A 72,089-nucleotide genomic window follows, 5' to 3' on the forward strand; every position below is an offset into this window, starting at 1 on the left:
TGCGTCCTCCTCAGCTCTGGCGCAACAGTGGAACAGTGTAACACATCGTACACTATCAGGCATGGGTTACGTGCACGTCGTCCACTTTTGAGCTTACCTTTGACAAATGTGCACAAACATGCTAGACGACAATGGCGTATGGAACGACGTCACTCGGGACAGGAATGGCATTGGATAGTGTTTTCGGACTAATCCAAGTTCTGTTTGTTTGAAAATGATGGCCGCACTTTTGTTCACCACAGTCATGGGGAGCGGCATCACAGTGACTTCATTCGCACAAGACATACAGGGCCAACTCAAGGACTTATGGTGTGGGTTGCTATTGGGTACAACCACAAATCACAGTTAGTGCATGTCCAGGGCACTATTACCAGTGTGACCTCAGTCAATGACATCATACGACCCTTAGCCATACTCTATCTGCACGACACCCCAGACGCCATTTTTCAGCAAGACAATGAACGACCACGTGTTGCTGCGTGAACACGAGCCTTCTTGGTGTCACCGGATCTCAGACTTTTGCCCTGGCCCGCCATCTCACCAGACTTGTCGTCAATCGAAAATGCGTGGGATATGGTGAAACCACGGGTACAGCGCTGCGACCCAATGCCAACCACCATAGATGACTTTGGAACCAGGTGAATGCAACATGGGTGGCTATACCACAAGACCCCATTCGCACCTTATACCCGTCGATGTCATCACGCATGGAACAAGTTATCGGGACCTATGGCGGACCACGAGCCTGCTAGGCAATAGGAGACGTGCTGAACGGAGGTAGCTGAAATGCTAATCATTTCTGCAGAACATACTAATGTACATGTCCTGTGAATACGTACGTCCTATTTCTAGTTGTTCAAGGTGTTCTGTTTTTTCTGAACGTGAGTGTATTAGAAGTTCAAAACAGGGAGGGGGGTCTTCAGTTATTTAAGAGCTGTGTGAAAAGACTACAAAAATCACGATCTGTTTATCAGGAGCCTCATATTTGTTGCAACTTATAGAGAACCATTTTCTAATGAGAGCTGATTCAAAGTAGAGACTAAACACTGATCAGCCTTACGCATCTCAGCAGCTGTCAGAAATTACAATTTTTTATATATTATAATCTCTGTATCGTCAAACATTAGCTTTCTTGCAGTTTTTGGAACATGTAGTTAAAATATTAACTCATAGTTATCGTGACCAAAAAGTAAAATAAGAAAACCTCTCTTCTGACGTAATCTTGTGTAGCTACACATTAGAAACTGCCACGCTATTACACTATTCAAGTATGTAAACACTAAGTGTTATCTCCACTTCGACAACGAGCAACAGACTCAAGTGAAGCTGACTCATTTCCAGAAGCCTCGTGAACACTGGCGCGCTCGAAGTCACGAATAATGGTTTGCAAAGCAGGCTGCATGTTATGCTGTTTAAATCTTTTTCCCGCTATAATACGTTTTAGTGATGCTGTCGGCCGTTGCGTCTGTTGGTGCCACAGACACATCGCAATAGTTCGGCGCCTGTACGTTTGTTACGACTCCTGACATTTCACGACGTTCGATACTTGTATCTCACTCTAGTGTTAAAATCCTGCCGCGATGTACGTTACTGCTGTTTATGATGGCAAACGGTAAAACATTCAATACAAGTTCCGAGGTATTACGGCTCGACTTTCGTTGTACATATCCATTTACTATTTCCGTCCTTCCAGTAAATTTCCTTGGATAAATTCACAAATTCCCTAACAGCTCCCTGTGTAAAGTCTAAATAAATGTTTGAATAACAGTTTCCAACTTAAGTACTAAGCATTCTAACATTTCTTACATTCATGACGATGAGACGTTCGTTTCTCATCGTATTGTGCACCAGTGCAGCCGGCTGCTGTGGCCGTGCGGTTCTAGGCGCTTCAGTCTGGATCTGCGTGACCGCTACGGTCGCAGGTTCGAATCCTGCCTCGGGCACGAATGTGTCTGATGTCCTTATGTTAGTTAGGTTTAAGTAGTTCTAAATTCTAGGGGACTGATGACCTCAGATGTTAAGTCCCATAGTGCTTAGAGCCATTTGAACCGGCCATTTTGCGCCAGCGTAGCCATCCTCGGCTCAGTTTCATAGAGACCGTAGATATTTGAAGAATAATGTGGATACTTTATCGGCTGTTTTTAAATCACCGTGTACACCAACTGAAAATGAGAAACGAACATCTCTTCAGATGTTACATTGAAACGCCATATCGTTTTGGGACACTGTTATATGGTAGTAAGGAAATCATTCCAAGAACTGTGCATGAAAACTCTGAGCCCATATTACATGATGTTATGTTCTGAGCGTTGTATTGGTCTAGGAAACGCGCTAAATACAACTGGAGGATATCGGGAGGAACAACGCTCGTCGTCTCTGTTCTGGAAGCTAGTGTTACACCGAATTACTCCTGGATCGCTGCATCAGAAGAGTAGCCATCCTTGATTATTCGATGACAGAAGAACAATTTAGGAAGAATGTTTTACCCATAGTGTCAACTGGGACAACCAGTATTTGTTTGATGGATGCTGAGCCATGTAAAATAATGGCGCTCTTCCACAACTCATCCCGATGGAAGCTGCGCTACTGATGCAACAGGAGATGAAACGAATTGTGGCATGACGTCAGTGATGGTCATCTGAAAATTAAGAGTGAACCAGAAGAGCAACAAGTGTCTGAGTATCAGGCGGCTACTTACTCGAAAATCTCATTGAATACTGGTGTCAGGAACCAGAACCTAAGGTGGAAGGAAGAAAGGAAGATGATGGTTTATCTTTCGATCGACAACGAAGTCTACAGACGGGGGACGGCTTTGGATTGGAGGAGGAAATCCGCGGAGCCGTCCTGGAACCCACGGAAAAATAAATGCACAATCGCTGGGCGTGGATTTGAACCGCCCTCCTGCTGACTGCGACTTTAGAATCTTAACCACTACTCCAACTCGCCCAGATAGCTTATTTTGAGAGTATACTTCAGGTATTTGTAGATGGAATACACTCAGTACAGCAGACTGTGAATTCTGTTGCCGTTTCCAGTACCTTAGGTGTTACTCAGCGCGCTCTCCTGGATATTAGTCAACACCAATGGATAGTGCAATTACTAGTCTCGTATCTCTTTGAGCACGCATGGGACATGATGAAACTGTGCTCCCAACAACCCTTCACCACTTGCGACTAGTGGTGGAAGAGATAAGGAATGTACTCCTCCACACGTCTTCCGACACCTCTACGGTCGTGCAGGACTGCCACATTCAAATCAATGTGCCAGTGTGTGGACGACCGTTTTGTTACAAACTATACAGTATACAACATGATTAATATGAGAAAAAAGGTATTTAGAGACCATTGCCTTAGTGCTTCACTGGCTTATTACGCCAAAGAATGGGTCACTCAGTTGTTTCCAAAACAAGTTGTCTTAGCTAAAATCCTTCTTAGAAACTCACTTAAAGAATTATCTGGACTTCAGTTTTTGTGGGGGTGCGTGAAAGCCCCATGTTTGGTACAGCTCCCTCTGAAAGGATCAAATTACTGGGTATTTTCTGCGAACTGACCCTGTATATCACACCAATAATTCACGTATGGAATACTATGTTACCATTCGCCAAACCTTTACTGATGTGGTGTGTATGAAAATTAAACGGCGAAAATTAGTTTGTCCTAAAACTGAGGCAGGGTTACCATTTTTCCAGTTAAATGTGTACATTTCGCACGTCCTAGCGACATCTCTACGCAGTCAGGAGTGTCTGACGTTCATGTATTTTTCCGTTACTTTATCACTTATTTCTTTCATGGTCACCTCAAAACAGAGCTAGACAGACAGCTTGTCAGAAAATTAGACAGCACAGAACTTCTTTGATAGCTGATATCATTAGTCGCCGACACTGCAGTTGCTTGTTGTTGAGAACTTTCAAGACGTCACTAACCTATGGCGACCGCATGACTACTGTAATTATTTTGATACCTTGAAAAGCTTTTTTCTTCTCTGGGTAACTCAACAATAGCAGTAACATGCCGGTAGCATTTATGATGTTATCAAACAGCGCATGACATGTCTTCTTTCCTCCGAATTTCCCTCTGTCATTTCCAGCATGACGTTTTCCACAGTTAGCTGAAAAATGGTTCACATGGCTCTAAGCACTATGGGACTTAACATCGGAGGTCATTAGTCCCCTAGACTTAGAACTACGTAAACCTAACTAACCTAAGGACAGCACACACATCCATGCCCGAGGCAGGATTCGAACCTGCGACCATAGCAGCAGCGCGGTTCCAGACTGAAGCGCCTAGAAAAGCTCGGTCACAGTTACCGTTGGCCCCTGATGTGCTCAAGTCTCTCCACGTTTGATGTTGTGAAACTTATATCTCCTAATACTGACAATTAATTGATCTACAAATCTCGGGAATTCGCAGCATTCTCATTTAACGACATGTATAAGAACCGAATGTCATATATTTGTTCTGTTCTGCTTCTTCACGGTACATTCCACGGAATTAACCACTTTATATTACTGATTTTGTAATTAATTTTCTCTGTCATCATGCGGGTATATAAGCACCGACACGTACGCAAGGTATTAGTGGCACATTCGCGTCTTTCCGACGTGCGTCCGGGAAATGCGGAAACGTGAACTATGGCGACGTTATTACCAAATGCATCCAAACAGGACAAACGTGCTGTTATTCTTTTCTTGGCTGCCGAAAGACAAACACCGGTAGCCATCTGTCGGATGTGTATGGGGCAACAAGTCTGTCGAAAACACCGTTGTGGAAAGGTGCTCCAAATCCCACGCTAATCGCGATAACGCATGTCCTCATATCGCAAATGCCATAACGAGGCAGTTGCGCCAACTCAAGTTGGAGACACTCGTGAGCCCACCCTATAGTCCTGAACTCTCCTTATGCGATTATCATACCTCCGGTCCCTTAAGAAAAGTCTTGACGGAAGAGGATGTAGAGCAGCCAGTTGTGGACTTCCCCACATAGCAGGACACGGTGTTCTACCAAACGGGTATCTTCAACCTGTTGCTACGATTGGATGATTGCCTCAGTGTTCACAGCGATTTTGCCTGTTTGGCATACCGATTCTGGACTATACGGCCTTCGAAAGGAAACCCCTAACACTTCTCTCATTTGTTCTAAATTATGCCCCACTTCTGTATAAAATCCACGATATTATCGTTAAACACTTGATGCCGAGTGTTTGTCGTTGATATTTGTTTCGCATTCTTTGTTCGTCACATCTAGATACCAACAGCTACATCAGTACTCCGCAATACACCTTAGGATGCATGGTGGAGGGTATCGCAGGTGCTATTATCATTTTCCCTATTCTCTGTCCCATTTGTGAATGGCGCGTGGGAAGCACGGCTGTCGATGTACACTGATGAGCCAATCACTACCTGCTTAATAGCGTTTGGTTGATCTTTGAAATGCAATACTGCAGCGATTGTGGGTGATACGGACTTGAATAGTCCTTGGTAGACTTCCGGGTTTATGTGACACAAAAAAAAGTTCAAATGTGTGTGAAATCTTATGGGACTTAACTGCTAAGGTCACCAGTCCCTAAGCTTACACACTACTTAACCTAAATTATCCTAAGGACAGACACACACACACCCATACCCGAGGGAGGACTCGAACCTCCGCCGGTACCAGCCGCACAGTCCATGACTGCAGCGCCTAAGACCGCTCGGCTAATCCCGCGCGGCTATGTGACACCAGATGACTACCCACATGTCATGCTAATCCTGTATATTACGGACCTGTGGTTTGTGAGCGCGCAGCTGGCGCCCGTCAGCGACCCAGACCTGCTCCATCGAGTTAAACCAGGGCGAATTTGCTGGCCAAGACATCGACATATCCTTCTGAAAGCTCTCATCGTCGTCGTGGAACACCTCATGCATACAGAGATGCAACAACTGAGTTGTTAGATGTCCCCCTGAGTGATTCCGTGCCAAATTCTATCCAAACTGCACATTATATCATCAAAATCGCGAGTTGTTTGGAAACTCCTGCCCATAATGCTCCAGACGTTCTCAATTGGGGAGAGATACAGTGAGGTTGCTGGCGATGCTGGCGAAGGTAGGGTTTGTTAAGCACGAAAATAAGCAAAAGAAACTTTTGCATTGTGCGGAAGGGCATTATATTGTTGCGATGTAGGCCCAGGATGGTTTTCCATGAAGGGCAACAAAACGGGGCATAGAATATCGTCGACATACCTCTGTGTTGTAAGGGTGGCCCGGATGACAACCAAAGGGCTCCTACTATGAAAAGAAATAGCACTCCAAACCTGGATGTTGGGCCATACGACGGGCGACAGTCAGGTTGGTATTCCACTGCTGTCTGGAGAGTCTCCAGACATGTCTTCGCTGGTCGCCGGGCCTCCATTCGAAGCAGGACTCATCATTGAAGAATCCTGCTTCGAACTGAGCCCCGATGATTGTGCGAAGACTTGTCTGGATACGTCCCAGACAGCGGTGGAATACAAACCAGACCGTCGCCTTCCATACAGCCCAACATCCAGGACCGATGGTCTCGGGTGCCATTTCATTTCATATCAATACCCGTTTGGTTGTTATCGACGACATCTTTACAGCACAGCGGTACGTCGACGATATTCTAAGCTCCGTTTTGTTGTCCTTCGTGGCGAGTCATCCTGGGTCCAGCAAGATAACGCACGGCATGAGTTTCTACTGCTTGTATCTGTGCTTGTCAAACCCAACTTGGCCAGCATGGTCACCGGGTCTCTACCAAATTGAGAACGTTTGGAGCGTTATGGACAGGGGCCTCCAACCAGCTCGGGATTTTGACGATCTAACACGCTAATTGGACAGAATATGGTACAATATGCCTCAGGAGGACATCTAACAACTCTGTCAGTCAATGTATAAGAGCCATAGGTAGACCAACGCGTTAGTGACTTGCTCAGTTTGTAAAGCTCTCTCTCGTGAATAAATCATCCAATTTTTCGGAAATTGTAATCATTGGTTTGTACATTTACATCACACCTAGCGATTTAGGTCCCATTCAGATAATTCTGTAGCGTCTTTTCTTTTTTTAATTTGTGTTAGAGTATATTTTCCCTTTATCAAAGTCGTACGCTCTCGGAATTTCGACAGTAAACTTTCCCATGATGCACAATGCCTCTCTTGTAGCATCTGCCATTGGAGTTTGCCAAGCGTCACCATAACGCTCTCGCAGAAAAAAACAACAACATATCCAGTGACAAAAGCGCCGCTTTTAGGTGGATTTTCTCAGTCTCTTCCAGTAATCCAGCCTGTAAGTGTCGCAGACTGATGACCATGGTTCAAGAATCAGTCTTACAAGCATTTTGTAACCATGTGTTTCGTGGAAGAATTGCATTTCCTTATGATTCTTCCTGTCAATAACAGCCTGGCATCTACTTTTCACAAAACTTGTTTTATGTGTTCATTCCACTTAACGTCGCTCCAGACGGTTATTCCTATTTTACGGTTATTGCTGTTTCCACAGATTTAATCACCATTTACGTAATCGAACAATAACGGGTCTCCTCATCTATTTATACGTAATGTATATTTATGCTCAGGGTCAGCTGCTAATCCCAGCGCCAATCGTCGATCCTTTACAGTTCTCCCTGCATTCTGATACAGCCTTCTGGATCGATGATGAAGCATTTACGAAGTGTTAATTCTCATTTTATCATTCCTGCAGCGGATTTAAGATCCACCAAAAACAGCCCTGTTATATTCAAGGACTATTTCGACGTTTTCACTATCTTACTACCTGTTTTAACGTTCCACTTTCAAATTTATTGATTTTGTGTTTAATATGAACTTTCCGGAAAAGTAAACGTATTTACCTAAAAAAGACAAACTTGTCGCTTGTGTAAATGGTTTTTTGTTAAAAATTAAATATCAGTGAATATCCGATGAGCCACAAAAAGCGTTAAACAGTGTTTTACTTTCCGAAACTTGTAAACTATACTCTGCCATTAGGTTCTGAAATCATCATTCATCTTGTGATCATTGACGCAGAATTAATTCTGCTTAAATCAACAGAAAAGTGTTAATGTCGTTTGAGGTAGTAAACTACAATAAATGTAAGAAAACTATGGGTGGTGAGACTTTAAGAACTGAGAAAGTAGTAACAATTACAGCAATCACTAGACAAGTCATTAAAATATATCATAAAACAGTTGATAGATTGAATTTGTTTCGATGTGAATGAGGAGCAACATCTGGTATCTTCCATTTTCAGTTTATCGAGTCATGCCAGAAACAATCTTGTTTTCATATTTTGTTAATGTTAGGTTTCATTCTCATGTTACTGAGAAAAGAAATCTTTAGAAGTTTCTCAGACTGTCTGCCTCATCTACCCTTCTTTTAGTAATCAAGCATCCAGAAAAAAAATGGCTCTGAGCACTATGGGACTTAACATCTGAGGTCATCAGTCCCCTAGAACTTAGAACTACGTAAACCTAACTAACCTAAGGACATCACACACATCCATACCCGAGGCAGGATTCGAACCTGCGACCGTAGTGGCCGCGCGGTTCCAGACTGTAGAGCCTAGAACCGCTCGACCACACCGGCCGGCTTTTAGGCTTTCACACACATTTTATGTATAAGTTTAGAATGATTTTACATTATGACTGACACTGTATTTTAGTTATATGTATGAGTGTGCACACGTATAGGCAGGGCTGCATCGTGCATGCATGATTATCCTGCTCTGTAAGTGATCCTTCTTTCGCAATACTAACAACATTTACTTATCTTTGTAACGAAATTCCACCTCGTATGAAAGATAATTAAATTATATTTCCTTCGCTCATTCATCTATGAACAAACGTTAGTGGATTAGTAATTTATTTTATCTCTCGAAAATTTTCGAAATACTTAATACTTTCATAAAAAATTTCCTAAAGTTATGCGTAAAAAGACATCTATGGATAATATTTATTGTTTACGTATAAATTTCTTTCTTGTTGTAGGTTTCTGTCCCCCAGTCGTCTACAGCTGCTCCGGTGCGGGCGTCCATCTGTATGCTGACAGCAGTAAAACAAAAACTTGCCAACCAATTATTTCAAATTATATTGACTATTATAAGGTTCTACTTAAAATGCCTTATTCATGTAACAAGTAAGTAGTTACTCTATTTTAATTTCATGAAGATCTAATAGTTTGCAAAACATTTTTCTTTGTTTAGTTCTAAATATTTTTAATGTCTATTTTGTTATTAGCTTTCGTATCTACTCCCTCTACATTTCTTCATAGCGAGAGACTCCTAAATGATAATACCATCAGTTTTACACAATCGGTTCAAGATGTTACATGAGGTCTGAAAGAGCTGAATGTAGGCCTAAATATGCCGATACGCCGCCACAGCTCACTTTCATTTCTATTTCCTTCTGAACATAGCCTAACAGATTACAAAGCTGAGTTCTGCTTGTTTCTGATGAAGCACGAATTATTGTGACTTTCTTTGGCCAAACATGTTTTAGTAAATCCGTGAAACCATCGGTGTTTCAATTTTAGAGTACGTCTAAAAAAACAAATTTTTGACAATAACAAGGATGACTGGGGAATCGTTATTATTCCTTTCTGTTTTTCACATTAACTATTAAGTTGCTTAGTTTATAGGAAATTCACCTGTTTTGTACGCATAGTCTGTTATTAACAATAGATGGCGGAATACCCTACCCGAACAGCTTAATGTTCTATAAACCGAACTACCAGTTAAGGTAATAAGCAAAAAAGCAATACTAATAACAAAATGTTTGGGCCTAATGTCCTAAATATCACTGGTACTTTTAAACATTTATTGTTTTTAGGTATACAACAAAAATAAATATCCATAGATGAGGACAAAAATGTTCTGACAAGGGAAGTATTTGTGTTTTAGCGTAAACAGGTGGAACCCAGTCCCACAGTCTTGCTATACATGCGTTTGCTCCTACCTAATGTATGAGTTCAATATTTTAACTACAGCGCCACCTAGGTCGATCTGTCTGAAACATCACAAACCAGATGATTATTGTAGCCTATCAGGACTGAAACTGTTTTGTGTTAATAGATTCTTATTTAGAACGTTTTACGCTTTCTTTACATAAAGTTCTACAGAAAACTTTAACATTTACCTTATCGCTTTATTCTTTTGCTTATGTAATGAATGACGCTAAAAAATCTACCGTTCCTTTTCAAGAAAAAAGAGGTTCTCTGCCATACTGGCTTATCTGCAGATACAAATGTTTCGAGTGTGACTCGACACTTTTTAAACTTTGTGCACTGATATAGTATAAAACTACTTTTGATGTATTATATTATTCATAGCTGTTATTTTGTCAGCAACTATAGTACGTATTTTAGAATAAAAGTCAGTCGTCAGTTGAACGGATATTTTTATTTCGCTTTATTAGTTTCAAAAGATTAATTGGTCATCTTCAGAAGCTTAGTATTGGTTTTGCAGATGCCAGTATCTTACTCACAGACGCACTAGGCTATGGCATGCCAAAAATTTACGTATTATATGTGATTACTACAAACCAAGTTTGACGGATTAATAATATATAATACAGAATCACATTTATTTACACAATCAAGTAGCTGTGCTAGCAGCAAGAAATTTACAAATTGTATGCGACTATTATAAACCCAGACTGATAGACTGATAATTTAAAGTACAGAATCACATTTATGCATACAGTCAAGTAGCTGTGCTACCAATTCCTTGCTGCTGGCACAACAACTTGGCTAAGTCCTTAAATGTGATTCATTTACTGTAAGTTATCAATCTGTCAATCTGTGTTCACAACAACCAAGTACAATATGCACAGTTTTAGTCATGTCTACATCTACATTTATACTCCACAAGCCACCCAACGGTGTGTGGCGGAGGGCACATGCTATTATGCTTCCTTGAAGAAGATACTGACATCTGCTAAGCAAGTACTGAGTAAATTTTTATAATACACTTCTCACACTGTACTTTAATATATAGCCAAGGTCTAATGATTCATAACAGCCCTAATTTTGTAGGCTTCTGAAGATGACAGATTAATCTCTTGAAACTGGGAAAGTAAAAATATGTTTGCAACTGACGGCAGAATTTTGTTGTGGAATGTGTTTGATGTTATAAGTTATCTTGTAAGACTGTATTATGATCAAAAGAGCATTGTATAGAGGGCACTTACTTGGAACAAGTGCTGTTTTTAAGACACAGGATGGAGTTTGCTGTGTTGTCCAGTCTGATTTAGGTTTTGCTTCTTTTTTTCTAAACCATTTCAGGCAAATACCGATCCTTCAGCAAGGTCTCGGTCGATCACTTGTCTCAGCCTCGTTAACGTGCTTATATATTCTGTGTGCATGTACACGAGCAATCACATTATGGGAAGTAAAACTCTCCAACCCTTCAGCAGTAGAAGTAGTACTATCGGTTATGACAATAGCTACAATCAACCAATCGGTACCTTCAATAAAAGTAACATTGTTACTAATACTACAAGTAAATGCGCATCCTACAAATACGAGTAAACAAGGACGATCAAAGATGGAGGTAGAGGCAACTCCTTATGAGCTATTTATTTTCATTATATTATCATGACAAATGCTATATCCTTGTGAAAAGATCTCCGGATAATGAAATAAATATAAGGGGATTACTCTCATACATATTACCCAATATCGACACCGCGATGAAATGGGTACGTGTTACTTTTCCTCCGATATAAAATTAATTGTTGGTAAGGCGAGTACCAGGTTGAGATTCATTGGGAGAGTCCTTAGAAAATGTAGTCCATCAACAAAGGAGGTGGCTTACAAAACACTCGTTCGACCTATACTTGAGTATTGCTCATCAGTGTGGGATCCGTACCAGATCGGGTTGACGGAGGAGATAGAGAAGATCCAAAGAAGAGCGGTGCGTTTCGTCACAGGGTTATTTGGCAAGCGTGATAGTGTTAGGGAGATGTTTAGCAAACTCAAGTGGCAAGTGCAAGAGAGGCGCTCAGCATCGCGGTGTAGCTTGCTGTCCATGTTTCGAGAGGGTGCGTTTCTGGATGAGGTATCGAATATATTGCGTCCCCCTACTTATACCTCCCGAGGAGATCACGAATGTAAAATTAGAGAGATTCGAGCGCGCACGGAGGCTTTCCGGCAGCCGTTCTTCCCGCGAACCATACGCGACTGGAACAGAAAAGGGAGTGGCACGTAAAGTGCCCTCCGCCACACACCGTTGGGTGGCTTGCGGAGTATAAATGTAGATGTAGATGTAGATTACTTTGCAGATCCTCGGTGGATCGCAATATTCTGGCTGGGCTCACAGAGAAAACAAACAGTGATACAAGATTTCATGAAACGTCTGTCGGAGGAGACGGATTCGCTCGCAATGTCGGAAGGTTAATAATTTTCGAGAGATAAGAAACCGTCGTGGATGTCACGATCGGAATGAAGCGAGCCCGCATTATTACTTCCCAGAACGCTGGCGGGTTTTCACGGGCCGGATGCGGCGGGAAAGTCAATTTGCGAGGGTCTGATTGCCGGCAGCCGGAAGGAGAAGAACCCCGGGTGCGTACAAGTCAGTCACACCCCGAGCCGGGTGTCATCAGGCGACGTGCGGCGTCGGCGCCGGGGCCGCGTCCAGCCTGGGGTGGGGGGTGCGGGGTGTGGAGGGGGCCGCCGCCTGCTATAAAGCTATAGGCGCGCCGGGAGGGTTCACAGATTTCACGTGACTCAGCCATGGCTACCAGCGCAGCTCTGCTCCTCGCGTCCGCAGCCGTCCTCTTGGGTGAGTTCCCAGTTCATTGACTCTGCGACCTACACTCCGGAACGGCTGAACCTTTCCCGCCTTGACCCACAACGGCCGCCATCCGTCCAACAGCTACTCGCACTCTTCTTACAGACCAGTGCTTTTGTGTTCTGACGCGTATTCGAAAATAATAAATTAGTGTAGATACAATGCAGAACTTCCACTTCTCGAGAGGACTAGTCAAACTCAGTTTGACACTCTTAATACCCGACTTCAAACGTTCACATTTCAGTAAATGCTCATTTTTTTTCTAGCCGTCACTTTATTTTTTGGTTGATATCGTCAGAGCACCGAACATACGTCTCGCACAGTTCGAGCTCGATATTACATTCGAGATTGCTGTTATTTAATTATTTTACGATTATTATTATTCTTCGTAAATGAATTTATCACTTAGCATCACGCTAAAATTAATTTCTCCTACGGATCCTCCTCTTCTATGGGACTTGTTCATGTCTCCGATGGCCTGGTTTCTTTTTCATTCTTTCAACGTAAATCTATTTATTTTAAAAAAAAATCTTCTTTCAGTTTGAAACTCATGCAACTTTTGCAAACTGCACCTAAATGTGTGAACTTATAAATAACATGAATTGCTAGACTATGCTAGACATTCTCCAACGTCCTTTAAAAAACGATGTAATGGCCTCAAATTTCAGGGATAGTTCAATTAATCATTTAGGATCACTCTAAAATTCATTTCCCTTTCCTTTCATGGATCTTCTTCTTCTCTAGGACATCATGTGTTGGGCTGCTGTCTTTGTTATTCTGTCGATGATAATAATTTAAAAAAATTCTTCTCTCAGATTGAAACTCTTCCAGATTTCGCTCTGTGATCCTAAAGTATTTACTTATAAGTAATTTTAATTGTCAGACTTTCCTAGATTTTCCTCGACTTCCTTAAAACAGAGGGTAGCTGAATTTCTGCTTGGTTGATCTATTTTCATTCGTCCTGCACAGGTGTCCCAGAAATGTCAGCCTCTTCATTAAATAGCCTATGTATATATAAGAATATACAGCCTACACTTGCAGGTATATTCTTATATAAACAATACCAGTTGCTGTCGCTGCATAAAAATGTTAAAAATTAAGAAAATAGCCTATGCTTATTTAGCGATGTACTGAAACATCTTCTAAATTAGTTTATATTTTGCTATAATTTCCAGTCGTACAGATTTATGGCATTAAATAGACCGGGATGCAAGTATTATTATTTCTGCCATGAGATTTTACAAAAGCCTGTTACATATTCCTCGTTTATTTGTAACAAATACCAGTTTCGTGGACCAATATATGAGCCCCGATGAATGAAACACAGCGGCCAGCATTTACGGTGCTTATATTGTCAGGTACAAGAAACGCAGGTACAAAAGGCGGGCTTGAAATCGCATAAATACAACTATTTCTAAGACGCAAAATTTTCGTATAGACTTTACGACATAAAAATCCGTCAGACACTGAGAACTTTGAGCAAGATTTCGAAGATCTTCTTTCTTAAAAGTGCGATTTATAATTCGAGATGTTTTATATGAATTTTGCTGTCTACTCTTTTCTTTTAAAAAAGACCTTTTATGAATTAAGTCATGGCTTGCTTTGAGAATAGTCATGATCCACCTACTTTAGACCCCACTGAAGGCAGGAAAGCATACCAATACTGTATTACTTGTTACACACTGGAGGTATACACTGATGAAGTCACTGCTTTCAGTTTTCGGCTCTCGTATGACTCTGATCAAAAATAAAATAGTCTGCAATACACGTGCAGAGACTTTGCTTTCGTGAAGTATTATTGTTGTAGGAAGCCACAACGAAATATAGGAGTAGACACATTCGTTGACGATCTGGATTTTTGCCATACTGTACAACTGCCATTATACTAAAGAATACCTACCGCTTTAAATATTTTATCGTCATTTGTGGATCAGTTCCAGAACATGACATTTTAGCTTTATATATTCTTAGCTTGCCACCTGATTGTTAACTGTTATGAGATGGAAAAGAGTTCCGAACCGTGGATAAAATGTGTTATATAAGTGATTCAACCCTGCCTTTTCAGAGAACTTGACGAAACGTGTTTAGAATAATAATGATAATAATAATAAAAGAGGACAGTGAAAGTTTCGATGTCACTACAGAGAATACATTTTATCAAAATTAAACTAAAATCAGGCTTCGACATCATACTGCCAGCCAGGAATATTTTCGAATTACAAATTTATTAGTTACATAATTCACACGGGAACACAAATAAGCGATAATTGTAGGCCTACAGGACAGCGTGTATTGCGGGCCGTCAGCGGTCTAAATCTGCAACGTATTGGTCCAGATGGTAGATATGATTTGGCAGCATTACAATACGCGTTCCCCTGTGGCGCTGACACCACATCTAGATAGGCCAGCTGCGGCCGCCACTTTCGCTGAACTGGGCGGCGCTCCACATACGCAGCTGGTTTGTCCAGTCACGTCCCACTTCAATAAATGTCAACATATTCGGCACGGCAGACCACTTCTCGTACTTCCTATTCCGGGTATTTATTAATAATTACTTGGCATATGCTCAATGCTATCTTGGTGCCTCAGTAGGTTAGATCTTTCCTTGACACTTTATCATTACGGGTGTAACTAGAAATGATAATTTCGCTTCTGATCTGTGCAATAAGAAACTCTTAATCTAACTCATCAGTTCTATGACAGTGAAACAATTGTGTCGCTGGAGAAAGAAGTAATGACCGATGATTTCATCCTTCTGCTTTTAATACCTGTGAAAACATTCCTTATCTAGTTGCCTTTAGGTAGTTCTTTTAGAAAAATTACGATTTTCAATGTTCTAGGGTATTTAGATGTTGCAGCCTACTTTTATAATAGTTAAGAAACTCACCTCTTCCCATGATACATTCATAAAAAGTCGAATTTTACTTGGTGACAGAAAGTACATATAACTTGCAGCGTTGTTCTACATTAATGGTTAACGCAATGATGTAGACATGGTGTTCGAACAGTCGCTGTTTCGTATTTGCTACAGATTATGTCTTGCCAGCAAGTTACTTAACTGAATTCGACATCGAATGAATGGTTGACATTATAGTGCGTTATAGAGGCTAAAACACATTCTCCAGTTGCTTTAAAATTTGAGTTGTTTTGAAAATTAATATTATGCAAACACTATTTATTTCTTTATATTGATCCGGGCATGTTTGGACACCTATGTGTCACCTTCTTTAGGTCAAATTTTATTTATGAAAATTACATTGCTAGTGAAACTGCATTATTATGGATGGGTCTTCGTGCTGTTTTTCGTCGTTTTCGAGAGCATGTCATATTTTCTGTCCTGCTTTTGGGTACACTGTTTCCACACTGGCATCCATAAAATTTTGCTCACCACTTTACTTCACACGTATTTTCCACAACACGTGACGGAACATAATTTGAGCAGACTCTTCTGTTTCCATTGCATTCTTCATATTTGGAGACAGAAGTGACTGTTCAAATCCATAGTATGAAGACAGAAGTGTCCTCTCAAATCAGGTTCTGTCAGCTTTTGTAGAAAATACGTGTGAAGTAAAGTGGTGGGCGAAATTCTATTAATAAGTGTGAAACCAGTGTACTCAATAGCAGCAGGGAGATATCCACCAGACACACACAACAGGACGGAAAATATGACATGTTGTCAAAAACGACCAAAATGAGCAAAAAGGCCCAGCTACAATAACGCAGTTTCCATTGTAATGTAATTTTCAGAAATGAAATTTGACCCACAGAAGATGGCACGTAGTTGTCGAAACATGACTGGGTGAATAAAGAGAAATAAATAACGTTTGCGTAAGTCGGAATTTGAAAACAACCCAAATTTTAAATTGCAAACACGGAAAAACATCAAGAGGAACTTCACATCTTAGCAAGTTATTTTAAACTCTGAAACACAAACAAAATATTTCACTGAATTGGATACCGTGTAAGACTAACTTTAACGCTCCCGTGAGAACACAAGATTTTTTTACATGTTAGAAAATAAATAAACTCATGTCAAGTCAACATTTTCTAGATGCAATGCTTTACATCTACTACTACCTGCAGAAGAACTGCAGCTACTGTGACATTAAAGTAAATAAATGTTCAAACGTCCACCGAAATCATTTCAGCAAAAGACATTCAAGATGATCACTAGTAGACAATCTCAAATATTTAATTCGTACACGGGAGATGCATGATCGATCCAACCCCCCTCCCCTCCACTATCCCCTCCTCCCCTCCCCCTTCCCCCGGCCGTAAGGGCTTAGATTTACCGTTGTTTCCACAAATAAATTTAAATGAAAACTGTGGTGCCTCATTTGAAAATGTAACGGAGGATTTTCTGAGCTATCCTTGTCTAGTACTACCTCGCCCTCATCTTTAATTAGCTCGTCGTCCACGGGAAGTTTAACCCTCAAATTGTTTCCGCAGTATTCTAAAAATGTTACCGTCGTCAGGAAAACAAATTTTGCAACAGTCACGTTGTTAACTGACCGTACAACGTCAAAGTCGGTGCTTCAGTGTTCCGGTAGAGAGACCTATCATGGGAGGAGGTGAGTCAGTGCACACACCTTACGGAGTCAAGAGTCAGGGCCGCTAGCTAGGCCTCTCACGACTGTATCGCGTGAGACAATCATAAGCTGCTTGCTAGCTTAACAAGAAGAAAGAGCACCTAAGTTCCGTATGGCATGTCCTTGTCCCGGAAGCCTGAAAACAATTCTAGACGTTTCTTCAAGGAATATTGTGTTGAATGCGTAAAGTGTTCGGAAATCTGCCGCCGAGCTTTAGTCGTGTGGCATAATACTCAACGTTAAACCAAAAATACTTTGTTAAAATACCGTACCATCTATACTGTGCGAGAACCCTCTGGTGCTGTGAGTTACGAACACTGCATGTTGGGAACCCACAGCGAAGACAGATTATACTGAAAATAATACAGTATATCTCGTTTTAAAAAGTACGTAGGGACTTCAGGAAGTAAGTTATACAAGTCGTCCCACGCCAAGGTCGTAGTGCAACAATGGTGGATATTGTCAGAAGAGAGTATATATTCCGGGTTTCCTGCAGACATAGTTATGCTGCTGCAGGGATGGCATCTGCCTCACAATGTGCAAGTAAAGTGGCGCAGCAATTGTAAACGTACTTCAAAGTTGAAATACACAGGACAATATGATTCTTGTAGACAAAACGTCTAGACCGCACACAGGTTCATAGCGAAATTTTAGCGGTGTATGGACCAAATATCATGTCGCGTCCAGCCGTAGCGCAACAGTGCTAACAATTTGACTAAAGGCTGGCGATGCTGACCGGGAAATCCAGATTTTGCACGGTACGATTTCCATCTTTTCAGCAAGCTTAAAAAACATCTGGAGGAAAAAGATTTTCAGACGATGAGGACGCTCACACAGTGGCTTTCAAATGGCTCTGTAATCAAGGAACTGATTTCTGCTGTCGAGGAACTGTAAGGATGGTACAACGTTGCTACCGCTGTTTACAGACTTGATGACTGAGGCTGGGGCACGAATTTCAGAACACCGTGTATATGCACTCCACTACGAATATGACGTCCCAATGTTAAACACCGGATAATTACAAAAAATTCGATAAGTATAGACGTAAGTATCGGCGCAAATGGATAGAAATAAGAGGGAGAGAGTGCACACGACCGAAGACTCAGACCCGGAACTTTGTTCAAAAGCATCAGCGGTTCTATCACAAACGATTTACGCACAGAGCTTCTTGAAATCATGTGAAAGAAGTGATCTTTTCAAATGCCACCGGAAGTGTCATGGTAGGATAAAATAAAATTTTTGAATTCAGCTGAATGGCGTCATTTTCTTCAGTTTGGATCATAATCTGCAACTGGTTATACTGTGCCTTTGGCGGTCACTGGGGAGTCTGTTCCATGAATTGGCTGAGTCTCTGCGGCATCCACTTCTACACACATACCATTGAATCCCGCAATTATATGCAGTATTGTCGTTATTTACCATAAGAATGGTTCAAATTGCTCTGAGCACTATGGGACTTAACTTCTGAGGTTATCAGTCCCCCAGAACTTAGAACTACTTAAACCTAACTAACCTAAGGACACCACGCACATCCATGCCCGAGACAGGATTTGAACCTGCGACCGTAGCGGTCGGGCGGTTCAGACTGTAGCGCCTAGAACCGCTCGGCCACCCTGGCCGGCCCATTTACCATATTTTCAGACTTTTACATCTACATCTATATTTCACAAAACACCTTATCGTGGGTGACGGAGAATACTTCTTACACAACTGTCACCTGTCCACCTCTGAGCGAAGTAGCGCAGTGGTTAACACACTGGACTCGCATTCGGGAGGACGACTGTTCAAACCCGCGTCCAGCCATTCTGATTTAGGTTTTCCATAATTTCAATAAATCGCTTAAGGCAAATGCCGGGATGGTTCCTTCGGAAAGGCACGGCCGATTTTCTTCCCTATCCTTCCCCAATCCGAGCTTGTGCTTCATATCTAATGACCTCGTTGTCGATACACGTTAAACACTCCTTTGTCACCTCTCCCCTTTCCTGTTACAGCCTTGAACGGTGTGCTGGAGGAACGACTCTAATTTTATTGTCTTGGTCATTTCGCGAAATACACTCCTGGAAATGGAAAAAAGAACACATTGACACCGGTGTGTCAGACCCACCATACTTGCTCCGGACACTGCGAGAGGGCTGTACAAGCAATGATCACACGCACGGCACAGCGGACACACCAGGAACCGCGGTGTTGGCCGTCGAATGGCGCTAGCTGCGCAGCATTTGTGCACCGCCGCCGTCAGTGTCAGCCAGTTTGCCGTGGCATACGGAGCTCCATCGCAGTCTTTAACACTGGTAGCATGCCGCGACAGCGTGGACGTGAACCGTATGTGCAGTTGACGGACTTTGAGCCAGGGCGTATAGTGGGCATGCGGGAGGCCGGGTGGACGTACCGCCGAATTGCTCAACACGTGGGGCGTGAGGTCTCCACAGTACATCGATGTTGTCGCCAGTGGTCGGCGGAAGGTGCACGTGCCCGTCGACCTGGGACCGGACCACAGCGACGCACGGATGCACGCCAAGACCGTAGGATCCTACGCAGTGCCGTAGGGGACCGCACCGCCACTTCCCAGCAAATTAGGGACACTGTTGCTCCTGGGGTATCGGTGAGGACCATTCGCAACCGTCTCCATGAAGCTGGGCTACGGTCCCGCACACCGTTAGGCCGTCTTCCGCTCACGCCCCAACATCGTGCAGCCCGCCTCCAGTGGTGTCGCGACAGGCGTGAATGGAGGGACGAATGGAGACGTGTCGTCTTCAGCGATGAGAGTCGCTACTGCCTTGGTGCCAATGATGGTCGTATGCGTGTTTGGCGCCGTGCAGGTGAGCGCCACAATCAGGACTGCATACGACCGAGGCACACAGGGCCAACACCCGGCATCATGGTGTGGGGAGCGATCTCCTACACTGGCCGTACACCACTGGTGATCGTCGAGGGGACACTGAATAGTGCACGGTACATCCAAACCGTCATCGAACCCATCGTTCTACCATTCCTAGACCGGCAAGGGAACTTGCTGTTCCAACAGGACAATGCACGTCCGCATGTATCCCGTGCCACCCAACGTGCTCTAGAAGGTGTAAGTCAACTACCCTGGCCAGCAAGATCTCCGGATCTGTCCCCCATTGAGCATGTTTGGGACTGGATGAAGCGTCGTCTCACGCGGTCTGCACGTCCAGCACGAACGCTGGTCCAACTGAGGCGCCAGGTGGAAATGGCATGGCAAGCCGTTCCACAGGACTACATCCAGCATCTCTACGATCGTCTCCATGCGAGAATAGCAGCCCGCATTGCTGCGAAAGGTGGCTATACACTGTACTAGTGCCGACATTGTGCATGCTCTGTTGCCTGTGTCTATGTGCCTGTGGTTCTGTCAGTGTGATCATGTGATGTATCTGACCCCAGGAATGTGTCAATAAAGTTTCCCCTTCCTGGGACAATGAATTCACGGTGTTCTTATTTCAATTTCCAGGAGTGTATATGTAGGGGGAGCAATATGTCGGTTGACTCTTGTAGGAACGCACGCTTTCGGAATTTTAACACTAAGCACACCGTAATGCTCAACGTCTCTCCTCTGACGTCTGTCACTTGACTTGATTGAGCATCTATGTCACGCTTTCACGTTTATTAAATAGATCTGCTTAGAAATATGTTACAGTTCTTTAGATCTTCTCTATTTACTCTATGTGTACTACGGGCCCCCAATTGGCGAGAAATATTCAATTGTCAGTCGAACGAGGGTTTTGTAAGGTACCTATCTAAACACATGAGAATTCTTCCTACGCATTTCAGTCTGGCATCTGCCTTTCCTATTTTTTGGGGTCAACTTAGTTCAAAACTCTCCGAACGTATACGACCAGACAAATGAGGAATGTGACTGCTTCCAGTGATTATTCGGTAATTTTGTAATCAAACAGTAATGGACCTTTCCGTGTATTAATGCGCAATACGTTATTGTTCATGCTGTGAGTTACCTGGAAATTAGTGAACCGAGGTCGATCATCCTCAGGTCTTCTCAACAATTTTCAGCGTTGCTATTTCTCTACGCAACAGCATCATCCGCGACCAGCTCAAATATTCAAATGTGTGTGAAATCTTATGGGCCTTAACTGCTAAGGTCATCAGTCCCTAAGCTTACACACTATTTAACCTAAATTATCCTAAGGAGAAACACACACCCATGCCCGAGGGAGGACTCGAACCTTCGCCGGGACCAGCCGCACAGTCCATGACTGCAGCGCCTAAGACCGCTCGGCTAATCCCGCGCGGCCCGCGAACAGCCTCATGGATATATCTACGTTATCTACTGTATCAGTTATATGTACATTGTGGACGTTATTGTCTAAATTTTCTCGTTTGATGTGCGCCTGAACCTAATTTTACACCTAAAGACACCAACCACATGTTCTTTTCTATTGGCTGGGAACTCTTCAATCCAATCGTTAAGACTGATCTGATATTCCGTATTTTGTTGTATGTTTGTTCATCAGGTGATAGTATAGAAGTATATCGAAAGGCTTCTGGATGTCAAGGAACGCAGCACCATCAACCTGGCTGCTGGCGTCTGTTGCCTTGTAGGTATCGTAGACGAACGGAGCGAGCTGGGATTTACAAGATCGTTGTTTGAGGAGTTCGTGTTGTTTCTATCGAGGAGAGTTTCGGTCTTCTGGCAAGTCATAAAGCTGGAGCATTAAACGTGGTCTATAGCGGATTGACGCCAGCAGTACATGCCTATTGTACAACAACAGGACACATCGCACTGCTCGTTAACACATTTAGACAAAGCACTGAGTGAAAAGTAGCAAGTAACAGATAATATAATGAGAGAAGCACCTTGAGTTTTCTCAGAGATTGACGCCTTTGTAAAAAACATTCCGATCCACTAACGACTCACTAAGTTGATAATGTCCAGTCCAGTTGTAGGACTTATCTGTGGTGGGGTTAGGACGGAGGTACATTTGGCATCTCAGGCGGGTTATTCAGAACTGCTTGCCAAACGCGTTCACTCTGCAGAACTATCAGTCTCTTGTCACCAGATCAAGCAGATCTCAGCTACTCACGAATGATAAACACACCTTCTCGCACGAGGAAGCCGATTCCCGAGTCGAACGTTTTCTTATATTTACATTTCGTTGTTTAGAGTTAAGAGGATATGGAAAATTAGCCCTGGAACATAAAAGATAATTTACCAAGTGAGGCGACGTAGTGCTAAAGGCACTGAACTCGCAGTAAAGAGGAACAGGGCTCAAATCCCCATTCGGCATTCCAAATGCAGATTTTTTTGTCGTTTCTGTAAATCACTTAAGAAGAATGGCTAGATAGTTCCTTTTAAAATGTCACGGCTGATTTCCTAGATTTATTGCAGATTCTTCTACAATCCAAGCTCGTGTTTCGTTTATAGTGACCTTACCATCGATTGGACCCTACCCTACAGGGTATTGAAAAACCACGTCTTCATAGACAAACAACAATATTACCCTGAATACCTCACACTTCTCATCTACGCATAATACGTTGCTACACCCAATCATAAGCTGTGATATTCTCTGGAAACCGCCATTAACTGGACAGACATAGACCGTGACGGACACTCGGAGGACCACGGTGAGATAGATTTATGATTTGGGCACCACACAAATCTGAAAAGTTTCGCTTCTGATTGTAAGACAAGGATTCATTTTCACGTATCACGCTTAGCTGTACAGCCAGTACAAAATACGAGTCACTGTTTAGTACAAACAACGGATGCGCAGCGAAACGTCACCTTGGAGGAGAGAGCGACAAGCAAGAGACGGAGAAAGAGAGAGGTCTGTTGCAGGCTAACGGATCCTTGTGCACTCCTGCGGAACGGTTCAAATTAGCGCAGTCAGTGATGCGAATTTAGAGCATCGTGTTCTGGCAGCGTAAAGAGAGGGAGAAAGAGAGAGACGATAGGAGATAAAATTGGTAATTCTAGACTACACACCACTTCTGCTGTTCCACCATGAAATAAGTCCACATTTTAATTCTCCCTAAACGTGGTTTCCTTAATCGATTAAGGTTGATTGCTTGGATGATTTCTTTGAAAAGGACGCCTCCGATTTCCTTGTCTATCCCTCCCCACCTGAACCTAGGCCCCATCTCTAAGAAACTTCACGACGACGAGAAATTACACCTCAATATTCCTTCGTATGATTAGTGTCGCTATGAGCTCACGTGAAATGAGTTAACTTCAGTGATCTTGGCTGTACATTCGTCATTGGTACACACGGATACGAAAATTGGATGCTTTGTGTAGATTTTTTTTTAGTGACATCTATCACGCATGGGGCCTATAAGGGAGCGGTATGGGATGTATTTGATGAGTCTGACACACTCCTGCCTTGTAGATGCCAATATATGTCTTCAGAGATTCTTCTTCATAGTACGTTGGGCTTTTGAAAACTAAATTTGGACAGAGGGAAAATTTCTACTTCTAACAAACAGACGGAGTTGACGTGAAATTGAAGCGTTCTCTCGAACAACGACTGAAATGAAACCCAAATCAGTCAGCAATTCTTACATATTACTCTATCATGTCATATATTTTGAAACAAAAATATTTCGTTTATATTTGACGGAAACTTAGTCCATGTACTGAAGACTAAAATGAATAAAAAAACTATTTAAACTGTTCGATGCTATGTATGTCGATCTCAGTATATTTCAGTTAAGTCGTTCTCCCAGAGAATGCCTCGACTGTATTTCCGTTATATGGGTACATATTGCTCAGTTGTGTAGTTGAAGTGTGCAGTTGGTCTTCAAACAAATTTCCTTTATACAACTTTTTAAAATAGTTGTATGAGTATGTTTCGTTGAAACGTGTAAAATAGGTCAATTTAGCGTTAGTACATTCTTTTTTATGCACGATTTATCGTTAACGAAAATTCATCTAAAGTTGGCCAAGATTTAAAGCTAACCGCCGGCCGCGGTGGTCTCGCGGTTCTAGGCGCGCAGTCCGGAACCGTGCGACTGCTACGGTCGCAGGTTCGAATCCTGCCTCGGGCATGGATGTGTGTGATGTCCTTAGGTTAGTTAGGTTTAAGTAGTTCTAAGTTCTAGGGGACTGATGACCACAGCAGTTGAGTCCCATAGTGCTCAGAGCCATTTGAACCATTTTAAAGCTAATCTGCTCCTTTGTTATAAATAGTAAAGAATTAGATGTATGCCATAGATCAATTGGTAAATACAGATGCATTAAATACATGAGACCACAATCATATCAAAAGAATGTGTACGGTTTACAAGAGAAATTAACTATGAGAAATCAAGATGGGTGCCGCGTGTACTCGCATTTCATGCTGACTGAAAGAAGATGCAGAACCAAATATCTCGTCAGTATCAGGCCTGAGTAAAAAGAATAGAAGTATTTTTGTGCGCCTTTAAGTTACGTTGAATGAAACTTGCTTCCATCAGTCTACACTAGAAACCAAGCAACATTCAAAGCAATGATTGAAACCGGTGGCATTGTATAGAAAGGCTATCATAATGTCATTATCGAAACTCTTATACCCAGTGTTTTCAGAGATACAAAAGGTACTGTACATAATTAACTTGTAATTTATACAACAGGTATCGGAGAATATTATGCACCTCCTATTGATGAAAAGATACGTAACAGGCATGGACTGCAAGAAGAAAAGTTCGTCTAATGTCAGGAAAATACAATGGAAAATCTACGGGTTTGAATTAAGAAACGTTCGGGCAGGCACCCGTTCTCAGATTTACCATCCTCTGACTTCCAGTTGTTGCACATATAAAGAAATCTGTGGATGGAAAACCTTTCGAATCCAAAGAAGAAGTTATGGCTATTTTGAAGACCTTCCTGATATACAATTTAGGGATGGATCCTGCTCACTGTAAAAACTTTAAAAGAAGTGCGTTGACCTAAAATGGTGCTACGTATAACACCGAGTGAATTGTGGAGGAGCTAGGTTCAAATCGAAAGCTTCTATCCAGTCACTCGTCGACCAGCCTGGTGTGCGATTAAAGATAGCAAAAGGAAAGCTGAAATTTTAAAATTCTCGTTCAAGAAATCATTCACGCAGTAGGGTCGCACAAAAATACAATAGTTTGGCCGCACACAACTCCTGTAAGGAGGACATAGTACTAGGCATCCCTGGCATAGAGAAGCAACTGAAAGAACTGAAAACAAATAAGTCACCAGGTTCGCATGGAATTCAAATTTGATTTTACAAATAATACTCTACAGCATTGACTACTGGAAAAAAGCACAGGTGTCTCCAGTTTATAAGAAGGGTATGAGAACTAACACGTGAAATAACAGACCAATATCTTTAACATCGATATGTTGCAGTATTCCTGAGAATAGTGTAAGTTAGAATACATAAATTTCGTTGAGACAAGAAAGGTTCTGTCCTCAAATAAGCACGGATTTAGAAAGGAACACGCGTGTGAAACTCAGCGTTCCCTTTTCTCACATGAAATCCTGCGAACCATGGATGAAGGGCAATATATAGATTCCATACTCCTAGATTTCCGGAAACCGTTTGACATGGTGCCCCACTGCCGACTGTGAACGAAGGTTCGAGCATACGGAATAGGTTCCCAGGTGTGTGAGTGGCTCGAAGACATTTCAAACCTTGCACGTTATCCTCGACGGCGAGTGTTCATCGGGGACAATGGTATCGTCCCGAGTGCTCCAGAGTGCTGCGATAGGACCACTCTTATTCACTATACACATAAATGATCCGGCATTTAGGGTGAGCAGCATGCTGCGGCTGTTTGCTGATAACGCTTTAGCACACGGTATAGCGTTGTCATTGAATGATTAGTGGGGTACAGGATGACTTGGACAGAATCTGTATTTGGTATGAGGAATGGCAGCTTGCACAAATGTAGAAAAATGCAATTTAATACAGATGAGTAGGAAAATCAGTCTTGTAATTTTCGAACATATTACTCGTGTTAGTATTATCCTGCTTGACATAGTCATGCGTATTAAATACACAGGAATAAAGTTAGTAAAAGATATGAAATGGCACGACTACGGAAGAACGGTAGTAGGGAAGGCGAATCGTCGACTTCGTTTTACTGGGAGAATTTTTAGGGAATTGTAGCTCATCTATATAGGAGACCACGTACAGAACACTAGTGTGACTCTTTCTTGAGTACTGTTCAAATTTTTGGGATCGCCACCACGTATTATTAAAGGAAAACAACAAAGTAATTTAGACGCTTACTGCTAGATTTGTTATCGGTAGGTTCGAGCAACTGTTAATATTCGAAATAAAAGTACTAACGAAAATTTTTGCACCTGTATACGACGAAAATAATATGGAATGGAGAAAAGAAGAAATGAAGAATTAAGAGGGCTGTACAAACACAGTAACATCGTCGAAGTGCTCAAGAGGAGAAGGTTGAATTGGGCAGGCCATATATCAAGAATGCAGAGAATAGACTACATAGAATGGCATTCAGCAGAACAATAGATGGGACGAGAGGAAGAGGGAGACCCAGAATCAGATAGCGGGATAACATTCGGGAGTACACAGCTAGGATGAACAGCAACAGCAACTGGACAAACAGTGCATTGGACAGGCAGAAGTGGAAGAGGCTCATAGAGCAGGCGTATGGTCGATAAGGCCCTTGCCACATGTAAAATAAAAAAAGTAAAGGTTCGAGCAACACGCGAGTGTTACGAAGGTTCTTCCCGATATAAAATTTCTGTTCCTGAAGGGAAAACGACATCGTTTTCACGACACAAAGTACAAAAATTTAGAGAATGTGAATTTTAAACTTACTGCAGAACGACTCTACTGCCGCCAACGTACTTTTCGCGTAAGGACCGGAAACACAAGAGAAATCAGGGCTTGTACTGACGCGTATAGACAATCTTCTTTCCTCGTCCCAATTGAGAGGAAATGATTAGTAGTGCTGAAAAGTACCTTCTGCCATGCACCATGCAGTGGCTTTCCGAGTATGTAGGTAGATGCAGAAATCCCAGTCCGGGTACCCCCATTTTGGTTTCGTTTGGTTTCCGAAAACCGTTTAAAGCAAAAGCTGGGGTAGTTTTTTCGAAAAGCAAAAGCCTCATGTTCTTCTATAACCATGTCCGCTCCTAACTTGTACTCCGTCTATAGGTGTCTCTATTGACAGGGCGTTAAACCCTTACACCCCTTCCTTCATTGTAAAATACCTTAGTCTGTTTCCTCGGCACAGGCCCGTCTCTTGTGAGAGACTCTACGAGTAACCAAGTTCCCCCTTAATATTTGCATTACATATGCCTGCGACTGATTTCTGTCGTTCGCACAATCTCATAGATGGCCCCACTTGGAGAGACCAGTCTATTAATCTGTACCATACGCATTTATGTTCATCGGGCGTGATCTACTTGACCGAGCACGGTTGCGTTTCGATCGCACAGTGGATTCGCATTCGGGACAATGGTGGTTTATATTCTCGTTCAAGCATCGAGATGTTGGCTTCCGTGGCTTCTCTAAGTCGTTAAGGCAATTGTCGGTATGGTTCCGTTGGAAAGGACGTGTGGGCTGTTCTTTTCCCGTTATTATTCAAAACGAACTTCTGCTCTGTTTCTAATAAACTCGTCGTCGACAGGACGTTAAAATCTATTCTTCCTTCTTCCTTTTTCTGATACAATAGTAAGACATTCGAATCATATTCAAGAGAGCGTGGTTCAGATCACGGTTGACCACCATTTGTGTTTCCAACGGTCCTCGCGAATGATTTCCGGCGAATGCCTGGATGATTCCTTCAAAAAGATAATGCTTCTTAACTTGTATCATTCTCATCGTACAGCGATTATGTTTTTTGTGTAATGATGCGTGCAACCGACATCAATACAACATCAATCTCTAACATTTCTCCTCATTCTCTTCTTCCTTCTTATTCTTATTGTACCATTTATCCTAGGTTTTATAATGTCTCATTAAAGTTGTGCTATAGAGAAATACTTTCGTCTGTGACACCAAATTCACATTTTCCATATCTTAGCCACACTTTCCGTGACCCATGCTCTGCTGTTTGTGGCGTGTGACCGTAACTGGCAATGATCCTTTATGGAGCAATTGAAATCGATGTGTTACGTACGAAAAGTTTTCTGCCATATATCTATAACGAGTACGGTCATCATTTGTAAATGCCGGTCGCGCTAACAAATTATGAATATTCATTTGGGCAGCTTAAGTTGCACCAATTGTCTTAAGAAAAGACGAAGTTCTTGTAGAACACCAAATGAATGCGCCCTACGAAGGCTTCGTGCTATACTCCTCTTTCATAGCTGTTTAATTCAGGACTGTTTTTCAACTTTATGATGCATCTGATCAAATACACACACATCACACATCACACTCACCACCAACAAATTTCTTTTTTTCCTTCCTTCGTTTTCACATTCATTCACAATAAAGTAAACATGCTATTATACTTCAAATATGCTCACTGCGTATTTACTAACAGTGCAGTTATGTGTCTGACACTAAATAAAATAAAGTCAGGTTAACACAATGGCTAGCAATGGCTAGCAGAGACAGAAAATAACGTATCATATTTTAAAAAACCGCGTCTTTTCTTTATTTGACACTGGTGACAGGTACATTACCACCACCAGCAACATTAAGCGAAAGACTCATCTCCGAGGTAAACGAGTTGAGTCTCAGAAACCGTACCAAATCAGTAGCTTTCCGTAGTTAGGCAACCGATGTAACCGATGTGGCCGGCCTCTGCATCTAACACGGCAGTCTGCGTGTTTTGGATTATTAGCTACACGCAGAGCTGATCATTTTCAACTCTTACGTTTCACTCAATAGCCGAAAATTGCAGAGACCATTTGCAAGCGAGTTCAAACTGCTACTTCCATTTGAGGTTACAGGCCATGATTCACCACCCATTCCGAACCTAATATTTGACTTTTAACTGAAATGTTGGAGAGTGGTAAGATAATTGCAGTTGTCTTTTTGAATCTCTTTCTAGTAGTTAATTGGTCAAGAGGAAGAGTTTAGTTTTTGTTTTGCAGATTTTTAACTGAGAATTAAATGTTGTCGTTGGTAACTGAACCGAATGGAATAGGATAATTAATCCTACTTTCCATTTTTATGATGTCATAGTTTTTGTTTATGTTGATGATCTTTCTGTTATCAATGATTTTTCACTGGAAAACTGATTTCGAAAAACGTCATAGATGGGATATTGTGTATTCATTGAATTGTCATTGCTCGTGTCCTTCTCTCTCACTTGATTTGTCTTCAACATAGATTTATGTTTATCAGGAAAGAAGCTAAATATTCCAACAGATCAACATTCTGAACAAATGGTTGCTCTTAAGAGGATACCTGCGTTTCTAATGTCGGCGACATTCTTGTTAAGGTATCGGAAAACACTTTACAGTTTTGAACAGCCGCAGGGAGCGTTTCCTTACTCGTCCGCTGTGACTAGTATTTACGAGAGCAGCGCACTGATTTCCATTTCTGGCACAACAGGAAAATTTCACCTTGACGAACCCTTTTCCCGTGATTTCACTCCAGTACAAACAACTGCGCATCGTTATTGACTGGCGGTGCGAGGTTACTCTCAATGTCTCTTCCTCCGACATTTCGGAAGACAGTGAATAAGACGACGGTACTGCATAACCGCGTGTGATGATGGACGTCATTCACAATCATTTCACACGAGTCTAGCACATGGCATTAGTATACCGCTTGCATTTTGAGTTCGTGGGCAGTTTATGAAACTGAAGATTTGTATGTTTTATAATTTATTTCAATAAACGAGCAAGTATTTATTATGAGTTTGGTTGCTCTTTCGTAGAGCAGTATTAAGATCATTTTCCTTCATGTGGATCTGTTATTTTTAAATTGTTTTTAATTTTATTTATATATTTATTTTTTCCGGAGAGGATTGGTATCGAAGCTGTCTATGTTAACTGAGAGTGTACATTTACTCATGTAACTCGGGCAGTTTTGTAGCCTTTGGGTCATCATTTAAATCGGAAAGTATATCTCACTTTTTCAAGACAGGCATATACACGTGCACTGCAGCTACACATAGAAATAAATGCAGACTGTACTAAAAAAAAAAAAATGTCGGTTAAAGGGAAGAAAATGAAATGCTATTAACCATTGGAATCATGTTAAACATGACAGTGCATGCCGATACTAATCGAGGTTATTATGTAAAATATTTCAGTTGCTTCTTTTCACTTACTAAAAACAAGCGCACACACCATTTCTAATCAGGGATTGTCAGTTTTCGAAATAAAACACTACGTGATAACGAAAAACAGCTCTTGGAAAAAAGTTTAAAGTTCAATGTTGTCTCACAAATAAGTGAACGACAAACATTAAGCATTCTGTAATAGTTGAAAAGACGAAAGTGAAGTAACTTGCATAATTATACAGCAACTACCGACTGAATGGCCAAACAAGTGAAGAAATTAAGTGAACATCATTATTTACATATACCTTGATAATAATGCATTTCCAACTGACGTTTGATGAAAATTATCATCCTCGAGTTATGGAGTTCATTGAATGAACGAAGGCTTAGTACCAAGGAAAAGCAAGAAACCTATTTAGCAGAGTAGTTATGTATTGGGCGTTCACTGATTTTTAAAGCAATTTAATAGCAGAAGGAACAGAAGGTATTCATCTTAAATGGGTTCGTTGACTTGTATTTGAAGATCTCAAGCAGTACCACATCGCAGAGAATGTCAGAAATCATATTAACAAATTTTACGAGGAAATTTATTTCTTGAAATGCCTGAAATGCATTATCAGCCTTCAATACATAGCTAAATGACACATAAAACAATTGTCCCTTTAGGACAGAGGACAATACAGATGGACCAGTGGCTCCCTTGGTCACAGTTTTGTCGAAGATACCTTCATTGCATTCGCCTAAGCGAATTCAAGGAAAACGACGGAAAATTTTGTTCGTGATATCTGTATGTGGAACTGACTGCACTCCACCTGACAGAGCAATGAGTCACATTTCTCCGTTGTCTCGAGCATGTATTTTTCCTCACGGACTGATATTTCCATCACAATGCTGTCTACTGGTTAAACAGAGAAAATCAACTCTCCGACAATATTTATTACTGAAATGACCTAGTCTCATGTTAGAATGAATTCGGGCTTTAAGTGAAATATTTTAGTTTTAAACTTAGTTTTTCGTTTCAAAAGAGGAAGCTCTTACTCTCCGAAAACAGGAAGACTACTGCATACAGTATATGTGATGCATAGTTCCCTGTGTTTAAAGCAGGAATTAATTATAATATGCTGGTAGAAGATTTCACTAATGTGGAAATGTATATTGGTTTTTATTTACATACGATATCACCAGTCACCACTTCTTTTCATAAACATCTTTTCCCGATCCGAGATTTCTGTCAAGTATAGGACAGAATAAACCTTGAGATGTCTTACAAGGCCAAACAGACAATTATCCTGTTGCTCTGGTACGATTTCTCTGTTCACTGTACTCTCTGAAGCGTTGCATGACTTGTTTTGTCGGGAAGAAGAAGGTTACTCCTGTTGCGTCTCAAAGGCCTTCAGAGTCCAGCAGGGACTCCACGTAGGTCTTAGCAATGCCTTTGTGACTTCGGATAAATTATGTTATGCAGCTTGATTTCACTGCATGTCTTTTTCTACATTTTTGTTACAATTTTTATAAGCAGTTTGTTTCAGAAAAAAATATGACGGAAACTTATAATACATTCCTACTTGGAGAACAGAACCAAATGCGAAGTAGGAAGATTAGGATTCAACATCCCATCGGAGATGAAAAGTTATTTGAAACAGAACACAAGCTCGAGTTGGACAAAGGTACAATAAGATATCGGCTGTTACACCGTGAAGAGATTTTTTGAGTCCGTATAAAAGGGGTAGTTGGACGAGAATTCGAATGCAGATCCTCCCCAAAGCGAATACATTGCCTTAATCACTGCGCACCTTCACTTGATGTAGCCTACTAGGTTTTTATTAGACGAATGAAACAGACTCGTGGACACTAGACGAATAGAGAATCAATTTAACACAGCATAAATCTAAATCTTCACACCAAAGAGCAGTAAAGCCTTCCGCATATTATCGAGCTTTCACTGTATGTTTCATCAGAGGCTTCTGCCACGGAGAGTCTTCTAGATATTCCGAACGGGCTATGAGATTCTCTGTAAAAGTATATAACCGGATATAAGAGGTCCCTCTTTCCCAAATATGTTGTTCTTTCGTATACAAAGTTCCACATGTTATCTGTCGACAGCAGTTACCATCAAATCTAACTTTGAAGAAGGAAACTATTTCTCAATGGATGGACAGAAGAAGTATGTTCATGTCGGTGACTTAACGAAAGAAGATTGTTACGAAATATTTCTTAGTCTTCAACTGTAGTGTTGGCAGAAGAGCCAACACTGTGTTTCTAGAGGAGGCCGAAATGCACACGTTTAATTACACGCTGACTGGCGTGAGGTCTGGAACAGGACAATGTCTTGAGAATTGCAAATAAAGTACGTAGATGATGTAATACTTAACTTTAATCCACAATTGTAGAACATCTCTCTTGATGATACATGCTTCACATAATAAATATCAATTGAATACGGCGCCTTGCTAGGTCGTAGCAAATGTAGCTGAAGGCTATGCTAACTATCGTCTCGGCAAATGAGAGCGTATCGGTCAGTGTAGCTTCGCTAGCAAAGTCGGCTGTACAACTGGGGCGAGTGCCAGTACGTCTCTCTAGACCTGCCGTGTGGTGGCGCTCGGTCTGTTATCACTGACAGTGGTGACACGTGGGTCCGACGTATACTAATGGACCGCGGCCGATTTAAAGGCTACCACCTAGCAACTGTGGTGTCTGGCGGTGACACCACATCAACTATTTAAGGAAAGACAAACAAGATGAGTAACAAGCAGCAAATACTGTCGAAAATTTCAAGCTAATATGCCAGTGCCCAAGCATTCACGAAAAAACAGGAGGCGAAAGCTACCCCTTGAAAACCTAGTGACTCCTGAAAATGTTTGCAGTATGCTAAAGCATTCTGAACCTGAAATGGATAAACATTTGGTAGACAAACTTATTCACCAAGTTGAACTCCAGTTATTCTTCTCCACCCAAAAGAAAATCTCTGAGTTTGTAGGAAAACATATCCCAGAAACAAATGTAGCCGAAATATTTTCAAAACGATTAAGCTGAAGTTGTCAGCTAGGTTAAACTTTCCTCATCAGTTAGTTCTTTCCATTAATAGCTGCTAACGTATTTTCAGAATTATACATATTGAAACTTGGCCGACAGAGTCTCTATCAGAGTGCAGACTTTCCCTGTCCGGAGTCCATTTCTGTAAGATGTCACTGGGTGTGTGACCGTGTCATGATGTGATAAAAACACCGACATTTTTGCTACCATTGCAGACAGCCTGTTGAACGTTGATTCCCGACGAGGCCTTATGAAGGCACCTGCAACATACCCGAAACTTCGGTAGTTTTCATACAGACGCGGGCAAGTGGTCAGAAGAAACCTATAGTAAAGAGCCTTTGTAGTCTTACATTAACCAAACCACCTCTCTGAGAGAGTGAATTTTCTTCACGTTCGCCCTGAAAAATAAGCGAGTTATGTGACGTCTACTGTTACTGTTTAGAATGCACGCGCCAAATGCCGACTTAACAACGAATATTGTGGAAGAATTATGCACTGTACTGTTACTAGAAAATGCAGTCATAGTTTCAAAAAACAGACAGAAAATAATGTAATAGTGGAAAACAGGACGTCTCCCAGGAGTAAAAGGGAAGTTGGAAGTCAATGACATCGCCGACACGAAAGGTGAAGCACGCCGTTGCAGCATCTAAACTGAGTGCCACCTACCTCCGTGAGTTTCTCCTTCTGCAGCAAAAGGTCAGATGCAGTGATGCGCCTTTCTCACACTAACTGCGGATAGAAGCTGCCTTATTCGTGCCACGCACATTTTCTCCGCGGCTGCCCTCACGCGCTGTTGTGTAATAACCCCAGCATCTAACGATCTTCACTAGCTATGTTTACCATCTCCTGCTGCTGTTGTGTAACCAACACAAAGAGAGAAAATCAGTTTATTACCTCGGTTGATGAACAGAAATTTTAAATTCGATAATCATACGTGGTGGCTCATAATACATTGCTGAAGTGTATTGAAAGTATTACTCTATTTTTACAATTATTTATTTGTTCAATGTGCTTGGATACTTTGTCGGGTGTCTTTTCTGTGTGACATTAGCATCGGTGTAACGTTAGCTGTTCAATGCTCGTCAAAAGTATATCGTTTCGTTAAGCGTAGTGAAAAAGTCTTACCGCGTTTCATTTTTCTTCTTTATCTTCAGCCATTTTCTGTCCTGGCAGAGTTCGTTAACGATCAGAATCCAGCAAAACATGATTTGACCATTGTTTTATTTTTACCCCGCTGCCTGTTGGTTTTAGTGTCCCACAATTAGTAGTTACCTTAAAGAACAAAAGCTGTGCTTTTTGTGAGTCGTGTAGTCTTTGTTGTGCGTTGTAGTTATGAACCAGAAACGTGAAACTGGAGAGACATTTACCCAGGTGAATGGAAAAAAAGGGACTGAAAACTACTCTTACCCTATCTACGTGGAAGTGATATTGGTTGGGTATACCTCCACATCACACAACCCGTCGAAATCTATGCAGGTCTCTTCCCCAAAAAGAAGTAAGAAATGCACCTACTCTTCGATTGTCGGTTACTTCTCACTAGTTGTCGAAAACCCAGTCAGTTAAGCTACGAAAGGGCTGATAGATTCAGCGAAGTGATCTTTGGCTCAAATACATGATGTAATTAAGAATAGTTATGTTCCTACATTATTTAAGAAACTACCGTGAAATTTTTGCGAACTATTTCGGAAATATGCACATAAAAAGTAGTAGTATAAATAGTTTCGCACTGGACACAAGAAAGTAGTCATGGATTGGCTGTTCCACCTTGAAGGACATTTTCAAACCATACCTCTCACTGGTCCGTACATTGTACAGATAATGCATGAATACGTGCGCGCTCGTGCGTATGAGTGTGCATGCGTACGTTCTTGTGAGAGCGTTCATGCGTGTATGTATGTGTGTATAAGTGAGAGAGAGAGAGAGAGAGAGAGAAAGGGACATTTATATTCGGTTACATGTGCACAATCATAATATGTGAAGATGTTATCAATTCACCATCCAATACTTTCCCCTCAGAATGTAGTTAGCAGAAGCTATACGCCTCTCCATAAAGATTTTTACCAGGTTTGTTGTGTATTGCTATATGATCTTCCATGATTTTCCGCAACCCGTTCCTTCACCTGCAGTGTCCGCCTGCTTAGCTGCGTGGTAACGTCCTGGCCTCCCATTTAAGCGGGCTCGGCTTCGATTTCTGGCCGGGTTGGAGATTTTCTCCGCTCGGGGCCTGGGTATTGTGTTGTCCTCATTATCATTTCATCCTCATCATCGCCCAATGTGGCGTCGACTGAAATAAGACTTGCACTTGGTGGCCGAACTCTCCCGGATGAGGCCTCCCACCCAACGATGCCATACGCTCATTTCATTTCATGTGCAGTGGCAATAACAGTTCCTCTCCACTTCCATCCCTCAGGAAGCAATGGATTATTTCATTTACTCTTGCCCCTAATGAATCTGCTTTCTGTTTCTCATACGAAGCCTAAAATCTTCCTTTTGTTCCTGGGTTTTCCTGTATCCCAGGCTATAAACACTGATATTGGATTGATACTTTCAGCGTTATTGGCGGACATATACTGATGAGTCAAAGTATTAAGACCTCCTGCTTAATAGCTTCGGTGTCCGTCTTTGGAACGAAATACATCACTGATTCTGCGTATCAGGGATCCAACAGTTTGTTGGTAGGTTTGTGGAGATATGTGACATTGGATGTCTACGCACACGTTATGCAATTCTTGTAAATAAGGGGGTGCTGATTTGCGTACGTGATGATGGCGTCCGATAGCGACCCAGATGGGTTCCACAGGATATACATCAGGCGAATTTGGTCGCCGTGATATCAGCGCGAGTTCACTGTAACGCCCCTCAAATCAATGTAGCACATTTCTGGCTCCGGGACACGGATAATTATGTTGCTGAAAGATGACATCGCCGTTGGGGAAAACATCAAGCATGAAGGGACGCAGGTGGTTCGCAGCTGTCAGCGTGTCTCAGATTACTACTACAGGTCCCATGCAAGCGCAGGGGAATGTCTCCCGTAGCATAATACTGGTCCCACCAGCCTGCGTCAGTGGCGCGTTGCAGGTTTCAAGCCGCCGTTCACCTCGATGATGGAGTTTGTAGAGACGACCAGCGATCTAGTGTAGCAAAGATGTGGTTCACCCGAAGAGCCGACACGATTCCATTAAGTGACGATCGAATTCCGATGTTCCCGTGCCCACTGCAATCGTAACTGACGATGTCGTTAGGTCGACAAGTGAACACGTAGGGGTGATGGGCTGCGTAGCTCTATGTTCAACAATGTACGATGAACGGTGTGCCCCGGAACTCTTGTGCGTTGAGCGTGCACCAGCACTGTGATTTTTTGGAAAAATTGCTGCAGATTACAATCTATCCTATTTTACACTGCAGACAAGCCACCGAACCCCATGTTCAGTGAAGAGTCGTGGACGTCCAACTATTTAGCGCCTAGAGGTAGTTTCACTGTCCTTCTACCTCTTCCCGTAGATGCTCACGACATTAAGACATGAACCTTCGGCCGCTTTGCGTAATAGTAATCCACTCTTTGTCAAAGTGGCTTATCTCAATGGATTTCCCCACCTGCAGCCCATATCTTCGCTAGGAAGATTCCCCGTCCGTGTCTGCTCGGCTGACATACTTTCGTCAGCTCGTCACGTGCCCAAAACGCCACCAGGCGGCATACAACGTCACGGTAGGCAGTGGTCATGACGTTTTGGCTGATCAGTGTAATGAAGATATTGGCAGGGCTATCCAGATCATCGCATGCAACGAGGAAATGAATCTGACCGGCAGGGTGAGTACGTGTGTTGTGTTGACAGGTTCGGCAGCAGCGCAGTTCAAGTGCCCCGAGCCGTCCGGCTACTTCCCGGACCCTGTGCAGTGCGACCTGTACTACAAGTGCGTCAGCAACAGACCCGAGGAGCTGCTCTGCCCAGACGGACTGGTCTTCGACGACAGCAACCCGAACCAGGCGCGCTGCGACAACCCCAACAACGTCGACTGCGGCGACCGGACTGAGCTGCGTAAGAGATCTCGCCTTCTGTGTCCGTCTCTCTACGTGTCACCAGTGTTGAATGAGTCAGTCAGTCAGTTCCTACCCTGCATGCCTTTCATTAGGTTTTTGTATGTCTACATTCACTACTAACACTATCGAGTGTGTGAAGGAACGTAATCGACAGAGGTGACCTCCACGTTTTCGAGTCCGTAGAAACAAAGCAGTAGACGAATTATTGTTAACAACAGCATGAAGTGTAGGCGGTGATGAAGTCGTTATAAGCAGCATGGGAAATTGCTTAAATGAAAATTCTGCAGGACGGAGGGAAATGTGATCAGAGTGCTGGGGGGAGGGACAAGAGTGTGAACTGACTCATACTAGCAGGACAGTAATTACGTTAAGGGGCATCGAAATCGCGACAGTTACTTCTGTCTCGCATTGTTAACATTTACGTTCATTGCTGGAAGGTCCTAGCTTATTTTAAACGACTGATGGTGTTCAGATTGTGGGAGCTTGTACAGATGACTCATTCAATTCAACATTAATGTAGAGAAGATAACTTGAGCTTTAATAAGTGTGAAGTTGTTGACTTACAGTTCTTAACTTACGTTCAAAGCGCAGTGTTTATGAAAAGGTTTTCTATTGTGAAAATTGCTGTGCTACGGTAATTATTTTTGCTTTCCTTTGTTCCTTTGTGCAAGAAAAGGTAGCCAGCCGTTGTAAAAGTACTCTTCTCTGCCTTCAGGATTATTTCTGAACAGTTACTAAAATATTTCGTCCTTGAATGTAGTGGATTACCTAAATGAATTGTGTGGTAGACCAGGATCTTCTTGAGGAAAGTAAATGAGAGAATGTAAAATTTGCTGCCGTGAACTGACTCGATGAATTACATGTAACTGGCTAAATACGATGTACAGTGGTCTGGATGACTTCTCCTGTCAGTTATATGATTTTCTGATTCTAAAATATTTATTGTAACTGTCTCAGTTGCAAATTGCCACAAATCATTGAGACTACTACAATAAACATTTTAATGTTTTAAAAATAGACAGTTCTGGCATCTGTCTTGACACTATTTCATCTCATGTAAATAAAAGGTGGAGGGGGGAGAAAGGAAAGGAAGGGAAGGGAAGGGATGGAGCTAATGATGTCAGCTGCATTGGGACTTAATGTGGAATCACTGGAGACGAGTGAAAATGTGTGTCATATCAGGGCTCGAACCCGGGATCTCCTGCTTACTAGGCAGTTGCGTTAATAACTGCGCCATCTTTTTTTCCTCCACCCGGACACAGCGTTTATCACAACTCCGCAGATAATCTCGGCACGCTCCCCAGCCGACTGAAACTCTCACCCAGCGCCACCTACCCACAGTCCCCATCTATGTCCTCCATGCGCGCTAATTTTATATTCCAGCTGGAGGTTGAAAGTAAATGTGTATCTGCACTGAGGTTTGTGGATTCATTGCCCATCGAGGTGACTCAGATATAAGAATGCATGGTGTCTATTCTTTCGGCTATTTCATGAATGCACTTTTACGTTTGAGTCCAGCGGGAATCTAGAATTAGCGAGCATGGAGGATATGGATGGGGACTGTCGATAGGTGGGATTGTGAGTCGAGACCTGCCCGAACGAATGGACACCACGCATTCATATAATATTTCGTCTGTCGCCAGTATTTCGTCTATCATCAATGTTATGATTGTCACGGTGGGATTTTATGTGTGTGCGTGGCACAAGAGCGCAGCGCTGTGGTGTGGGGCGATTTTATTCTATTTTACTTTTTTTGGGAGTGACTGGGGGGGGGGGGGGAGGGACAGAAGGTGATGTTTGTGTACGTAGGGAAAATGAATAGTAGAACACTAGGAACTATCTTTACAGAGCCTATTTTCCTTTTTCCTCTTCTACGAAGAAGTACACGTGACTAACACCAAAGACAGTCTAGGCTTATGTCCTCGTGTATTTTAAAAATCAATCTTATTTTTCTATAACATGCTTCACTTGGTTGTACTATAAGTCTAACTTCTGGAAGAGTAGAAACAGTTAATGAAGGGTACGAGAAACATGGAGAAGAAAACAGAAATGAAAGTAGCTGTGTAGTGGAGTAATATGTAAAGAGGTTGTAACAGAGGTGTTGGTCCTTGTGCAGAGGAGCCGAAGCCGTCAGAGGGCTGCCCGCGCGCCAACGGCTACTTCCGTCACCCCGACGCGCAGGTGTGCGACAAGTTCGTCAACTGCGTCGACGGGACGGCCAACGAGCTGCCGTGCCCGCCTGGACTCATCTACGACGACAGCCGCAGCACTTGCGCCTGGCCCGCCGAGAGCCAAAGACACGATTGCACCAACAGCAAGAAGGGTATGCTCGCGCATTCCTATTCTCACCGAAATTCCTGTTTTTATAGGTTTGGGACCCTGTTTACCTCACAGGGTACTTTCTAAGAGTACAAGCCTATACTTTACTACACCCGTATAAGTGTGTGGCCTCAGATCCATAAGGATGAGATTCTTACTCTCTAGTTTATTTTGAATTAACATGGATCAGTTCTGGCACCGCTGACGAGTGTAAGTAATATCCAACTCTTTTGCTCAGCCAGAAGTAGGTGACAGTATTGGCCGCAAAGACAAATAGCGGTATTTTGTCAGTATTAAACCCCTAGATTTATATTTTATGTGTCAGTTCTTGGTGAAGAGAGTCGGTATTAAAATAGGTACTTCATTGATTTTCTATGCACTGACGTGATCCAATAAAAGTTCCAGACATCCTGCGGCCGATACAGCGTTTCACATATCTCTAATTCCAGAATGAAATCATTTCTTCCGGATGTACTGGTCTTGCAACTTCCGTAGGAGAACTTTTGTGAAGTTTGGAAGGTAGGAGACGAGAACTGTCGGAAGTAAAGCTGCCAAGACGGCTCATGAGTCGTGCTTGGGTATCCCAGTGGTAGAGCACTTTCCCGCGAAAGGCAAAGGTCCCGAGTGCGAGCCTCGGTCCGGCACACCGCCTTAATTTGCCAGAAAGTTTCAGATCTTGAATTTTTTGTGACTTAGAGAAGATTGAAGCAATTCAAATCTTGATCTGAGTATAGTAGAAAGTAAGATTAGTGTTTAAATTCTAGTCGACATCGAAGTCATTTGAGGTGAAGGGCTAACTTAAATGTAGGAATCTGGGAAAAGAATATGGTGGTGGACTTAACAGTTTTGAGGATCCTTTGGAAAGGATGTCTGGAAGGTTATTTGTACTGTGATTCTACATAAAATGTATCCATTGTCTGAACAACTGCACCACTTCATATCGATCTGATGATAGAAATTTGTGTTTCCCATGTGTCTTTGTGAACGTTTACGGCCGGATACCAGGAAGGCGAATAACAGTCTTTCTCTAACAAATCTTTCATTGATAAACCAAAGTAGGTTTCCCTTTGAAAAATAATCAAGGCCTTCCATTAGTTACATAGACAAAAGTGCTGTATTTTCAGGCCCTCTTGAGGTACGTTCATCTCTGTTTTTGTTTCTTACTTTTTTGTGTACTAATGTCTCGACATTTTTGTTGTTGCTATACACAGCCCGGAAGATCCTTCAATGGAAACTACCGAGGAACTAGTATTTACATTGCATGTGGTCTCCAAATTTGTTTGTGGTGTTTGTTAGACTGGTTTCCTGCTCTGTTTTATCCCCATATTTTACTATCATTTCAGCGAAGTTACAATGTTCGTTATATATACGACAGTTCTCTCTTTAGTTACTGTATTCAGGATATAGATTGTATCTATAAGCGTAAATTTCGTCACATCGAGTCGGCAGTGAAGGATATAGCATCACTCACGGATGCAATCTTCAATCTCGCTAGTTCCTTATTGTATAATTCGTTGAAGCCAGTCGTAAGCCGCACTGTTTAGGTTTCAGTTTACAACTAACAAATACCAGAAACCAAAATTGTGGATTTACGATATCTCCTTTGGTTCATAAACTATCAGATATATGTTAACATCCGCGCCAGTTCCTTATTGTATAATTCGATGAAGCCAGTCGTAAGCCGCACGGCTTAGGTTTCAGTTTAAAACTAACAATTACCAGAAAACCAAAATTGTGGATTTACGATAGCTCCTTTGGTTAATTAACTATCAGATATTTGTTTACATCCGTTTTTCTTGGTTTTGCTTCCTCTTAACCATATCTATGTCAGAGAAGATTAAATGGTATAAGTCACAAGCCGGAGCAGTGCTGCTCAGTATTGGAAGAACTGTTCAGTAGGGGACTGGCTGCCCCTCACTCCTGGGAGTTGGGCCTCAAGACGTACGATTTCATATTTGTGCACGTCTGTGGGTTCAGTACAAGAGCACGCCAGTCCCACAAGATGCCTTAGAGTATACATAAGACTGTTGCAAATTTTACATAATAAATGAGCGTGGTGTATTCCTTTTGTGCTTTACATTCATACGAATGTCAATTACGACTTTATGCCGGAAATTCACTCGAAATGCCACGAACCAAGCGTTTCTCGATGATGAATCAAAATCTGTGTTTTGGCCTAAAACTATTCACCTAATTAACATGAAAGAGTATTTAAGCTTATTACTTTAAATATTTTCGAGGTCTATAAAAATTCAAGTCAAGAAAACTCTTTCCATCATTAATTTAGCATTTTATTGTTAACGGTAGCCCCAGCGGCTAGAAATAACTGGATCACTGGTTTCATTAGCTAATGTGACAGATTAAAACTAAATAGAGGCTCTTGTAGATTGATTGTAGGTAAATTCAAATAAAAGTGCCGTGGCTATAAGTGCATTCGTCTGTCTGAGTTATCCACCTTTTATCACCGTTCTCCATAAAGTTTAGTTATTTATTTTACTGTTACAGATGCGTTGTGTAAGACGTTCGCCTAAGTTGCCAAACATAAGAACTTTTTTATGTTAGCTTCAAGTGAAATATCCCGTGCAGAAATGGGACATTCGACGGCTTGGTCTTTGGAAGAAATCTCCGACGTCGTTACGGACCGCCACCGATAATCGGCAAAACTAAATATCCTGCTCTGCACTTCACCGCAATTATAATTTCAGCGATCTGAGTATCAGAACCTGTGGCAATCACGTCTGACTTATGAACTTCAGAGCTTACAGCGATGGGCTACTGCAGATTAGCATAGACGTCGCTTACAACCAAGCGTCCATTACCTAAATTATGTATTCACCGACATGCCTTTCCCATCAGGTAACACAGACTATGCGGCTACACGAATAGATGGTGTATAATAAAAAGGTATGACTAAACTTTTACAAAACATTCTTCACTCGTAGGGGAAGAAAATATGTTATATGGACATTGGTTTGAAAACGCTTTATTTCCGTTTTACAGCTCAGTTTCTACATCTCTTCTTCACACATCTACTTTGAAACGAAGCCTCATCCGGCAAGAGCACATCTGCACGAAAGTAACGGTTGACACTTTGGTGAATCAACCAGTAGCAGAAGCGTATCCGTGTCGAAAGATCAGCTTCTGACAGTGCCTGCTGCACGCTCTGTACATGGTACGTGTACAGCTGGTTCTCATGTAGCACCCCACAGATGCTCGTCTGGTTAACATTATTTGACGCAGCTAATTGCCTCACGCTGACACCAGGGCAGCCTTCACCTGCACGAAGAATTTCCTCCACCAGTTGAGGTGTCCTCGTCTTTATAGGCCTCCCCCAGTCGCGAGTAGTAGACTTAAACGTCCCAAGCTCCCTATAATGACGATCATTTCCTTCAAAGGTCCCCCCTGTCGGGGCACCTTCGTTCTGGGAATCTCTCCCGATACAAAGAGGATCCCCACGGCCATTACCATCTGCTAATCCATACAGCAAATGGGCATCTGCCAACTCTGTGCTGAGTAACTTCCATTGTACTGTACCGGAAACCAAGTCCGCGATGAACACCAAACGGCTGCTGTTACGTGCTTGATGCTGCAGCAGCAATGAAGTTAGTCGCATGTTAACACCGGCAACGAAGTGAGTCACATATCAACATTAGCTTCGTTCAATTGGAACAACAAACACTTATTAATTAGAACCCACAGTACGTTCTAACCAAACGTAACCAGGAGGGTACTATGAAGTTTGATCGTTTCATGTAAGAAAACATTTCATGGAATGCTGATACGTTCTGGTTATGAGTGTTTCCCATGCTTAATTTGATTGTGAAGAGAAGTACAAAATGAGCTCTAATGTGAAAATGAAAACGTGTCCGGACCTATGTCCATACAACACATTTTATTTCTATATATATGAGAAATGTTTCCTGGATGTTTGGCCACAAATTTTTGTTACAAGCTTTACAATCTTATAAGATTGTTTTGTAGATAGAGTAAAGAAAATTAAAAAAGGAAACCAGTCCAACTTTCGTCACTAGGAATTTGGAGCACCACCAGGCACTACATCGCAGCAATAGGTAGAGATCAAGTTAATGAGGAAACTCGACTCAGTATCATGCGCAGATCCTTCAACTATCGAATTTCCACCATAGTGACGCACCTACGAAATAACAGCGGACTCATATTCGACATGAGTAGGCCCCGAATTTCCATCCATATTACAAATTCTCGTGGTTTCTCTACATCTGCTAGGGTAAATGGTATGATGGTTTTCCGTTAAAAGGCTACGGTCGATTTCGTCCCATCCTTGTCCAATTGTGCCGTCGTCGTCGACAGGTCGTTAAACCCTAACCTTTTCTTTCCTCGCTTTCGTGGTGGCGTTAAGCTGTGAGAGAGCTCGGAGCTGTGTCTCATCTGCGTGCGCCAGTGATGCAAGCACTGCCGCCGTTGCTCAACTCCATTAATACTGTAGCCGCTGTGCCGCTGTGCCGCTGCTGCAATCGAACCCAGTACCGCCAGCTCACGGTCACGCCGCCGTGCTTTCGCCTTAGCAACGGGACCGCCACCGCTGCTTCGAGAAACGGCTGGCTCTGGAAACGGTACTTCCCTTCGCCTTGAAGCTTTATCTCTTTCCGCCTACTGAGCTTCTAGTGGAGCAGAACTCTATTTACGTCACACTTTCACCATAATGGAACACTGTAGCCAAGGTGTGACAGAAAACAACAGACTGATGTTGTTTGACAAGTAACCAAAGTTTTATTTTTTAATCCAAAAGTAAAACACCAATCGAACAGTTCTGAGAACTCCTCGATTCGCGTCTGTTTTCGTGGAATTGAATTTTTTGAGAAATGTCTTGTGTCTGTCCGATATTGATATTATAAAATAGTAGACTCTGACGGGTTATGGTACCGTGACTACCAACTTTTGTACATTGTAACGGCTGTTTGCAGTGCATATAGCGGCTAGATTAGATGGAAGTGACTAACGGTTGTGTAGGACTGTTCTGTCTACACTTCTCCTCACTAATGTTGAAGTTTGCGTGGCGGAAACATCTCACAGTGAAACGTAACGAAGAGGTTGTTGCACCATCTATCAATTAAATCAGGTTCCTGGGAATTTGGTCTCGGGAAAACACTTTTAAATCTTAATCTTGCTCCTCCTGCCATATGCCGATGCTTCTAACCCTGTGAAAACTTTCCTATAAGGTCTCATCCGTAGTAAACAGTCATCAAGTGATATCTGAGGCGCAGACCCGTAACAAAATCGTCCAAAATGTGATTCTATATGAATTAAACAATGCAACTCTCGTAAAAATTCCCCATATGAATGTGAGTTTAAGAATTAACTATAAGAAGTTAGTAAAATGGAAGGCCTGCAGGAACTAGAGGTGATTTCGTTGGCAGTACATGCTGAAGCTGCTGGAAAAATGCAGTGGACAAAGAATTCCCCTATGGAGACACCTAATAATACGAGTACAGAGAAAACAAAATACAGATACTGAGTAGATCTTTAAATCAGTAGGTTACTTAACGTGTACGTATATGAATAAGTTTTCGTCTGTAAGAATCAGACTATCAACAGGATGTTAAATATTTACCTTATTTCTCAAGTCGATGAAAATCTGCATAAATCTGGACAAAGTCTTTATTTTCCACACATGATCGTACTTATAGAACATCGTTCAATTGTTTTAGTACATTATGAACATTAGATTACTGTAATTTCCTTCCTATTACGATAATGTGTCAGGATTATTCCGCTTGTCGTTTGCGCACCAGAGACTAAAGGGAGTAGGAGGAAATTGTGCTGAGGTGGTAGCTGGCTCAAGCGGGCAGAAGTCGTGGGTGCTTTGCACACACCATTTACTTGAGCGCGGGTTCCGTGGCGCAACGGCTAAACACGCTACACGGGGCAACGTGCATGTCACGAAGTTAGATTGCTTGTAGACCGTATATTCTAGATAACAATCAAACAAAGACGTGGCAGATACATTTACACAACTCCTACACGCTTAAACCTTTGGTCCCTCCAGGGATGAAAGTCTCTGTGCGCCAAAATTAAGCTGATTTTCTCACACTAAATCTGTATTGTGCATGTATTCGACAAAGACGTATTTCATCATAGTTTAGCAGTGAATGAGAGGCGGTAACGTAGTTAATCAGTGCGTGACATAGCTCCAAAGAACTTTTCAAATCAGATTCAAGAGGTAAGCAACATAATCAGTTTATGGCAGGCTGCCATAAGCAAAACGAGCCGTCGTGGGCATTTACAATAATCCCGGTGAACTAGTTGCAGCCAGTAGGTGACTGAGCTGTTCTGTCAGTCCAGCATTTACGCCCAGCCCAAGATCACAGGGCAAGGCAACAAACGAGGTGGGTTAGTGGTTGAGGAAATGCATTCGCTTTCGTTCAGATCCCCGTCCAGACGTAGGCACTCCTTCGAAGGGGAAAAGGCTGATTTTGTTCCCCATCATTGCACAGTTTGAGCCTGTGCTCAGTTCCTACAGACGTCACCATCGACAGGACGTTAAACCCATTATCATCTTTCTTCGAGACTCTGGACAACCCCAAGCATATGACACTCGTGATAAGGATTTTAATTTTACAGTCTCATATGTGCCATTAAAGAATAGTTCAGACTTTCTTTTTCAGCTTTTGTCTCCTTTCAGTTCATATTCAACCATAGCAAGAACCACAAAGACAATAACTAGACATCCCAACCTCGGTCACACACACACACACACACACACACACACACACACACACACACACACTTGCACGCGCGCGTAACACTGCACTAGGGACTCGTCAACCGGATCCTTCTAGACACTAGACACACTTCAACAGGAAAAGAGACAGACCCTACGCCAGTACTTGGATGCATGCCATGAGCACCGATGAAAATGAATCACAACATACAAATGAACGATTAGCTCTAAGTTTGAAAATGATATGTGTTACTTGTAACGAGCTGCTAAAATTGTGAAAAACATTTGGGACATGGGGCTTCTATACGGGGTGATGTTGGCAAATGGGGACAGACTGAAGGAAACGATCACTGAGAGAATAAGGAGCGGAAAAAGGACATACGGACAGACATTCGTTCCCAACGGAGGTACACCCCTTGAAGCTGGAGATACAAGAACTTTGACAATGTAGGTTTCAATGACTGAAAATGAACACGAGGGCACACGAGGGAAGTGGGAATATTCTCTTCAAAATGGTTCAAATGGCTCTGAGCACTATGGGACTTAACTTCTGAGGTCATCAGTCCCCTAGAACTTAGAACTACTTAAACCTAACTAACCTAAGGACATCACACACATCCATGCCCCAGGCAGGATTCGAACCTGCGACCGTAGCGGTCGCGCGGCTCCAGACTGTAGCGCCTAGAACCGCGCGGCCACTATGGCCGGCAATATTCTCTTCGTACTGGGGTTTTGTTAGCACGGTGGCAGCAAACCGTCGACACTGGTTTAGCCTCAATAATTGGGCAGGGATTCTTGGCGACTACCACAACGCCTCTTGATCTTCCAGCGGGTGTCCCTGTCTCGTATACTCGAAGACGTGCCTTTGGTAGTACGAAGGCTGCTACATGATGAGGCTCCAGCTAACTTCCGCTTTTGTGTGTGGAAGCATCTCGACGTCTTCTCCGACCACATACTGAGGGTGAACCGGTGTTGCTGATTCGCATGCAAATGTAACACAACAACACTAATACAGCAGAACATGGCCACTTGCCTGGTGTGTTCTCATGCGTGCTTTCAGCCTATCGAAGATCTATCTGCACCTTCAAGTCGGTGGACCTCCCTTGGAACGCATTTGCGGCCATATGTCCCCTGAAGTTTGCTCCTTATCCTCTCACGATCGTTTCCTGCAGGTTGTCACTATTTGACAAAATCTCCCCGTAGAGGAGTAGTACGGTCCTTCGCCTCTGTTGGCTAAGGGTACGATGGTTTTCTGGGTCCAGCACATACGTTGGCAGGCTCCTCAGAGTGTGTTTTGCCTGTTGCAGACAAGCTGGACGACGGCTTCTCTTGCCCTGACGGCGAGGTGATAGGCCCGAACGGACGCGTGCTGCCGCACCCGACGTTCCCGCACCCGGATGACTGCCAGAAGTTCTACATCTGCCGCAACGGCCGCATGCCCCAGCGCGGCAACTGCCCCACCGGCACCGTCTACAACGAGGTCACCTTCAAGTGCGACGAGCCCGAGAACGTGCCCGGATGGTAAATATCTCATTCACCACAGTCCCACCCAAAAATAGTCACCTGCTTCATATTTTAATGGCCTTACCTTTATGTTATTTTGAAAGATCCACACTTTTACACACTGAAGATAAGCCGTCCTCATTTATTTTTGTGCAGAATTCTAAGTGACTAAATTTATTAGATGTTCCTCCGCATCTCATACTATTTTTCTCCTAGTGTTAATATGATTAGATAATAGGACTTCTGAGGACAATATAACCACTTACGTCTCACATGAAACCCTTAGGGGGTAATTTCTAACTGCGCCAGGAAAAAAAATTCTTTCTTAAAATATAAACCACGACCTAATGTCTAGTAAAATACACACATGTTAGTGAAATTCGCAACAAAATGTGAAAATCGCATCACAAGTGTGGTAGACGAGCCACAGTGATTACATCGAAACTATAAAGCTTCAAATCTTCACATCAGGCTACGGGCAAAAAAATGACACTGAGCTAAGTCCCCAAGACGAGCAGTGAAAATGATCATTCATTGTGGCCCAACTGATTTCTTCGATGAGATTTCAATGAAGGTTACGAATGGGTTAGTTCCTAGAAACTATCTGCCACACTCACCCGCTAATTTCATACATCTGGGAAACTAGTGGGTTCTGGCGAGAACCTCGACAGCAGTGCTGGAGAGAAAACCAGGAATTTCCTGGTAATGAGTGTCTCGGTATTGTTACACTAACAAGGTATCATTCTGTTCAACTTTATGAGGTTGTGTTCGTTCTTGAGAGACCTACTGATTTATACACGCACAGACTACCGATGACAGACATGGAACATATGCAGCACCTCTTTTTGAAACTTAGTAAATAGCTGATTATATGTTAGCAGTAAGACCGATACGAAAATTAAATCGTTAATTATTACTATAAAAAAATCAGAACTGTCCTTAACTGGGAGGCTGCTTTCCGCAGCATAGTGCTTTGTTAGGCAATGCTCCATTGTAGATGATATTTTCTTGCCATCATGTTGCAAGTTGAAGAGGCCTACATATTAAAACATGATCTGAGTGTCAGTAAAACTTAATACTTATATAAATAACTTTCAGAGGTGAAAGTCTCACTAAGAGCCATAAGTATCCTAGGACCGTTCTCTGATGGAATCACGTACCGAAAATGTCATTTCCGTCGAGTGAGTCCCTCACTGCTATATAATACTAACATGCTTCAAAAAGCAATTGCTGAAGGATTCGTAACTTAAGAGGAAAGGGAGGTGGTGGTGGTTAGTGTTTAACGTCCCGTCGACAACGAGGTCATTAGAGACGGAGCGCAGGCTCGGGTTAGGGAAGGATTGGGAAGGAAATCGGCCGTGCCATTTCAAAGGAACCATCCCGGCATTTGCCTGAAACGATTTAGGGAAATCACGGAAAACCTAAATCAGGATGGCCGGAGACGGGATTGAACCGTCGTCCTCCCGAATGCGAGTCGAGTAAGAGGAAACGTAAAATGCAGGACGAAAGTAAAGAAGAAGGAAATGAAAACTGCAGATGTAGGAGAGACGAGCAACAGAAAGCGAAGGAAGAGAGAATGCTATGGAATATTTATCTCGTTGAACAACCTCCAATGGATACATTCAATAGGTATACACGATAAATTCCTTAGTCTTTGAGATAAAACAGTTTATTGGTATCAACGTATCGATACTTATGTCCTAGGGATATAGAACTTAAAAATTTAAAAAAAGTACATTTGATACATTCGACACGTTACGGAAGATGTTATTGCAGGACAAACCATGAAAAAATAGAGTATTAGACGAGGAACTACTTATTAGATGTGGTAAAACACGATACTGCGATAAATAATTTATTTAAGGGTTAACAGATTTTTTAGGCGTTTACAGCGTCATTGAAAAATATTTAACAGCTTGATTGAGAGAATCGAAACATGCACGAAAGAGGCAAAGTTAAAAATGTTTTAATGATAGCAAGGAAGAGCGTAAATACAAAGAGGTGAAGAGATTGTCTTTGGAATGAAGGGAACTAGTGGTACACCAAACTGAAACGTATCCGAACGTAGCACCAACCATTCCAAGTCCAAACATAATGTCGGTATTTTTCAGTGGAGGTTTCCACTAGGATCATGTCAGATTCCACAGACCTAAGAAACTTCGTAGATGAAGTGTTAGCCTTAACGAACTCGATGTACAGAATATAAACTGAATTAGTGTCTGTAGGCTCCTAGCAACCCTGCGGAATCGGTGAAGTGCAAAACAAAATTCATGGTGTCCTCTTAGTTAATAGGGCATCGGATTTAATGTTGACTCAGTTTCTTCAGTTGTTGACATTAAATTGTTGGGTTTGAATAATAGGAGATCAATTTTCAATTTCTTAATACGAAATCTTACAATGATGGTCTCATTAAATATTAATGAGATACTCTGTCAGAACATAGCGGTGGCATTTCCCCGCAACGGCCATAATAAACGTATCATTTGTAGAGTTCTGGCATAACTTTATTTGATATGTGAATTCATATTATACAGGAAAAACCTTGATTTGTATTAATCATTCGTGTAAATTTATGTTTGCTAGGAAGACAATCATTCCGTGAAATTAATTAAAAGTTAGACTTCAGGTTGGTTTATGTTCTGGGCCCAGTGTAAAAGCCCCGAACAAATACAAAAGAAATGTTTGATACAGTTACTCAAGAATTATCTAAAATGAAACTAATTTAATAAAGCGTACTTGAGAAATGTAACTGGAACGCTTAAGTACAGTAAGAGGTGAATTATTTAAGCTGTTTATGTGGAATATTACGAAGCCCAATACATACACTGTTATTATGGTTTCGCCCAGATGAAGAACGAGTTCTCACTATGTGAGGTACTAGTTGTCGCTGAACTATTAGTTGTCGAATCGTGAGTAGCATTGCGTTTCATGAAACTAAACTGAAATTGCATCTGTGGCAGCATACCAACTCTCCAAAAACACATCCAATCACCTGTAACCCTTTGACAGCGTGGCCCGTAAGTTCTGGTGAAGGACTGCACAAAAAAGTTTGAGATTATTCCTGTAATTTGGTCTCTTCGCAGAGGCAGCAGCCAAAAGGTCAATTTCTGTGAATCTACTCGTCTAGATAAAATCAATTCATGTTCAGATTGGGCTTACTTGCGTACAGGCACTCAAATGGAGCATTGCAGGAAACTCATGTTTGTAAATGATCTTTTCTAACTTTCGGATTTCTCGAGAATGAATTGAGAGATATTCTGTGTCCCCTGTGGTCTAGAAATCGAATCACAATGAGATACAACCCGTGTATTGCGAAGTGACCGAATATCTGGAACTCTAGTCCACTCATTTGGTTTCTAGTCAACTGTGAAACTGAAAATGGAAGGGTTAACCTAGATAACTTCTGTATCTAACTGTTTACATTGAATAAATAACTGTGAAAGAAATATTGTAATTTTATAATCACTGTCCATTGTATTAACTTTCAGGAAGCTATGAATGATGCGTGCATCAAAATAACGAAAATACTCTTTAGCGTTAACTGCAAAAATTTATATTTCACTTAGAATTTACATTCTAAAAAGTTTACTTTTCACTGTGGCACATAATTGCGTTTGATAGTCTACTTTCTTTTGGGAATAATTTTAGTATTTTCTATTAATACTGCTAAGGAGCGCAACTTAAATTTTTAGTTGCGTCTAGATAGTCACGATGGAAAACATTTGCACACATCATACATGAAACCAGAAATTTACTTTTACCTCGAAAGGTGTGGACACCACTGTTAGTTTCTTGTTGTGACTTCATTACAACGCTTTCTCGTGTAAACGCTCAGATTCTTCTTAATAAGTGACTATATCTTTAAGATAACATTTTGCTTCTTGAATTTGCGTGACTTTATGTTTAAACATCTTCAAATTTTGCTACAAAATATGGTACATACCTAACAGCGTTTGGTGAACTGAGATTCTTCCATACCGTTTTCACATCGAGATATTAAAGAAGTATAAAGAATCACTTACGCAATATGTGTAATTCTAAAAAGAAACTAAACTCGGTCCACACGAATACTGTAATGTGAATTTTGGATGGGTCAGACCCCTGACGTTGATCACAAACATACACTGTGGTATTAAGAACCACCGCGAATCGGGAGTATCCACCAGGCCTCTGCAGCCGACTGTTATTAGTTTCTTACCCTACACGCAACTAGATACTAAATCCGGTAGTATAATACTCAAAATTCGTTTCATTTTTCCTACATTAACATATCATCGCCTTGACGGGAGTAAGAAGAGACAAAGCCAACTGGGTGGGTTGGCGTTTCGGATCTTCGGTTATTTCGTATTACACTGCTTTCATACGACTGCGATTCAGTTTCACGGACTAAGTTCGAAGTCCGTGACGTATGCGGCGGTTCAAAAGACTCGTCGAGAGCAAGTTCACTTATTGGTTGAAATTAGCAGAAAAAGCGAAAGTTAACGAATGAATGGATTGTACTTCCTGTTTATTTTCTTCTGAGTGAAAATAAATTTGGTTTACAGCTTACGAACTCATATGTCTAGGCCACTGCAGGCGAAACAGAACTTAGTCCACCAAGACCTAGTCGAAGAAACCATTGTAGGATCCGTTTGAAATTGTTTAGGCTAACTATATTTTTCCCGAATGGCACCCAGGTGTATGACATCAAACCACTGTTGTTACTGACTGCTGATATTTCGAAACAATCAGTTAAAAAACTATCATCAAAGACTTAAGATCTCATCCTCAATTATTTAGTCTTGTCATATGCTGCGAAAGAGAAAATTGTGTTATGTTTTTTTTTAGTAGAATAAAACTTCCTCAGTCTAGTCAGAAATTGGTTCTTTCAACTGCATTGCTTATTCTACTTCCTCAGGCCTTATCGAGCTAGATGGTTCATTGATTAGCGCAGTGGACTCGCATTTGGGACGGTTCAAATACGCGTCTTAAAATACAGATTTAGGTTTCCTGTAATTCCCCTAAGTCGCCCCAGGGAAACTCCGGGATGACTCCTTTGAAAGAGCGGCCGATTACCTTCCCCATCCTTCAAACTAGGCGAGATTGTGCTCCGTCTCTAATGACCTCGACGTCGACGGGACTTTAAACCCTAATCTTCCTTCTTCCTCAGGTCTTCACGCCTTTTAATAGCACACGGTTTGGGAAATATATGTTCGTGGTCCTCCTCACTGTCGTAGAAAAGTGTTGTTTAAAGACTATGAGATAATTTTAACTCACCATGATCTCAGTTGAAAAGCCTGATTTCGACTTCTGAACACAAAATCGTTTGTTAAATGTATTCTGATTTTGTCAAACCACTTCAATACGATCGCAAAATACTTTTCCTAGTAAAGACTACTATTTATGCGGCATAGTCCCTCTGAGTTGCTGAGCATTTGCCGTCTCTGACTGTCCCTGCATGAACCAATAATTGGGAACAACAAGTATTTCTTTCATACGGTACGTTATGGCGAAATTATGTCACATTACTTATTAATCATTCCTCAGATCTCAGTTGTCCAAAAATACGTACACCACTCGTGCTGAGATGGCTTCAGAAGAAGGGACTCCAGATATTCGGTCGGATCGCTATCGCTGTGCGCGACACATGCCTCGAACTACATTTATAAATCAGTGTGTCACGTCTGCTTTCGCTTGCGCCCTATATTAGGGCAAATGTAAAACAGGAGCCGCTTTACGGAAGCTGTGCAGCGTGGACGTGTATGAATGGCGGCTGGGCTCGGCGCGTTGCATAAGCGTCTGGCCCAAACCCGCGGCTGGTCTGCGCTCGCTGCTCAGGGCCGCACGGCCGCCGCCTGCGCCGGCTTTCGCCGTTGCGCAACGCCTCGCCCACCCGATGGCTGACCCTGTAGCACGATTCTCTGTTCCCCGCCCGTTTTCCGCATCGATCTCATTTTGTTAGCTCAGCGTTACGTGCTCCATCTTCACGCTTGTGACTGGAACTGATCGCATTAGACCTATTGTGACCGGCTGTCACACCACCTGAAACCGTGGATTCTTTCAAAGCTGAACAACTACAGCTATACAAACCGAAAAGTGATTACTGTGGAAACGTACAAAAAACAGTTATTTCCAGAATGAATTTTCACTCTGTAGCAGAGGGACTGCCGATTTGAAACTTCCTGGTAGGTTAAAACTATGCACTGGAAGGGGACTCGAACCCAGATCCTTTGTCTTTCACGAGCAAATACTCTACTGTGTGAGCTATTCAAGTACGACTCCCAATCCGCCCTCACAGAGTATTTCCGCCTGTAGAGAGGAAAACATAAATCTGTGACCACGCTGCTTTTGTTTTCATAGACTCTATGTCTCTTCCTAGTTTAATAATAGATGGATTCCATAAAATTGAGCATTATTCCAATATTTCCCCTTAAATACTTTGCAAGAAATCTGTTTCGTAGATACGCTTGAAATATACCCGTGTTCCATCATATACCGGTATCGGTTTCACTGGTCGGTTTTTCCTATCCCACCATAGTAAACAGGAGATTCACGGTAAAGACTAACTTTCAAGGCTATCGCATCGGACATCAGTTGCCTGCTTTGTAAGAAATCTGTTTCGTAGATAAGCTCGAAATATACCCGTGTTGGCCGGCCGGTGTGGCCGTGCGGTTCTAGGCGCTTCATTCTGGAACCGCGTGACCGCTACGGTCGCAGGTTCGAATGCTGCCTCGGGCATGGATGTGTGTGATGTCCTTAGGTTAGTTAGGTTTAAGTAGTTCTAAGTTCTAGGGGACTGATGACCACAGATGTTAAGTCCCATAGTGCTCAGCGCCATTTGAACCATACCCGTGTTTTACCAGCAAACTGATGCCTCTGACTTACTTAACCTAGAACTCAGCACATGAGAGCGTTCAACTTCGTATCTCCACACACTATTACTACAGGTATTTGTATAAGTTGCCTGATTCTAATTGTGACTCGTTATTTACATCTTCACAGCACACTACTTTTTTATGTTCCCTCAATGTTCTAGGCGCGCAGTCCGGAACCGCGGTACTGCTACGGTCGCAGGTTCGAATCCTGCCTCGGGCATGGATGTGTGTGATGTCCTTAGGTTATTTAGGTTTAAGTAGTTCTAAGTTCTAGGGGACTGATGACCACAGAAGTTAAGTCCCATAGTGCTCAGAGCCATTTGAACCATTTTTTCCCTCAAATGCACGGAAGCTTCAGTATGAGTAGTTCCCAGTTTCGTAGCGAACTGAAAATTGTCGAGATCTGACTAGATATTTACAATCAGCGAAATGTTCACAACAGCAACTAACACCACTCGCTAAGTGGCTAAAGAATTAAGTGACCAGTAATAGCGCTATTAATATACAGGATGAGCTAAAATTCGCGCTCTCCATTACCACAGTGCACTTCCTTGCGTGCTAACAGAACATGAACGGTACGAAATTTTGGAACAGTCATTTTTGTCTGTTCCGTTCATGTTTTTGGAAGAAAATAGCCGTCAAATGAGGGCAATTTGGTAATCCTGTAACCACACACATGACAAGAAACTTCATTCAGTACTGTGTAATTTTGTTGTGCAATTAGTGCAGTGGGTTGAATTTTGCGTTAGAATACCCGAGTTCTAAAGTTAGAGTCCAGACCTAGATGAAACTTTTATATTTTATATTTTTAGACTGCGTGATTGTTATCTGACTTCTTAATCGTTTTACATCAATTACAGTAGGTCTTATGGAAAATACATGCAGTTATTTAACACTAACACAAAAATTACAGTATAATCGTTTTTATCATTCAGCTTTTAAAGACATATTATTCCTTGAAACCTTCATTTTGTTCTCGTACGCACACTACGCCCCTACGTTCAGTCCACGGAAAAATGACCATGTAGGTCAGATGTGACAAGTCTCACACACTACTTGTACCCGAGTACCATCCGATATGCGACGCCACATGGTAACAGTACAATATTGTCTTCAGTAAAGCTGTAACAGCCCTTTCACCATTTCTTTGTTGCTTGTTTCTGCCGGCAATGTTATGAAAACAACGCTGATTGCATTTCCCATTTTCTGTAATAAAGCAATACTGAAATATAGGAAATTTTTCCATTCCATTTACAATGGAAATTTTATGGATAAAAATTGCTAGTTTTTTTTAAACCAGAGATATTAGCGCGTTTGCTGTGGCTAATTGATATTTTGGTTTTTTATCTGGTTATTAGTAAAAAATAAATAACACCTATTGTAACCGAGACCAAATAAATACCAATAAATAACGGTTATTCAGAACTAAAATAACGGTACCGGTTGTAACTGGTCGGTTTTTCCCATCCCATCATAGTAAACAGGAGTTTCGCGGTAAAGACTAACTGGTTATTAGTAAAAAATAAATAACACCTATTGTAACCGAGACCAAATAAATACCAATAAATAACGGTTATTCAGAACTAAAATAACGGTACCGGTTGTAACTGGTCGGTTTTTCCCATCCCATCATAGTAAACAGGAGTTTCGCGGTAAAGACTAACTTTCAGGGCTCTCGCATCGGACGTCAGTTGGCTGCAATTTCAAATCACTACCGAATATTAACTTACGATGAACTTTTAATGGCGCTGAATTTTGATTTATAACAGACGTGCAAGAGTTCTACTGGTTGACGTCATACATGTGCATATACATATCCATCTACATGACTGTTTTGCAATTCACAATCGAATTACGTTCAAGTTATTTCTCTACCGTTGCGATCTCGAACAGCGCGCGGGAAAAACGAACACTTAAATCTTCCGGTGCCAGCTCTGTTTCTCTTCTCTTATTATGATGATCATTTCTCTCTATGCAGGTCAGGGAAAACTAAATATCTTCGCACTTTGAGGAGTAAATTGGTGATTGGAATTTCATGAGCAGATCCTGCTGCAACGAAAAACTCCTGTGTTTTAACGATTGCCACCCCAATTCGGGTATCATATCCGTGGTACTCTCTCGACTATTTAGTGACAACACAAAACGAATTGCCCTTCTTTGAAATTTTTCGATATCCTCCGTCAAACCTATCTGATGTCGATCCCACATCGCGTAGCAATACTTCAGAAGAGGACGGACAACTGTAGTGTAAGCAGTCTCTTTAGTAGAGCTGTTGCATCTTCTAAGTGTTCTGCAAATAAATCGCAGTCTTTTTTAGCTTTCCCCATAACATTATCTATGTAATGGTTACAGTTTAAGTCATTCGTATTTAGCTGAATTCACAGTCTTTACATTTGTGTGACTTATCGTGTAATCGAAATTTTGCAGATTCCTATTAGTACTCGTGTGGATGATCTCACACTCTTCATCATTTAGGGTCAGTTGCCACCTAACACACCACACATATATCTTGTCTAAATCATTTGCAGTACTATTGATTTTGATCGTCTGCTGAGTTTACGTGTCTGTAGAGGAACAAATTATCACCAACTCTACAGATGAAAGGTCATTGCTTGAAGACTTTAACAACAACAGTAGCAGGATCTTATGGAAATACCTCTCTCTAAACCCAGAGGACTTTTGTGCATCTGTAAAAGATCTCAGAGGCACCACTCTTAATGTCCTGACAATCATGAATGGCATAGGAACTGCAATTGATTGTATCAGAGCAAATTCAGAAATGTTGAACTTCGCTTTCAAAGCTTCTTTTATGAATTAGGATCCAGAAGTATTAGCCTAGTTTAATTTCGCACCACTGTGTACCTAAGTGATATAGATATTACCCTTGTCCAGTCTGAGACGGTTCTCTGTCTCTAACGAGACGATAATCCTTGGCTTCTTTCCTTTGCTTCTCCGTGAATTCCATTACAGGTACAGAGAGGTTCACTCACCTAGTTCCAGCAGCTGGGTAATCCGTGCTATACTATAATTCTTTCATTGACACTACTCCTTAGCTCCAAAAGCTATACTGTAATGTTCCCATGGTTATATTAAAACAGTTTCCATCGCTGAAATGACCATACAGACCTTTATTCTGTTAGTAACACATTTTTATTTGAGAATCACTGATGTCGTATGTTGTTGTCCAAAATTATAGTACATCTAATGACACATTACGACAACTGCCGTCTGCTGGATGATACCTGGAACTTTCAAGATATCAGATTTTTGTGTGAAGTACAAAATGTTGATACCCAGTGTTTCACCTTTAGCTGCGGCAAACCCCTGTGGTGGGTGTGGCCATTAGCTAGTAAAAGTGCGGGGCAGTAGAGAATGTTTGCAACAGATTTAAAAACATTTTACCACATAGCTCTCAGAAGCTACTCTGATGAACAATCTTTGACCAAGACCATGTTACAAATTAGAGTTCGCGGTAAGAAAGAGAAATGGCATCTATGTATCCAGTAAACATCAGCTGTAAAATACTACTGCCTGAAGTCTGTCTGAAATGGAATTTAAGAGGTAGACCCACTGTTAATATTCGATTAGTTGGGCAGACGTTAATGACGTGTGCATATCATTGTTCCCGGCAGGTTCATTAAAGGAAATCTGCAATACAGAAATTATCATAGTGATGTACTACTACAGCTATCCCTTCTGTATGAAGCTCCACACAATTGTAGTAGAGTAGTATCATTTTAAAAAAATAAACAAAGTGATTGAAAAGTTCGTATCCGACTGAAAAAAAAAATGATTTTTTTCACAGATCTCTCTCCCTTTTAACATGAAACATTTGCGAACATGTGTTACAACTATATACCGAAACATGCCAATCGAATAGTCGAAACAATGACATAGGAAACATTTAATACCCGTAAATGCGAATCAGTTGAGAAATGTCTTATGTTTCTCATACTAACGGTGTATCCACTGTAACGAGGAGAACCAAATTTAATCCGGAAATATTACGTTCTTTTGTTACACCCGATACATAAACAAGTTGATGTTAATGTTTTCAAAACTATTTGAAGGACAGTAAGTGGGAGGATACTATACTTAAACTGTAAGTTGCAACATTACGCGCGTTCCTATCTGTGACACAAAACAGTGAGAGAAAATGTTTTTTGTTATACACATCCGCATTAATGACACGATGTCACGAAGTATGACTTTTTCGTTAATTACGGAAACGGTTACCCGATATCACTGACAAACATTAACAAGAATTAAAATAACAAATATCGTCATGTTGTTGGAGAGCAAATCTTCTCTTTACAAATATTCCTTGTAAAATAATACCTATCTTTAAGTTAGCCGTCGAGTCTTAGCAAACCATCCTCAGTATTTACAGTTCTTCAAGGTTCTAAGTCTAAAAATAATTCAGTGGAAGGTTGATAAGTATTCTGTTCTCCACAGCAATAATTGTCAGGGTAAGATTCCAAAAGTCTTGTATATGTTAAAGTTACGGTAAGAGTTTGTAATCATAGTTATTGGGATGTAAAAAAACTATGAAACTGGAGTTTCTTGTACATTTTGTAAAGTCAGTAAGTACTTTAGTGAAAACTGCTATTCAGAATGGATCTTACTTCTTCTTCTTCTTCTTCCAAGAAACTTCATCTAAATGCTTTTCTGCCCTCCCTGAAGATTTTCATTATCAATAGCTTTTTGTAATTATTTCCGCTGCAGTTCAATGAAGATACAGATATCAGTTCTTTTAAGGACGGTTTTTGACAGTCCATAATAAGCATCAGCTACCTACAGCCCTTATTCATAGGAGACATACTTATGAATTACTGAAGTAAATATAGTAATGAGATAATCTTTTGTACTTAGCATCATGACGTACAGTAGCAGTAATAATATTCTCATGTTATTCTCTTTCGTTTCAGTGAGAAGTGGTACGCTGATGAGGGCAAGAGGTCGCGGAAATAAGCTGCTATCAGAGCAGATGGCATGAGTGGTTATTCTGGCGTTGACACGTCAGAGTTTGTATGTTAGGTACTGTATGTGTGTGGTAAATGTTATAGGGAAAGGAATCATCACCACAGCACAACTGAAACATCCTACCAAATACTTTACATCGTTGCCAATGACTGCAAATGTAATCAAGTACAAGTGAAGCCCATATACATTTCTTCTTCTACATTACTCACGCTATTGAATATTGGCAACAGACATCACATTCTGACAATTCATTGTGCTGTCATTGTTCTGGAGCAGTGAATCATGCTGCCGTTCCTGTAACCGACCAAATAATTTCGAAAAGCACAACAATTTACTAAGCCTGCGGCTGTTGTTGTTCGGTTCACTCAAAGTGAAAATATTTTAAAATTAATTATTCACAGGGATCCTTGGCGTCGATATTCTGTCATTCTACATGTAATCTGAATCCAGAACATTCCCTTTACCCTTAACATCTCATTTTTGTCACCGTAAAGTCATGTTGGATTCCATTATGTTTTTCAGTGTATTGTAAAACATAAATAAATCGTTAATACATAAAATTACCAGCTTTTCGTTCCTTTTCCATATCCCTTTTCATTTACCTGACACTATTTCTAAGTCAATATAAAGTTATAGGTTATTGTTATGATGAAACGAATAACTATAGCTATTTGTCTATTCGTAATTTTTGATGACATGCAAAAGAAACAGAGAACAAATTTAAAATAGACATCAACGGATAAAAGAGCGCAGATAATTACGTACCCCAATTTGTCATGTAATTGGTGTGACAAACACGATATGACCAGTATTGGACAAAGAAACAAATTTGTCATTAAAGTGATACTTGAAATGAAAACTTTCATCGTTTGGACACCTAACTAGTGAATGGTTTTTTGTACACTAACGGTGTCACTAGCACTATTGGACCATTGTAATCTGCATATTGTGTTTACAATGACTATTTTGATAATAGCAGTCTAAGTGCTGCCTAAAGTTTCGCTCAAATTTCACTAGTACATATACTCATCCAACAAATAAAAATAAGTGAAGTGTGATTGATCACTATAAATACCTGTCATGTCACTGTTTGACGAACGTACTGTAGAGTCTTGTGTGAAAGAAGAATAACCAGTCTGATTATACAGTTGCTTTATATTTTCGGTACAACTGAAGAACATTCAAATATAATTTTTTACAAGACACACAGAACTTACCGTCAACAAGACTCATAATTTTAAAATAATAGATAACAAGAACTGATTTCTTTCTGTATTGGTTTTTACATTACATGTGATAGGAATACATGGTATCCGACAATGCATTCTGAAAGCTTGACATACTATCAGGTGGAGGTAATCTGCGACTACTCAATTATTACAATGTCTCTCAAACTCCGACTGATATGAAGATGTTCTGTAAAGAGCGAAGCCGATAATCGTTGTTAAAATAAGTGCAGCAACTAAGAAACGACATCATAAGAAGGCATTCCCACGAAGGAAAAAAATTACCTAGACATGTCAAGTAAGACACCACTTTTAGCGTTTCTAAAACATTTACTTTGCTAATAATGCTGGATTTATGCACTTAGAAATGTACAAGATTTGCCATTAGATGAACAGAAAACTTCTTGTCACGATGAAGAGAAATTTATTGTTACTTTTACTGCAGCAGTAAGCCAGCAGCTGATAATATTAGCCACTCCTTAAAAGAGCACAATGATCCTTTTGTAGCTCTGCAGACGGTATAGAAATGGTAGCAGGGGATCATGTGACCGTCCGCCGCTGAAGTAAGGCATGGCTGAAGTGACGTGTACGTGCCAATTTCTTATACTGAATAGACGGGGTAATATAGTCCACGCGGAGAGGTGACAATATTTGAAAGAAACTGTAGTCTACCTCGACAGGGAAGTTGCCCGATCTTTTGGAGTATCAATGCAGATTGTCCCACATGTCTACGAGGAATGGAATGCCACTAGTTGACATGTAACATGGTGCAAAACAGTGCTCGTAAAAGATCCGGAGAAGAGTGTCACGTTCTACCAATGGATATCCATCCGGGCTACCTTGAAAGTGAATCAGGGCGCTTATTTCAACGTTTTCGGTGAGTAAAAGTTGCCATTTCTTCCACATTTTCATGATGAGTATGATGTGGGTACCTTCATAGTCGAAGATGACAACATACCCGTTCAAAGGTCTGCACACAAACGGTTTTGGTTTGTCGAACACCCTTGCACCATGTTACACCTCGACTGGCCTGTTAAATTACCCGAAATTAATTCCAAAGAAGGAGAAATGTAGTAGTCGGTAACCTCGTTATTTGGTAACTCTGCAGGATCTAATCATAAATGAATGGCCTCAGCTCAATGTGGCATACGTAGAGTTGTGAAACTACCATAGGCTACCATAGTCTACCATAAGTAAGCGCAGACTACGCTAGTTTTCCTAGCAGCTTTGGTCAGCTAAGGTCGTACCTGTGTTATCTATATGTTAGGTGTGTTGCATATCCACTGGGCGTCACTCCAACTGTCGCTTTCTTTACGTGTACGACAATCAGTGTCTTCCCCTAACAACCGGAAGCGGTGAACCATTTAGAAACTGAGTGAGAATATATAAAGGACCGCGAAACCTACGGAACATTTTTGTTGTACAAAGTTATCCTCCTGTCTGTTAATCAAAAAGAAGCAGTATTTATAGCAAAGGCCGGCCGCGGTGGTCTAGCGGTTCTAGGCGCGCAGTCCGGAACCGCGCGACTCCTACGGTCGCAGGTTCGAATCCTGCCTCGGGCATGGATGTGTGTGATGTCTTTAGGTTAGTTAGGTTTAAGTAGTTCTAAGTTCTAGGGGACTGATGACCACAGATGTTAAGTCCCATAGTGCTCAGAGCCATTTGAACCATTTATAGCAAAACTGAACTTGTCGATGTTTTACGTATACGACGATCAGTGTCTTCCGCTAAAAACCGGAAGCGGTGAACCATTTACAAACTGAGTGAGAATATATAAAGGGCCGTGAATCCTATGGAACATTTTTGTTTTATAAAGTTATCCTCCTGTCTGTTAATCAAAAAGAAACAGTATTTATAGCAAAACTGAACTTGTCGATGTTTAATTCCGTTTTTTTTCGAAAATTGTTGATTTGTAAAGTGAAATAGAGGAATGCTGCGGTAAAAATAATGATAACATTACAGATTTTTCATATAGCACAAGCCAACGCAACTTACGCAACAAAAAGGTAAAACAAAAAACCCACAAAACAGAATTACATCAAACATCGCTTCAATTCTTCGTCGCCGCCCAGACTGGCCAAGCTGTTCTAGGCGCTACAGTCTGGAACCGCACCACCGCTACGGTCGCAGGTTCGAATCCTGCCTCGGGCATGGATGTGTGTGATGTCCTTAGCTTAGTTAGGCTTAAGTAGTTCTAAGTTCTAGGGGACTGATGACCTCAGAAGTTAAATCCCATTGCGCTCAGAGCCATTTGAACCAATACTTCGTGGAACTTGTTTCTACTTTTCATAAACAACTTCCACGTTTGTCAGTAATAAAAGGAAACTCTTGCCAATGATCATGATGAAGAACGTTGTATTGAGTAAAAAATAGCAACAATAATTATATATTGTTTGTGCATGTAAACTGTAGTTGGCTCAAAAGTAATCGTTTTGGTTATATAAAGGCACAGAAGTTACGCGATCACCTACGTTTTATCACTTATAAAATTCAATTTACATCCTATAAGGATGTAAAATACACAACGGACTAACACTGAATGATGCGCGATTCTAATTATGTGCAAAATAAACAACCAAATGAACAAAAAATAACAAAGACATATCGACGGCTCCCAGTGTCTCTCTTACAAATTCATTTATGTTTCTTTCCCTACTAATGATACTAATAATATCGGTAATCCTGCCATTTACTGCGTCATTTATGTTGTGTACCAAAACTGCTGAACATGATTTTTGGTAGAGCGAAACTCTAGACATACGCGAATAAACTTATGGACTCTTTTCCCAGTCTAATTGATGCCATTTTATGGCTAGGGGAGGTGGGTTATACTGTATCAGTGTGGATTCCCCTAGGAGTGACTAACTTTCGGCCAGTACTCATATTTATTTCAACCTTTCTCAAACATGTAGGAAAAATATAATAAATACTGAAGAAATCACAATGTCTAAATCCTCTGCTTGTCAATCGTTACTTATACGAGATCCACTGCAACTACTACCACACAAAGTACCCCGTTATGGGTGTGGCAAATGCAGCTATGGGCCGAATCTCAGCACTGATCCCTGCTGGTACTGGAAGTTAGGAGAATTTTAAAATCTCCGTGTATTTCAGCTTACTTTAATTCACGTACAATAACATATATATCTACACATCTGCGTTGACTGTTTTGAATTCTGACATCACATTCATATCATTGTGCGTTCTCATCCATAAAACGTTCGCTTAATTCACTCAACCAAGTACTATGTGATGGAATTATAACACAGCTCTAAAAGCCCTTCTTTCAGATGTGTTCTTCAAACTTATTCGTTATCAGTAACACATTTCTCCATTTTTAAAAACTTCTGAACAGTTGTTTGTAGAATAATTATGATACACTGTGGAATCACATGCATAATTACATGTTATTTTCTTGGTGTGGAGGGACAAAATTAAGGGAATATTGTAATTGAAACTTCCCCTTTTTAACAATTATACATGACTGTGCTTAAACTGACACACAATGTTTTTAGCGCAACGCAATCTGACTTTCAAAATTCCCTACTAAAGAATGGCCCTGACTAACATTAAACTATACCTTTCACAAATCGCTTACCTCACAAAAATCTTCGCTGCTCAAGCTACTGCAATACAGCGAGCGCCACTACTGCCAGCTAAATAAAAGATTCAAACTATGGGAGGCACTAACTACTGATAGGGATAGTTAGCAAATGAAAGATATTAATAGAGAACAAACAATGTATTTACCTTGATATCATCATATATAAATATAGCAGTTCATGACAAATTTCAAAACTCCGCCATCTCTCTCCCCACATCCACCACTGCTGGCGGCTCACCTCCAACTGCCCAACGCTACGCGCTGTTCACATCCAGCTGCCGCTGCCCAACACTACAATGGCAGACAACAATGCAAAACTAGCCACAGACTGCACACAGCACAGCCAGTGATTTTCATACAGAGTTGGCGTTACCAATAAAAAAACTTAAACAGCCTACTTACATAGCCCCCATGCTCCCCACAAAAAATTTTACAAATTGGATTGGGCAGTGGCCAATACAGATTTGAAAAAATTTTTCATAATTACAATAACAAAGATATCAAATGCACACACTTATTGATACAATGTTGGTCAAAAGCTAAAATTTTCTCACAATCTATAAAGATAGTCCTGATTCATCACAGTAAAATAGCAGTGTTTTTCTCAAAGTCTGAGCAGTAAAAGAAAATGCACACAGAAGTAGTGGATTTCCATGCTGTCTTGAAGAAGTAGTGTTGTCCTTCCAACGGAAAGACAGTGCTGACTCTCGACATGCTGACAGGTAATGGGCCACAACAAAGAAAACCCACTGCAGAGTCAGTCGAAGTTTTGATGAATATTGGTAGGTAGGTCATCACAGAGCAGACCCACCGTAGTCCTGGTAGAGATTACGATATTGGTGGGCCACCAGAGGTGCAGACCCACTGTAGTCCTTGTAGAGATGATGGTATTGGTGGGCCACCAGAGGTGCAGACCCACTGTAGTCCTTGTAGAGATGGCCAGCAGCCATCTGTTGCGATTGTGCAGGTGCACATTCACCATCGAAGAGTCTTGCGGAGAATATAGCAAGTCCATAAACCACCACTTGTGCACTCACAAAGTTTTTTGGAATTGTCCTTAGAACGAGCAATGCTGTTGTTATCCAGTCCCTTGCTGAATTATTAACACACGTGCAAACACTAACAGTCCCTACTTCTCACATATTGTCCATATACTATGACCAACAGAAACGTGTGCAGTGAAATGTAACTTACAAGTTAATAATAAGATGAACTGGTGTCAATTACAATTTTATAAATTTACAACATGAAAATACAATTACAAAGGTACAAAATACATCACTAAAAACATAATAATACAGATAACATTTGTAGTAACACAGGCTTTACAAAAGAATAGAAATAAACATATACATCAGTGTTACAAGAATTATGACATAAGTAAATACATAAAAGATCAGAATAACTTGCGAAACATCAACTTCACACATGAGCATTAAAACAAAACAGAATAAATAATGTCTAAGCATCTTTACAAAGTAAATAACATATTATTAATGCCAATTATATTCGAGGATAACAGTATTCCTCATCATAGTGAATGTAGCTTAATATTAAAAGAAGAAAAAATTCTATGAAACTACACAGAGACAGGAAGAAAACAACTAAACAAGGGTACACAAACACATAGTGGGATAACACAAAAGGAAAGGACAGGGTTCGTTTTACTGCAGTATTTGGCATGGAGATCTCCCTTCGTTCATCATTATTCCCAAAAGGTCCTATCTAAGCCTGCTTTCTGTATTCTGTTCACATCCTCTGTCAATAGTTTTTCTCCACTGTACAGTATCCTTTTTTTTTCCAGACCATTTTCTGATAGCTTCTCAATGCATTTCTTATAAATTCATCATAGTTAGTTTCTTATATAGTCTACCCCCTCTTAAGCTAACTTAAATCTACTGAGCTCAGATGCTAAACTAAGGGACGAGGCAATGCAGCAGCACATAAAACAATTAACCCAAATAGCAATGACAAAAAAAATGCAGAGTGCAAAGCAAGCAGCAGTAAATCTAAATTAACAGATAAAATGCAAAATTACAACTAATATGAGCCAATGAGCAGCAACAAAAAAAAATCAGTTGTAAAACTGGCTTAACAGAGTAATGTAATGTGAAATTTAGTAGCACTATGCCTGGCAAACAGCAACAGCAAATGCAATAACTTATATCTAAAGATGACATAGCTCAAGCAGAAAAAATATTACAGTAAAAACAACAATGCAGATAAGGGAAATATATAATCACATCTTAATGTCTAAGTAATTAAAGTGGTGCACCACAACAACTTATTATATAAAAAAAATATTACCATGAACTTGAAAAGAAAATTATGTGTCCAGTTACTGTTACTAGTCCCTTCTTCTTGTTCTTTCCTTTCCAAGTGCTCCTTTTTTGAAGAATGTGGATCACAAAATTATTATTTAATAGATCTGTTAACAGAAAGTGTTCACATTAGCAAATGCATTTCATTTTATAAAAGCAATGCTGCAACACAGCTGGAAACCAGATATCAAGTGAAATAAGCAACTATGAAAAGCAAAGCATAAAAATGTCATTCAATAGTCATGTGACATTTCATAAGTTAGTAGAAAATCTCTCAACTCTCGTAGAAAGACGCTTGTCGTAATCAGGTGTGCAGATGTAAAAATATTTCTCGTCATTTCATTAGGCATTTCAGTAAATATCAGAAAGTACGATATGTTTCCAAGTAATCAGCATGTCGGATTTGCGATGCTTTCTCTAAAGGAATGACAATGGCCAGGATAATGGCCTCCCTTTTTTTTTTCTTCCTGTGCTCTGAAAGGCACGCGCTAATGGCTTTTTCTCCAGGCGTCTGACACAGCTGGGTGCCCACGACGCATTACGTGCAGGTGGTCACTTAATTTTCTTACGGAAATATTTACGACAACAGTTTCCGCTACAGTGACAGTCTCACATAAAAATATTTCACAGGTCAAGAATTTGCGTTACAAATCTGTAGAAACAAAATGCTATTGATATAACAGTGTCCAAAAAAATTTTCGTCTGCATTGTAATACATTCACGAATATACACACACATTTCATAACTCTTAAAGTACGTTTCTTGGTTTCCAACATCCTTTTCATAAATCATAGTCCTTAAACACTACTCATTATTCCTTACCTCATTATACATATACATATTCGTCGACACTTCTTCAATATTTCATCATGAGAAATACGTAGCATAATAAACATTCCTCAACAACATAATACACATCGTCGTCGTAATAATAACATCATAACACCTCAGTCAAATCTCAAAAACGTCGTAGCTTTCTGCAATAATTTCAAAACCTAAAAAAATTCTCTGCTCATTTCAATAGTGTCATCTACCTCAAACGTACTTTAAAATCATGCTCCCTTACCAAATATATCATTCAAAGCTCTCACAGTATCACAATGGTTCCGAAAAAATATGAGCATTTCACAAAGTACAGATAAAATACAATTTCATAAGTGTGAAGTTATCCAACTGTGTAATTGCGTAAACATCTGTCACTGATGTAATAAAAAAAGTTTATCTCTCAGTTACATGATCAGATAGCTGTGTAATTTGTGTGTTAGAGAAATATGGTACCGATGTGTAAAGTTGTATAAGCAAATACCATATTAGCTAGGGTTCCTTGTGGTTGCCACACACATGGTACACAAAGTAAGTGTGTACCCCCCTGAGGATTAATGTAATTATACCCTCAGGTGTTACAGATTACAGCAATGGAATGAAATGTATCACGGAAAACTTTCTTTGTATTATTGTACTCCAAATATCTTTAAAAATAAATATTTTTAAGTACAAAATCAATCACTCAAATACGTGTCCTGTAGCGCTAAATGTGCGTCTTGTTGCAACATAATCTCTGTGGAAGTGTCGTAGTTATCGTCCTCCGAAAGCTAAGTTCTGCAGAAGTCAATGTACTTACCTCATGATAAACAAAAGTGAAATGCTTTGCGTAGAGATATCTTAGTTATTACGCTTATTGTTGTGATGATGAAAGTACTGTACTGTAACGTATTGTTGTGCTACGGAAAACCCTGTCTCATTGTAGCTATACTACAAAAGTTACTACTAAAACCTGTTTTACTTTCCAGAAGAATTCAGAAAAACTGTGCAGATATAAAACAGATACACCGCAAAAGCAACATTGTAAATTGTCACTCATTAGTAGCGTCGTGATAAAACCGTGTAGTTGTCACATAAACTAACCACTGTCGTCTGGTATCTCACAGAAAGTACTTTAAACCCAGAATGTATTTTCAAGTAAACCAAAATATTGCATTAAAATCTCATGAGCAGTACCAGTACATGTTCTATGTATGTAAGCCTGATAGTCGTTACGTAATCGTGCAACTAACAAGCAAGAACGTACAAATACAACACTGTGTCGTCTGTTCACTATAACAATGCATTCGTAATTTCTGTTTAAATAAGTTCTCTTGGTTCTTGACTGGATATTTAACTTCAAACATTGTTGCATATTAACAGATTCTAATTCTGACAAAGCATACTAGTAGCGTCAATTGAAAAGTTTTATGGCAAAGAAAAAATTAAAAAGCAGATTATCTTTCAATAATCGGTTTTACATTTGAAATGTGGTACAATCTTTTACTCTTCAAAGTACTCAGAGTTTGAACATGAATGCAATTGTCAGGCGGTATACGTCGGTAAAGAATACTGGAATTTTTCTCAAGGTTAGCGTCTATGTTATTTTTCTCTGAGCCACCTGGCGCACGTGGGTGCCTGCGGCGCGAGTCATTGTCTGTCTCTTTGTTGGCGCGCGTCGTTATTGGGATTTGGAGACCTAACTTCTAAAAATTCACCGTGACGAGAAGGCCCTGCTCTGTTTGAATCCCGCCAGTTCTGATGCAATTCAGGTCTGTCGTTACGATCATATCGTCTGTCGTCATGTCGATAGTTCCTGTAGTTTCTTTCTTGTCGGTTAAGTGGTGGAGAATTTCTCCCTGAATCGTAACTGCGCGCTGGTTCGTTGCATCTAAAGTTATTCTGTCTCCCTTGATAGTATTTATTTTGGTTCCCATATTGTCTGTTTCTCTGATTGTCTCTGTGATAGTCACTACCGCGGAGAGGTGATCTTTCCCTGTAATTATTACTACTCTGCCAACGGTTGTAATACGGGTGGTGTCTGTTTCGGTCACAATTTGTGTTGTGAGAATAGCCTTGTCGCGTCCAGTTATTATTTCTTTCATCGCGGAATTGCGACTGTTGTGATCTGTAATTATTGTGCTCCTGCGTTCCGCGATTGTCAGTGTCACTTTCCAGTTCTTGTAACAGTCCCTGAAAAGCTTCAATGTCGTCTTTGCAACGTCCTGCCAAAATAATATGTCGTAAATGTTCAGGCAGTTTGATTAAGCAAATGCGGATGAGTTCTGGGGGGCTGTATGGGTTTGAAAGATACTGATTCTTATGCAACATGTCTTCAAAATATTTCATAAGACTGGAAAATTCAGATTGTTCGAAACGTTTCATCATTATGATGCTATGTTTTATTCGGTCTTGTGTGGCTTGAGACCAATATGCTGAGAGGAAGGCATGGTAAAACTCTCCTTCACTGTGGCAATCGTGAATGACCGATTGCATTCTTACAGCTGGTTCATTCTCTAAGTAGCCACACATAAATTCTAACCTGTGCTCCAATGACCAGTTGGGAGGAAAACAATGAGAGAATTGATGGAGCCACGCTTGTGGATGAATGTCGTTGCCAGAATTCTTAAATGTTTTGAATTTACGTGTAGTAATGAACAGCTTATAGTCAAAATCGTCATGTCGGCGAGTCGCATGTCGGTCATTGTTACATGGTGTCGGCTGTTCAATCTCAAAATTCGGTGCACATTGCCAATTTCTTTCATAATTTCCGAAATGCGCTGTGTTATTATTTTGTGGCTGTTCCGTATTTCTATGTCCCTCTTCCCTTATTGGGGCGCGAGTGTCCTCTGAAATACGTAATTCTTGTATTACCTGTGTTAGCTGATCTTGTACTTCCCGGATTTCTCTTTGGTGTTGCGTATCAATTTGATTCAGATTTTGTTTCAGTTTCCTAATTTGTTCGCTCTCTTCTGTGTTGTTAAAGACTACCGGTTTTGTGTCATTCAGATTATCATCTACCTTCATAGATAAATTATTTAGCTGATCCGAAAGTTCAGCTACTTTCTCTGATAATGAACTAATTTCATCCATGTGTCTTTCTACTGTGTCCTTTAAGTTTTCCTGAGTTTTTGCAAGTTGCGTAACCGAATCGGTAGATGCAACTGATTCAATTTTATCTTGCAAGGTCTCATGATTTTCATGAACAATAATCTGCAGTTCTTTTATGGCTGCTTCGTGATTCTGTAATGCATTTTCATGCCGCGAAAAAATAGGTTGAAAATGCTCACAAATTTGTGTTTTTACGTCGTTACAGACTTTTTGACATTTCGATTCGATTTTATGTAACTCAGTAGTTAAATCTTCACGTGTTTGTTCAAGTGTGGTGTCTAACTTTTGAAGATTTTGTTCCATTGTGTCTAACTTTTGAAGCTTTTGTCCCATTTGTTTCTGATTTTGTTCAAGTGTTGTGTCTAACTTTTGTAGCTTTTGTCCCATTTGTTGCATTAACTGTAATAACAATGCACTGGTGTCTGAAACATGTTCCTCAGTGCTTTTCGGCAGTGAATTTGCACCGGCAACATTCACATTTTGACAAGCGGAAAACGTGTCTTGACTCATTTGGGAAAACGGTGAGGACGCAAAACCTGAATCTACAGTATTTGCAAAATTGTGTCCTGTCATTTCGGATTCCTGAGGCGAGCTGTTGCCGACCGATCGATCGATAATGCTTCCCTCTTCACTAATTGTTTCACTGTCCACGCCATTGTTTGCCGCCCGCTCCATTTCCCTATGCACAATTACCAAATTACTACTTTGAACATCAGTTAATTCATTACTCGGTGGCGCTAACACACTGCTTTCATTTTCACTGTCATTTCTCAGTTTACTTTGGAGCCTAGTATTACGTTTTTCACACGCCATTATTGTCACAGTATTTCACACGACAACACAGAAAAACACAATTTGAAGATCAAAAATAAGAGAACACATTAACATAGCACTGAAAATAATATCTAGTTAATTGCAGCTGCGAAATACTTGGTGCAAATCTACATGCATGCCACAACTGTTTTACTGTACAACAATGAAAGACTGCAGCTACAAAGGAGATTCTCTCTACAATTACGCGCTAGCAATAAACAAAATCTACACTAATTACACAAACTACAAGAAAAAATCAGAAGATTCCAGT

The 72,089-nt window shown here is 41.1% G+C and overlaps 1 protein-coding gene across 1 annotated transcript; it reads left to right on the forward strand.

Annotated features, from left to right (window-relative positions):
* Positions 1–12,677: 12,677 nt before the first annotated feature.
* Positions 12,678–60,502, forward strand: LOC126470645 (protein obstructor-E-like). The gene is made up of 5 exons (XM_050098627.1): positions 12,678–12,764; positions 37,378–37,581; positions 39,700–39,906; positions 47,910–48,123; positions 59,888–60,502. Exons 1-5 carry the CDS (start codon positions 12,716–12,718, stop codon positions 59,928–59,930), a joined length of 717 nt encoding a protein of 238 aa, XP_049954584.1. The 5' UTR covers positions 12,678–12,715; the 3' UTR covers positions 59,931–60,502.
* Positions 60,503–72,089: the final 11,587 nt, after the last annotated feature.

Source organism: Schistocerca serialis, chromosome 3 (assembly GCF_023864345.2).
Source record: "Schistocerca serialis cubense isolate TAMUIC-IGC-003099 chromosome 3, iqSchSeri2.2, whole genome shotgun sequence".
Lineage (NCBI taxonomy): Eukaryota > Metazoa > Arthropoda > Insecta > Orthoptera > Acrididae > Schistocerca > Schistocerca serialis.

Coding starts and splice junctions, on each gene's coding strand:
- LOC126470645 (XM_050098627.1), top strand. CDS start 12,716: ATGGCTACCAGCGCAGCTCTGCTCCTCGCGTCCGCAGCCGTCCTCTTG. Junction 12,765..37,377: donor GTCCGCAGCCGTCCTCTTGG/GTGAGTTCCCAG, acceptor TTGTGTTGACAG/GTTCGGCAGCAGCGCAGTTC. Junction 37,582..39,699: donor CGGCGACCGGACTGAGCTGC/GTAAGAGATCTC, acceptor GTCCTTGTGCAG/AGGAGCCGAAGCCGTCAGAG.